Below are 72,089 nucleotides of genomic sequence, written 5' to 3'. Positions count from 1 at the left end.
GGGGTGTAACTATATAGAAATACATATGACTATTAGGTCTAATTCATATATCACATTGTTTAAGTTCTCTATTTCCATGTTGATCCTCTGTCTGGTTGTTCTATCTATAGAGGAGAGTGGTATATTGAAGTCTCCCACTATTATTGTTGAAACATCTACTTCCCTTCAGTCTTGCCTAAGTTTGCCTCATGTACTTTGGAGCTCCTTCATTGAGCATAAACATTTATGATTGCTATTTCTTCTTGGTGACTTGTTATTTGTTAATATGCAGCATCCTTCCTTCTGTCTTAAAATGTGTTTTTGAAATTTAAAGTTTAACTTGTCTGATGTTAGTATAGCTACTCTTGTTTTCTTTTACTTACAACTTGAAGGAGCAACTTTTTCCAACCTATCATTTACAATCTATTTGTATCCCTGTATCTAAGATGAGTCTCTTATAAGCAGCATAAAGATGGATCATATTTCTTAACCCATTTTGCTAATCTGTATCTTTTAATTGGTGGGTTAAGTCTGTTCATAGTCAAAGTTATTACTGCAAAGGCATTTATTGAATCTACCATCTTATACCTTTTTTCACATAAGGAAGCATTTACTTGAGTTTTAACATGAAATTATGCAAATAAAATTGGCATAAACAAATCCACACCAAAGCATAACAAAGAAAGCAAAGGACAAAGTAAAACAATGAAAACTAAATTTTAGCTGTATACAGTGAGACAATTGTATCTTTCCACCTGGAAAGTCTTTTGCAAAATAATCATCTTACATCACAGGTGACCAATCTTCAACATCGTCCTGCAAATTGGGTTACTTTAGCATTTCTTGCTGTTTTCTCCATGGTTTTCTTTAGCATGGCTGCTAATCATTTTAGTGATTGCCACCCCCTAGCCATACCTTGCCATCCGTGCTCTGTTGGTCACTGGTTTGCGTATCCCTGTCCATATCCATAATCTCCCTAGTTATTCCCAGTATAAGCGTGTGTGCAATGGCCACTGTAGTTCTGAGCACCACCGTAGGCACTATTGTAATTTCCTATACTTGATTATAACAGTTATTAAATCCTTGGTTCCAGTTTTGGCCTTGGCCTCATCCATTACTGCTAGTACTAACTCTTCCAGCAATGAAGCAACTCTTCCACTCTTCTCTTATTGCTATTGCTGCCTCTATAACTTTGGGGGTTGTGAAAATTTGTTTTCACATGTCCCAGAGCAATTTGATGATATCTACTTTCTAATAATTTCTTTACCGGCACTTCATCTGTAAATACAATAAAATAAAATACTCTTCCTTCGTTTGTTTTTGTATCCATGGGAAGTTCAATATTTTCAATCTCTCCGAATGCTGCAAAATATTCTTTATTTGCTCTGTGGAAGTATCGGGGCTCGATCCACCCACAAAACCTTTTGGGGGGTTCATTCCCTTTTAAAGCATTCACCATCTTGGGGTCAATCAGTTTGCCATCCAGTTTGTGTTCTTTCAGCTTCAAAACCTTATAACCACTAGCAGCATCTTTGAAGAGAACAAATCCAGATCCTCTTTGTTCTAGTTTGCTAGCTGCTGGGATGCAATATACCAGAAATAGAATGGCTTTTAAAAAGGGGAATTTAATAAGTTGCTAGTTTACAGTTCTAAGGCTGAGAAATGTCCCAATTAAAATAAGTCTATAGAAATGTCCAATCTAAGGCGTCTAGGGAAAGATACCTTTGTTCAAGAAGGCCGATGAAGTTCAGGGTTTCTCTCTCAAGTGAAAAGACACGTGGCAAACATGGTCAGAGTTTCTCTCTCATCTGGAAAGGCACGTAGTGTCCATGGTGCTTCCTTTCTCTCCTTGCTTCCTCTTTCATGAAGCTCCCTGGGAGACATTTTCCTTCTTCAGACCTTTTCTTTTGGAGAAGGGTCATGGCTATAGACTCTCTGCTTCTTGTGGCTATGTCATTTTGCTCTCTCAGAATCTCTTGCTTTCTTCAAAATGTTTCCTCTTTTATAGGATTTCCATAAACTAATCAAAACCCACCTGGAATGGGTGGGGACACATCTGCACCTAATCCACTTTAACAACCACTCTTGATTGAGTCACATCTCTAAGGAGATGTATAATTAGGGTTTCAAACATATAGTACTGAATAGGGATTAGAAGAAATGGCAGCCTTTACAAAATGGGATTAGAATTAAAACATGGCCTTTCTAGGGTGTATGCATGCTTTCAAATATAGTATATTTCAAAAAAAGTGAAATATTTTTTAAATATATCACATTCTGGCTGCTAGCAAACTAGAACAAAGAGAATCTGGGTTTGTTCTCTTGCACACTCTTCTTTTAATTTTTTAATTTTATATTTTTAAATACAAAAAAAACAAAAAAGCAAACATTCCTATTTTGCTCATTCCATTCTTCATATATAATCAGGAATTCACAATATCATCACATAGTTGCATATTCCTTATCATGATCATTTCTTGGAACATTTGCATCTATTCAGAAAAAGAAATAAAATGAAAACAGTAAAAAAATTAAACATACCACAACTCTTACCCCTCCCTTTCACTGATCACTAGCATTTCAAACTAAATTTATTTTAACATTTGTTCCCACTATTATTTATTTTTATCCATATGTTCTACTCATCTGTTGACAAGGTAGATAAAAGGAGCATCAGACAGAATGTTTTCACAGTCACACAGTCACATTGTGGAAGCTATATCATTATACAATCATCTTCAAGAAACATGGCTACTGGAACACAGCTCTACATTTTCAGGCAGTTCCCTCCAGCCCCTCCATTACATCTTCAAAAACAAGGTGATATCCACTTAATGCATAAGTATAACCTCTAGCACTACCTTTCGACTCTGTTTGGGATCTCTCATCCATTGACACTTTGTCTCATTTCACTCTTTCCGCATTTGGTCGAGAAGGTTTTCTCAATCCCTTCATGCTGAGTCTCAGCTCATTTTAGGTTTTTTCTCAATCCCTTGATGCTGAGTCTCAGCTCATTCTAAGATTTCTGCTCAACGTTGCCAGGAAGGTCCACACTCCTAGGAGTCATGTCCTGTGCAGACAGGGGAAGGGTGGTGAGTTTGCTTGTTGTGTTGGCTGGAGAGAGGCCACATCTGAGCAACAAAGGAGGGTCTCATGATTCTTAGGCCTAATTTTAAGTAAGATTAACCTATCCTTTGTGTGGTGAAGTTTCACATGAACAAACCTCAAGACTGCTCAGCCTATAGCTTTGGTTGTCCACACTGCTTACGAGAATATCAAGAATTCAACTTGGGGAAGTTGAATTTTCCCGCATTCTCACCATTCCTCGAAGGGGACTTTACAAATACTTTTTTATTCATTGTTCAAATCACTCTGGGATTTATCGGGGTATCACTTTGGACAAACCAACAAAATCTCATGTCCTACTCAAAGTTCCATGTACTGTGGTGTTTTAATAAAGCTGTCTACATAAGTTTTATTAGGAAATGCACTAGTCAAAATATAAATATTGTACCAAATAAACATTTTTTGCTTTAGTCTCACACTCATAAGATGAAATTTTTAAATATTAGTTACCATCTATTTTCAGCACCCTACAGTGATGCTATTTCTTTGTACTTCCTCATGCAAGAACATGTTTAAAGTTCGTACATTTTGTCACTATCATTATACACTGTAGGCATTCCTAGATTATACTGTCTCAATTTTTATCATCTATCTTTCTGATTTCATTTGTGCCCCCAGCCCTACTCCCTCTATCATTCTCACATTCAGCTTCACTCAGTGTTTTAACATAATTGTATTACAGTTAGGTGGTATTGTGCTGTCCATTTCTGAGATTTTACTTTCAGTCCTGTTACACAATCTGTGTCCTTTCAGCTCCAGTTACCCAATATCTTGCCCTATTTCTATCTCCTGATGGTCTCAGTTACCAATGAAATTCCCCAAGTTTATTCACTTATGTCAGTTCGTATCAGTGAGACCATATAGTATTTGTCCTTTTGTTTCTATCTAGTCTCACTCAGCATAATATCCTTTAGGTCCATCCATGTTGTTACATACTTCATAATTTATTCTGTCTTACAGCTGCATAATATTCCATCATATGTGTATAACACAGTTTGTTTAGCCACTCTTCTGTTGATGGACACTTTGACTGTTTCCATGTCTTCACAATTGTAAATAATACTGCTATTAACACTGGTGTACAAATGTCCGTTTTTGTCCTTGCCCTCATGTCTTCTGAATGGTATTGCCAGGTCATATGGCAATTCCCTATTAAGCTTTTTGAGGAACTGCCAAATTGCCTCCACAGCAGTTGTACCATTTGACATTCCAAACAACAGTGGATAAGTGTTCCTCTTTCCCCACATCTTCTCCAGCACTCGTCATTTTCTGTTTTACTGATAATGGCCATTCTGGTGGGTGTGAGATGATATCTCATTGTGGTTTTAATTTACATTCCTCTAATAGCCAGGAAAGTTAAGTAGTGTCTTCTGAGAAGTGTCTGTTCAAGTCTTTTGCCCATTTTGTAATTGGGTTGGCTGTTTTTTTGTTGTGGAGTTGAACAATCTCTTTATAAATTCTGGATAATAGACCTTTATCTGATATATCATCTCCAAATATTGTCTCCCATTGTGTAGACTCTCTTTTTACTTTCTTGATGAAGTTCTTTGATGCACAAAAGTGCTTAATTTTGAGGAGTTCCCTTTTACTTATTTATTTCTTTGATGCTCTTGCTTTGGGTGTAAGGTCCACAAAACTGCCTCCAAGTACAAGATTTATAAGATATTTCCCTCATTTTCTTCTAACAGTTTTATGGGCTTAGATTTAATGTTTAAGTGTTTCATCCATTTTGAGTTAACTTTTGTATAGGGTGTGAGATATGGGTCCTCTTTCATTCTTTTGCATGTGGATATCCAGTTCTCTAGGCCCCATTTATTAAAGAGATTTTTCTGTCCCAAGTGAGTTTGTTTGACTGCCTTATCAAAGATCAATCATCCATAGATGAAAGGGTCTTTATCTGAACATTCTATTTGATTTTATTGGTCAATATATCTATCTTTATGCCAGTACCATGATATTTTGACCACCGTATCTTTGTAATATGCCTTGAAGTCAGCTAGTGAGAGACCTCCAACTTCTTTTTCCTTTCTCAGGATAGTTTTAGCTATTCGGGGCACCCTACCCATCCAGACATATTTGGTTATTGGTTTTTCTATTTCTGAAATGTAAGTTTTGGGGATTTTAATTGGTATTGCATTGTATCTATAAATCAATTTAGGTAGAATCAACATCTTATCTACATTTAATCTTCCAATCCAGGAACACGGTATGCCCTTCCATCTATTTAGGTCTTCTGGGATTTCTTTAAACAATTTCTTGTAGTTTCTTTGTATAGGTCTTTTTCTCTTTCATTCAACTCATGCCTAAATATTTTATTCTTTTGGTTGCAATTTTAAATGGAATTTATTTTCTTGATTTCCCCCTCAGATTGTTCATTACTAGTGTATAGAAACACTACATATTCTTGAGTGTTGCTCTTGCAACCTGCCACTGTGCTGTACTCAATTATTAGCTCTAGTAGTTTTGCATTGGATTTTTTTTGGAGTTTTGACATATAGCATCATATCGTCTGCAAACAATGAGAGTTTTACTTCATCCTTTCTGATTTCGATGTCTTGTATTTCTTTCTTTTCTTTTTGTTGTCTAATTACTCTGGCTAGAACTTCCAACACAGTTTTGAATAACAGTGGTGATAGTGGACATCCTTGTGTTGTTCCTGATCTTAGGGGGGAAAGTTTTCAGTTTTTCCCCATTGATGATGTTGTTAGCTGCAGGTTTTTCATGTATTCCCACTATCATTTTGAAGAAGCTCCCTTCTTTTCCTATATTTTAAAGAGTTTTCAACAGGAAAGTATGTTGAATTTTGTGAAATGCCTTTTATGCATCAATTGAGATGATCATGTGGTTTTTCTGAATTGATTTGTTGATATGGTGTATTACATTAATTGATTTTCTTATGTTGAACCATCCTTGCATACTTGGGATGAATCCTACTCAGTCATGATGTAGAATTCTTTTAATGTGCTGCTGGATTCGATTTGCTAGAATTTTGTTGAGGATTTTTGCATCTATATTCATTAGAGATGTCTGTAGTTTTCTTTATTTGTAATATCTTTGTCTGACTTTGGCATGAGGATGATGTTGGCCTCGTAGAATGAGTCAGGTAGCTTTCTCTCCTCTTCAGGTGTCTTGAAGAGTTTGATTAGGATTGGTGCTAGTTCTTTCTGGAATGTTTGGTAGAATTCACATGTGAAGCCATCTGGTCCCTGACTTTTCTTTTTTGGGAGCTTCTTAATGATAAATTCAATTTCTTTACTTGGATTGGTTTGTTGAGGACGTCTGTTTTATCTCGAGTTAAAGTTGATTGTTCATGGCTTTCTAGAAAGTTGTCCATTTCATCTACATGATTGTATTTATTAGCATAAAGTTGCTCATACTATTCTCTCATTACTTCATTTATTTCTGTGGGGGCAGTGGTTATGTCTCCTCTTCCATTTTTTATCTTATTTATTTGCATCCTCTCTCTTCTTTTTTTTTGGTCAGTCTTGCTAAGGGTCCATCAATCTTATCGATTTTCTCATAAAACCAGCTTCTGGTTTTGTTGATTTTTTCAATTGTTTTCATGTTCTTAATTTCATTTTTTTTCTGCTCTAATCTTCATTATTTCTTTCCTTTGCTTGATTTGAGGTTAGTTTGCTGTTCTTTTTCTACTTCTTCCAATTGGACAGTTAATTCCTCTATTTTTTGCCCTTTCTTCTTTTTTGATATAGGCATCTAGGGCAATAAATTTCCCTCTGCCTTTGCTGCAACCCATAAGTTTTGATATGTTGCATTTCATTTTCATTTGCCTTGAGATATTTGCTGATTTTTTTTGTAATTTCTTCCTTGACCCACTGGTTGTTTAAGAGTGTGTTGTTGAGCCTCCACATATTTGTGAATTTTCTGGCACTCTATTATATATTTCCAACTTCATTCCTTATGATGTGAGAAAGTGTGTTATATGATTTCAATCTTTTTAAATTTATTGAGTCTTGCTTTGTGACCCAGCTTATGGTCTATCCTTGAGAATGATCCATAAGCACTTGAGATAAAGCTGCATCCTGTGGGGTGTAATGTTATATAAATGTCTGTAATGTCTAGCTCATTTATTGTATTGTTCAAATTCTCTGTTTCTTTAGTGATCCTTTGTCTAGATGTTCTGTCCATTGATGAGAGTGGTGAATTGAAGTCTCCAACTATTATGATAGATATGTCTATTTCACTTTTAAGCATTTTCAGTGTTTGACGCATGTATTTTTGAGCATTCTGGCTCAGTGCATAAATATTTATGATTGTTGTGTCTTCTTGTTGAATTGTTCCTTTAATTAAGACATAGTATCCTTCTTTGTCTCTTTTAACTGTTTTACATTTGAAGTTTAATTTTTTGGACATTAGTATAGCTACTCCTGCTCTTTTCTGATTGTTATTTGTATGAAATATCTTTTCCCAACCTTTCACTTTCAACCTATGTTTATCCTTGGGTCAAAGATACATTTCCTGTAGACAGCATATAGATGGGTCCTGTTTTTTAATCCATTCTGCAGTCTTTGACTTTTGATTGGGGAGTTTAACCCATTAACATTAAGTGTTATTACCATACGAGTACTGCTTTCTTCTTCCATTTTACCTTTGGTTTTATATGCTATATCTAATTTTTCTTCTTTTTGTCTTTACAAATCATCTTCATTTCTACATTCTTCTCCATACCTCTCTCTTCTGTCTTTTCATATCTGTCTCTAGTGCTCCCTTTAGTATTTCTTACAGAGCTGGTCTCTTGGTCACAAATTCTCTCAGTGATTTTTTCTCTGAAAATGTTTTAATTTTCCCCTCATTTTTGCAGGACAATTTTGCTGGATATAGAATTCTTGGTTGGCAATTTTTTTCCTTTAGTAATTTTAATATATCATTCCACTGTCTTCTTGCATAGTCTTATTGGTCTTCCCTTGTATGTGATGTATTTCTTTTCTCTTGCTGCTTTCAAGAGTCTCTCTTTCTCTTGACCTCTGGCATTCTGATTAGTAAGTGTCTTGGAATATGCTTATTTGGAACTATTATCTTTGGGGTATGCTGCACTTCTTGGATCTGTAATTTTAAGTCTTACTTAAGAGTTGGGAAATTTTCAGTGATAATTTCCTCTGCTATTTTTTCTCCTCCTTTTCCCTTCTGTTCTCCTTCTGGTATACCCACAACACTTATATTCATATGCTTCATATTGTCATTCAATCCCCTGAGTTCCTGCTTATATTCTTCCATTTCTTCCCCATGTTTTCTTTTGCTTGCTGGATTTCAAATGTCCCATCCTCCAGTCCATGAATCTTATCTTCTGCCTCTTGAAATCTTCCACTGTAAGTTTCCATTGTTTTTTCAATCTCTTCTACTGTGCCTTTCATCCCCATAAGATCTGTGATTTGTTTTTTCAGATTTTTTTCAAAGTCTTTTTCAGACTTTTGATTTCTTCTTTTTGTTCTTTCCTTACTTTCTTTATATCCTCCCTCAATTCATTGATTTGATTTTTGATGAGGTTTTCCATGTCTATTCATATATTCTGAATTAATTTTTTCAACTCCTCTATCTCATTTGAATTGTTGGTTTGTTCCTTTGACTGGGCTGTATCTTCAATTTTCCTAGTGTGATTTGTTATTTTTTGCTGGTGTCTAGGCATTTAATTTCCTTAATTAGTTTATTCTGGAGATTTTTTTCACTTCTTTTACCTAGGGTTTTCTTGCTGGATGAACTTGTTGTCTGTCTGTTCTTTGACATTCAGTTCAGCTTTTATGGACCTCTAGCTTAGGTTTTGTTTAACAGAGGATAATTTTTCAGTTCTTGTTTTCTTGTTTCTTCCCCTGACTGTATGGTGCCTTCCCCACCCACTCCTAATGTATGCAAAGGAATTATAGACCCCAGCTGGATTTTCCCAGACCAAACTGGCCTTCTGTCAGGAGGAAAGAGTCACCTGAATCAATTTTCCCTGAGGGTGAGACTCAGCAGGTTGGAAGACTTTCCTGTGAAGTCTCTGGACTCTGTTTTTCTTATCTTGCCAAGTATGAGGTGATTGTCTGCCTGCAGGTCCCACCAGCATAAGATGATGTGGTACCTTTAATCATGCCAGATTCTCCTTGCTGGGATCATGGTGAAGACAGAGGAGAGGTTGTAGGATGGTTTTAATGGCTTCAAATTACCCAGCCCTGGTGTCTGAATTCCTTAAGGAAGAGATTCCACCTAAGTTGGGTTTCACCCCATCCCTGAGGAAGCCACAGTCTCCTGACAAGCCCGCAAACAAACTTGTTTCTGCCTATGCCTGGGGTGGTTGCATCCTGAGAAGTCCTGCCGCTGCATCCAAAGGCAGTCAAGCTTTTGTAGAAACGCACAGCCACAAAAACCTCTGTTTATTTTTTTTTTTTTTTTACTTTTTCTATCAGCCCTGTCCCCTTGGAACTGGGGCAAAAATGAGTGACCTCTGCTTTGGCCAGGTTCACCTGAGCTGGGAACCTATCTTTAGTTGTCAGAATTTGTTAATTAATTCCATAATTGTCATTAAGTTCCTCTCAGCCCCTGCTGCTCGTAAAGTCTCTTTCCTTTCCCCTCTGGGAAGCAGCCAGTGGGGGAGGGCGCTGGCTGTTGTTGCTTGGGGAACTCATGGTTCTTGGGGGGCTTTCAGTCAGTCCACCTTGTCCAGACTGGGGTACACTGTCTGTCTGTTCACTGACGTGGCCTCAGGAGCTGTTCTGTACTGTTCCTGGTTATTCAGTAGCTATTCTGTAGGGCCAGCTAAATCATGCACCTTGCTAAGCTGCCATCTTGGCACCTTCCCTCTGGCACACTCTTGATCTTCCAGTAACTGGATCTGTTTTAATTATGCAATCTAGAACCTCTCCAAATCAAGACATACAGATAATGTTTCTTACTTGTATCCCAGGTCAAGTCTCCAATAAACATTTTGCAGTCATCCTGCTGACACTTGCTCACATTAATCTTTGATCTCTCTGTGAATTCCCCTACTTTGCTGCACTCATTTATGTCCTCCATGGTGGCAGAGTTGGCAGCAGTGGGGTGCTGGTGTGCAGACCGAATCCAGGTAGCAGCAGCAGCAGACCATTGTATGAAGCTCTATCCTTTGGATTTTATTTGTCAGATCTGTGTACTCATTTCCCCATTCTCTTTTAGTACTTCAAGTCACACTTACTGGTACCCTTCAACTCTATGCCCTCCTACAGACATCTCTCTCCTATCTTTTTTTCTTTTTTAGCTGACTGAACTCCCTTTAGTATTTCTTGTAGGGCTGGTATGCTGTTGACATATTTTAGTCTCTTGCTCACTTTCAATGCATGGCTTGGCTGCATAAAGAATTCTTGGCTAGAGTATTTCTCCTTCAAGATCTTAAATATATCATCCCTTTGCCTTGTCCTTCCATGGTGTCTGATGAGTAGTCAGAAATTAGTCATATGGTTTCCTTTCTATGTGGGAGTCTCTTTCCTCTTACTGCCTTCATCAGTTTCTGCTTCTCTTTAATGTTTCACAGACTGATTAGTGTGTGTGTTTGGAGTAAGTCTATTTAGTCTTTTTATTCCATTTGGGTTTGTTGGGATTCTTTGACCTGCATCCTTCTGTCTTTTATAAGGGTTGAAAAGTTCTCCCCCATTATCTCCTCAATTAATATTCTTAGCCCTCTACTCTTCTCTTTCTGGAACACTGATAATTCTTATATGGTGTGCTTTGTTTTGTCCATCATTTCTTTGAGCTCCAATTCAAATTTTTCCATCTGCTTTGTCATTTGTTCTTTTGCACATTCAAATTCCATCATCCTGTCCTTTAGTTCACTTAAACATTCTTCTGTCTCTCCAAATCAGCAGTTGTAGTGCTCTGGTATATTTTTAATTTGGTCTATAGTATCTTTCATCTCTGCTGTATCTGCTGTTTTTCTACTTATTCTTGCAATTCTCCTTTATGCTTTTCTAGTGTCTTCTCGATATCCCCAAGCCATTGAAATTATTTAAGAGAGTTATATGAACATCTTTAATTTATTATTCCAAAATTTGCATCACCTCTGGTGTTTTAATTTGGTCATTTGCCTGGGTCAAATCTGTGCACCTCTTCTTATGCTTTCTGTTGGCTTTGAGGCATTTGATTATCTTCATAGTGTTATTTCAAAAGTTGATTTCCTTCAATCATTTAAGGTTTTGTATTTGCTTGGGTTTGCACTGAAGGTCTCCTTTTGCACTTGATTCCTCAATAATTTCCTGCAAAACCAAGGCCTGGACCCCATGCACGTGATGCATCTCTACTTCAGGATCTTCTTGAAGCTAGGGGGATAGGTATTTTGCCAGGCTACACTTTCTATTTATTCCCAGAAGATGGTTGCCTTGGGCCACCTCTTCTCTTCATGACTCTCTCTCCCTCAATGCAGCAGCTGGCTGAGCTGGATGGACACTGGGGTACAAGTACAGCCAGGGTCTCTGGTCCTGGTGCATGCTGAAGCTGGTCAACCCCAGGGCTGGGGGCTCGGGAGTGTGTACTTCAGCAGAGATGCCACTTGTGAGCCCCAGTCTGATTTAACCCTGGCTCCAAATTTCTGCATCCCAGTGCTTCAGATTTTCCATACAAGACTTCCCTGAATAGTGTAGAAGGACTTCTAAAATCACTGATAGCCTGGAACTGCTGTCCTGGTCATTTTTGTGTTACTCCTCTTCTTGTCCCATGGAGCAGGTATGAATTCAGCCTATTTCATTCCACCATCTTCCCAGAAGTTCCATAATATCGTTCTATTAGCCTTTGCATGCCTGTAGGTTTTAAAGTGATGTCTCATATTTTATTCCTGGTATTGGTGATTTTCCTTGCTCTTTTTTCCCCTTCATTTTTCTTCTTAGGAATTTGTTGATTATATTAATCTTTTAAATAAACAACTTTGGGATTGTTGGTTTTAATATCATATGTTTTATACTTACTGAAAACTGCTGTTGCTCATATGATTTCTTTTTTTTACTTTTCTTTTTGTTCTTCTTTTCTTCCCTTATAGATATTTGATTTTCTTATATTTTTCTAATATATACATTAAAGCTATTCATCTCTTACTAAACATAATGTTTACAGCAACCACAGTTTTTGCTATGTCTTACTTTTACTGTTTTCAGTTCAAAATGACAATTTATTTCCATTTCAATCTCTCCTTTGATCCTGAAATAATTGACCAGTATTTTGCTTAATTTTCAAGCATATAGAGACATTTTACTTATCTTACTACTATAGTGCTCTCATTGAAGTTAACAGTGGTTACTGAACATATACCATATGATTTACATCCCCTTGAAATTTGTTGAGACTGTCTTATGTCCCAGAATACTGTCTGTTATGGCAAATAGGCCGTGTTCATATGAAAAGAATGTGTATTCTTCAGTTATTGGATTTGATGTTTGTGAGGCCATAAACTGAAAAGACAAAATTTCCTAGAAAAGACCTCTGCTCATAATTGCACATTAAAATATCTGTCCACTTTGCTAGCTGCTAAAATGCAATTTGCTAGAAATCCAATGTTCATGAGGGAAACTTTTTGCCTTAAATGCTTATATCAACAAAGAATAAAGAACAAAAATGGAGTTATCAACTGTTCACTTGGAAGAACTTGAGGAACAACAGCAGACTAACCCCAAAGCAAAAAAAGGAAAAAATAAGAAGATTATAGTAGAAATAAATGAAATTGAGAACATGAAAGCAATTGAGAAATTCAACAAAAGCAGAACTTGTTTTTTGAGAAAATAAAAAAAGTTGATGGACCCTTAGTAAGGCTGACAATAATCAGAAGAGTAAGGATGCAAATAAAATCAGAAATGGAAGAGGAGACATAAGCACTGACCCTGCATAAATAGAAGCAGTAATGAGAGAATCCTATGAACAACTATATGCTAATAAATTAGACAACTTAGATGAAATGGACATGAAAGGCATGAACAATCAACTTTGACTCAAGAAGAAACAGATGACCTCATAAACCAATCAGAAGTAAAGAGATTGAATCAGCCATCAAGAAGCTTCCTGCAAAGAAAAGTGTTGGACCAGATGACTTCACCTGTGAATTTAACTAAAGCATTAAAAAAATAATAAGTACTAATTCTGCTCAAACTCTTCAAAAACATTGAAGAGGAGAGAAGGCTACCTAACTCATTCTTTGAAGCCCACATCACCTTAATACCAAAGCCAGCCAAAGATACTACAAGAAAAGAATATTACAGACAAATCTGTCTAATAAATATAATGTGAATATCCTCAACAAAATTCTTGCAACTCAAAACCAGCAACACATTCACGGAGTTATAAACGACAACAATTTGGGATTTATTCCAGGTATGCAAAGATGATTCAACTCATAGCTCAATTTATGTGATACACCATATCATAAATTCAAAGCAGGAAAACCACATGATCACCTCAATTGATGCAAGAAGGCATTTGACAAAATTCAACATCCTTTCTTTATGAAAACACTACAAAGGATAGGAAGAGAAGGGAACTTCTTCAACATGATAAAGGGAATATATGAGAAACCCACAGCTAACATTATACTCAATAGGGAAAGACTGAAAGCTTTCCTCTTAAGATCAGGAACAAGACAAGGATGTCTATCATCGCCATCATTATTTAACATTGTGCTGGAAGTGATAACCAGAGCAATCAAACAAGAAAGAGAAATAAAAGGCATCCAAATTGGAAAGATAGAAGTAAAACCCCCACTGTTCGCAGATGATATGAAACTATATGTTGAAAATTCTGAAACATCCACACCAACCTACCAGAACTAATAAATAAGTACAGCACAGTGGCAGGGTACAAGATCAACACCCCAAAATCTGTAGTGTTTCTATACACTAGTAATGAGGAATCTGAGGAGGAAATCAAGAAAAAAGTTACATTTACAATAGCAACTATGGGAATAAAATATTTGTGAATAAACTTAACTAATGAAAAAAAGACCTATACACAGAAAACTACAGGAAATTACTAAAGGAAATCATGGAAGACCTAAATAAATTGAAAGGCATACCATGTTCATGCATTGGAAGGCTAAATATAGTTGTCAATTCTCCCCAAATTGATTTCTGATTCAATACAATACCACATAAAATCCCAAAAGCTTATTTTGGAGAAATAGAAAAACCAATAACCAAAATTATTTGGAAGGACACGGTGCCCAGAATAACTAAATATATCTTGTGAAAGAACAATGAAGTAGGAGGTCTCACTCTACCTGATTTTAAAGCATATTATGAACCTACAGTGGTCAAAACATCATGGAACTGGCATAAAGATAAATATACTGAGCAATAGAATATAATAGAGTATTCATATATAGACCCTCCATCTATAGACAGTTGGTCTTTTTTTTTTTTTTAACATGGGCAGGCACCAGGAATTGAACCTGGGTCCTCTGGCATGGCAGGAAGCATTCTTGCCTGCTGAGCCACCATGGCCTGCCCTGGACAGTTGTTCTTTGATAAGGGGTGAAGACAAATCACCCAGGATATAGCAGCTTCTTCAATAAATAGTGTTTGGAGTACTGCAAATACATATGCAAAAAAAAATGAAAGAGGATATATATTTCCCTCCTTATACAAAAATTAACTAAAATGGATCAAAGACCTAAACATTAGTGCCAAGAACAGGGAAATTTTAGAAGAGATGTAGGAAAATATCTTATAAATCTTGTAGTAGGAGGAGGTTTCTATGATCTTACACCCAAAGCACAAGAACTGAAGAAAGAAAGATAAGTGGGAGTGCCTCAAAATTAAACACTTTTTATATCCACAAATCTGGTCAAGAAAGTAAAAAAGGAGCTTATGCAATGGGAGACAATATTTGAAAACCACATATCAGATACATGTTTAGAGTCCAGAATATATAAAGAGATTCTTCAACTCAACAACAAAAAAACAAGCAACCCAATTTAAAAATGGGCAAAAGACATGAACAGACACATCTCAGAATAGGAAACACAAATGGGTAAAATGCACATGAAAAGATTCCCAACTTCACTGGCTCTTAGGGAAATGCACATCAACACCACAATAAGATATCATCTCACACCCACCAGAATGGCCGTTATAAAAACAAAAACAGGAAACTGCAAATGCTGGAGAAGTTGTGGAGAAAAGGGCACACTTATCCACTGTTGGTGGGAGTGTAAAATGATACCAACACTGTGGAAGACAGTTTGACAGTTCCTCAGGAAGTTAAGCATAGAATTACCATGTGAACCAGAAATGCCAGTGCTAGGTATCTATTCCAAGACTATGAAGGCAAAGACACAATTGGACATTTTCACACGAATATTTAGAGCACCATTATTCACAATTACCAAGAGGTGGAATAGCCCAAATGTCCATCAATGGATGAGTGGCTAAACAAGCTGTAGTATATACAAGTGATGGAATATTGCATAGCTGTAACACTGAATAAAGTCATGAAGTTTGTAACTACATGGATGGATCTTGAGGGCACAATTCTAAGTGAAATTAGCCAAAAACAAAGAACAAATGCTGCATGGTCTCACTGAAATGAAGTAACATTAATGAGTGAACTTGGAGAATTTAACATGGGCTATCAGGAGATAGAAATAAGGTAGAGATTGGGTAATTCATGCAGAAGCAATACAGTTGTATGACAGGACTGATTGTAAGAATTCAGAAATGGATAGCACAAAATACCTGATTGTAGCACAATAAAATAGGTACACTGAATGAAGCTGAATGACCGTATGACAGAGGGAGAAGAGCGGAGGTACGTATGAAACTGTAACTGAGAACTGAGGATTTAAGGGATGATTTTGATTACTGGGTCATTATATGGATGTTCTTTGTTGTTGTTTCTTTATTTTTGCTTTTTGGTATATTTGAGTAGACAGAGAGGATTATCTGAAAACTCTAAACTATAATTAAACTGTCTGATATCTGAGAGAATTGTAAAAATCCTTATCATTCACATAAGAGCTGTGATGTCCTTTATCTGGTCTTTTTCTTACTAAGCCTTATGCTAAGAAGGACAGTCATGAACTAGCCTCAGTCCCTTACATTTGTAAACCACATCCACTAGGCCCTGATGTTGAAAGAGAGCTCTGCCGCCCACCCTTATTTCCTTTCAACCTATGTTAACAATGTTTAACAATGTTTTGTTTCTGCTTTAAATTTATTATCCAAAATAACATCATCTTCCCTTTTAGAATTCTTAGAAACCTTGAACCCACTAAACTTGTGTAGATAGATTTGGGGCCTTTAGGCTGTTTGTTCTCTTACTACATACTTGGTAATAAACTCTTTCTGTCTTTGAAACCCTGGTGTCTCAGGAATTGGTTATTGAGGATGTTGGGTAGAACAATCCACAGACTGTGTCCAGTAACAAAACCAGAAGGAAAGATAAAGGATAAAGACAGAGATGGTATAATTTAAGAATATCTACTGTGTAGTGTAATGGTGATAAAATGCACAAATTAAAAAATATTTCTGCCTGAGGAAGAACAAAAAGATATCATTTTCATAGGCTGTTGAAAATAGATGGCATATAGGAAAAACTCCAATCAGTATAAGCTAGCATCTATAGTCAACAATAACATTGTAATATGCTGCCATTGAATGTAAGAAAGGCATTATGCCAAAACTAAATGTCCACAGGTGGGGGATTGAGAAAAAGGTATTGATTCTGGGCGGGCCACGGTGGCTCAGCGGGCAAGAGTGCTTGCCTGCCATGCCGGAGGACCCCGGTTCGATTCCCGGCCCCAGCCCATGTAAAAAACAAACAAACAAACAAAATATAATAAAATAAGAAAATGTTTAAAGATGTTTCCCTTTCTTCCTCCTTTCCTTCCTTCTATCCTTCCTTCCTTCTCTGTCTTTCTAAAAAAAAAAAAAAAAAAAAAAAAAAAGGTATTGATTCTTTGTGAAGAAAAGGAAATGTCTTCAGATAGTTAGGTGGTGAAGCCATGCCTAAACACTTAGGTTGGATTGTATGATGTGTTAATAAAACTGCTTAGAAATGAACAGAGAGAAACAAGTGCTAGAGAAAACATGGAGAAAGAGATGTACCTATTCACTGTCAGTAGGCAAATGCAAGGTGAAGCCCCTTGAAGAGCAATGTGGTGTTTCCATAACAAGCTAGTCGTGGGTTTGCTGTATGACCCTTGAACACTCATGCTCAGTATATACCTGGAGGAGCTGAGTATGAGGTCATGAAAGGACCTTTGCACACTGGTGTTTCTGGCCAGGTACATGATCTGCAATGAATGATGCAGCCTAAGGGTACAACAACTGAGGAATGGAAGGGAGAACTATGGTAAAATATTTGTACAATGGACTACTGAGCACCCACAAGAAGGAATAAAGTTGTGAGACATGTGTATTAGATAGAGTTCTCTAGAGAAACAGAATCAACAGGAAATATCCATATATATAGAATCTATAAAACTGTCTCAAGTAACCATGGGAACATAGAGTTCAAAATCTGTAGGGTAGCCTATGAAGTTGATGACTATGATGAAAGGTCTGGATGAACTCCACATGAGAGGCATGCCAACTGAAGCAGGAAGAGAAACTGTCTCTTCTGTATCCTCCTTAAAAGCCTTCCAGTGCTTAGATTAACCATCAGTCATTGCAGAAGACACTCCCCTTGGATGATTACAAATGCAATAAACTATGGATACAGGTGATGTGATCATGATTTAATTCTATGAAATGTTCTTGTAGCAACAGACAGGGCAAAACGTGCCCAACCATACAAATGGGAACCACCACCTGGTCAAGTTGACACATGAACCTGACCATGATGGTCCACCCTTGTCAACTTGACAGCTATACACATCACATTAAACCATACTTAATCTCTAAATAGAAAGACAACAGAAGCTTACAGCTTAAATATTATGAGGTGAAAAAAACAGCATTATAACTTCTGTAACTAATCACATGGTTATAGTTCATATTAATCACTACATTCTTCCATTACCCATTCCATGTTCCCTTTACCCTCAGCAAGCACTTCAGCTGGCTGACGTTCTTTGTCTGGTAGGGTGACAAAAACTTCATTCCTGAACTTTCAGAGCTATTAGCAATCCTGCCTGGATTGGGTTGTGGCAGTTTTCCATTGATTTTAATCACAGGGCATGATGATACTGAAAGATGCCCTAGGGCATCTCCTCTATTTCAGGAAAACTCTTCTTTACTTCCACTGTGTAGTTGCAATCCTATTTCCCCCTGATAGTCAGGATCAAGATCAATCACCCCAGCCATGATGTAATCCCCTTCTTGGCTTGTAGATTCAGGGACATGAGTAGCCTAAAATGACCAGATGGCAGCCTTAGATTCCAGTTCAGTGGAATCATTGTTGTTCTTCCCGGCAGAAACACTCTCCCTTCTGAAACTAAAACCTGTTAGACCAGCAGAGCTCAAGGTAGCAGGGACAGAAAGCAAAAATGTTTCTAGTAGATTGCTAGGGGTAATAACGAGTGGTACCACTCCCATTTCTTCCCCTTGGTTCATGGACCCATGGATCCTAATCATGGAAGAAAGAGTATCATACTGTGAACGCTGACTCAGAGCATACACAGCCTCCTGGAAAACAACACCCCAGCCTGGCAAGGTATTGTCACCTAATTGGCACTGCAATTGAGTTTTCAAAAGGTCAGTCCAATGACAATGTCATTGGTAACAGAGACCATCAGGAGTTAGAAATAGGATAAGATAATGGGTAATTGGAGCTGAAGGGATACAGACTGTGCAACAGGACTGAATACAAAAACTCAAAAACGGACAGCACAATACTACCTAATTGTAATGTAATTATGTTAAAACACTGAATGAAGATGCATCTGAGCTATAGTTTTGTTTGTTTGTTTGTTTTCTGTTTTTTATATATTTTTTGTATTTTTATTTTAATTTTCTCTATATTATCATTTTATTTCTTTTTCTGTTGTCTTGCTATTTCTTTTTCTAAATCGATGAAAATGAACTAAGAAATGATGATCATACATCTATGTGATGATATTAAGAATCACTGATTGCATATGTAGAATGGAAAAAAAAAAAAGCAAGTTGCAGGCCAAATTTGACCACGGCTTAAATGAATTGAAGAATATTCTATCAGGGAAAAAGCATAACTTATGCTTAGAGTGTGAAATGCTCTCTAGAAAACATAGATACAGGTTGCTACGGGAGCCCAAAGCAGAAACATTTTGCTCCGACATCCCCCCATTTCAAACAGATGTAATAATTCTACATCCTTAAAATAAGTGCTTCAGGTCTTTTTACTCTCAATCATTTGAAACAAAATCAATTCTGGCATTCACTTGTCCAGACTAATGAGAATTTTATCATGTTGATTTTTTATTTCCCTTTTCCCATTGAAGAACATTCAAGATGGAACTATTTCTATTTTTTTCCAGGCCAGGTATTGAATCAGCATCACCATACAGTGAATATGCTTAATATACAATATTCCTCTCCACTACATATTCCAAAGTTCAAAGCTGCTCTGAAACAAAATAAGGATTAACTGTGGTTCAGAGTTTGGCCATATATTGACACCTAGTTCATGAAAGGTTAAATGGGTCAGTGTAGCCCTAGCATCCTTTAGGATGGTGACCTCAGTGATGGCGAGAAAAGAAGTGCCTGCCCTATAGAAAAGGCTCACCTTAGAGTCTCATCAGTTATAAATAGCCCAGTTGCTGCTGCAGAAGCTGGATGGCAGCCAAAAGACAGAGGGAAACAGATTGAGGAGTGCCATGGGGAGATGATCAAGGTGGGCAGGAGGCTATCTAATAAGGAAGGGTCAAAGAAACATAAACAAGGGCATTTTAGTGATTGAAGCCAGAGGCAATCATATGTGCTTATTATCCTATTAGCTTTCTTGGCAGATCCAATATCTCTTCAGCTGTACAACTGGCTTTTTTACCTGTTGAGAAAATTAACAGGAGGAATTAGAGGAAATAAGATATGAAACATGTAGAAATTATATAGCATGCTTTGGCAATGAATTCTACCTTCTGTTTCTGGAATAGTAATTGGGAAAAATGGAAGAGTTGAATAGCAGCAGGCAACCTTCTTCTACATGTGACAGTGGCAGCTTTAATAGAGAGATATCAGTATACCAGAAGATTTGCTTCATGCAAACCACAGTTTAAATCTGGATCCTATTTTATGAAAAACAATTAAAGCAAAAGGGATTACATTATTCTTCAGAGGTAAACACATTTGAATATTTCTCTGAGGTCTTTTGTCATTTAAGTTATATAATGAATGCAGATTTATTTAGAAATCAGAATATTTTGACTCATCTCTACAAATAAATACAAACCAATTTGTTATAACTATAGTTTAAATATTTCTAATCAAACAGAAAAATGTAAGGTCCATCAGCTAACTTTTTTTGTATACAAAGTATATTATTTGATTCTCTGAATTTATTAAGCCACTTGAAAATACCCTTCAGAGAGTTTATATTAGAGCAGATTAGAATGCTCTTACCCTCAATCAATAGCAAAGTGATCAAATATATGATATAATTAATGCATTGTTCTATTTGCATATTAAGTCCTTTGCTTGTGAGTGTGACAATTAACCCAGGCAATCCCTCAGGGAATGCTAACAAGTTAGATGATATTTCTCATTCACAGACAGTTTTAAAAATTCCTAGTGCTTAACACCTTAACAATTGAAATTTTTTTTTGTTTTATACAAGAGAAGAATAAAAATTCGTGTTAATGCTTCTTAGAGATTTATTGGCATTACCCAGATATTTGCAGGCCAATAATAATTCATTTTGCTCTACTTGGGAAATAATTCATTTCTTCTTCTGTGGTAATATTGTGGCATAGAAAAAAAAAGGTCAGTCCATATTATGCAGCTCTAATACAGAATAGAGTTATGAAGTAGGTAATGACATGGATGGATCTAAAGGACATTATTCTGAGTGAATTTAGCCAGAAACAAAAGGAGAAATACTGTATGGTCTCACCGATATAAACTAACATTAATGAATGAACTTGGATAATGTCAGTTAAGAACAGAAGCCACCATGAGATAGAAATAGGGTAGATATTGGGTAATTGGAACTGAAGGGAGGCAGATTGTGCAACGGGGCTGATTGCAAAAATTCAGAAATGGATAGCACAATACTGCCTAACTGTAATACAATAATGTTAGAACACTGAATGAAGCTGAGTGTGAGAATGATAGAGGGAGGAGGCCTGGGGGCACAAATGAGATCAGAAGGAAAGATATACGATAAAGACTGAGATTGTATAATCAGGGTATTACCTGGAGTGTATAATGATAGTGACTAAATGTACATGTTTAAAAGTGTTTTGCATGAGGAAAAACAAAGGAGTGTCAATAATGCAGGGTGTTGAAAATAGATGAAAATAAATATTTAAAAATTTTCACTTATGTGTGAAATTAAAGCAAGAAAATATTTATTTAGTACAAAATTTATATTTTGACTAGTGCATTTCCTAATATAACTTATGTGGATAACTTAATTGCACACCATAAGTACATGGAACCTTAAGTAGGGTGTGAGATTTTTGAGGTTCTTCCAGAGTGATGCCTCGATAAATCCCAAAAGGATTTGAACAGTGAATAAAATAGTATATGCAAAGTCTTCTTAGGGGAATGGTGAGAAAGGGGGGGAAACTCAACTTCTCCACTTGGAGAATTCTTTATATTCTCACAAGCAGTGGGGACAACAAAAGCAATAGGTTGATCGAGGACTTCCTGGAAGATGGCGGCTTAGTAAGACGCGCGGATCTTAGTTTCTTCTCCAGGACACCTACTAGGGGAGTAGAAACGATACAGAAAGCGCCCAAAGCCACAACAGAGATAAAAAAGACAGCGTACCCCATCCTGGAACGGCTGGCTGGCTGAGAGAAGCAGCTCGGGTGAGATCGCTGAGGCGCGCGGGCCTTGCCGGGCGGGGTGGCAAGCGGCCGGAGTTACTCCCTTCCCCCTTCCCGGGCCGGCTGGGAGAATTGGAGAGGTGGTCCCCTGAAACCAAGGCGACTGGCGCCCACACCACACGCAGCCCCCGGACCAACTGAGAGAATTGGATCGGAAACCCCCAGGCCGCGGAGAACGGTGACCCCGTGACTCCCGGGGAACGTGCACTCTCTCGGGCGGGCCGCTGCCGCTGGCGCCCTCCTGCCACGCTTGTTGCCCAGGGCCGACTAGGAAATTCGGACGGGCTCTTTCCCTGGCTGCAGCGACCAGCAACCCTCCCTGCGTTCGGACCCCGGGCCGGCTCAAGCCGCTTCGGCTAGCGAACCCCCAGGACGGCGAGAGTTTTCCAAAGTTTAAGGTCCCACAGCACCTTTTACTGGTGGGACCCGCAGACAAACGGGTGCCACGAGCGCCACCTACTGGGCAGGATAAGAAAAACAGAACCCAGAGATTTCACAGAAAAATATTACAACCTTGCTGGGTCCAACACCAAGAGAAATCTGAATAAATGCCCAGACGCCAGCAGCAGAAGATAACTGTCCACGCTCAAAAGATTGAGAATATGGCTCAGTCAAAGGAACAAACCAATAGCTCAAATGAGACACAAGAGCTGAGACAACTAATACTGAATATACGAACAGAAATGGAAAACCTCTTCAAAAATGAAATCGATAAATTGAGGGAGGACATGAAGAGGACATGGGCTGAACATAAAGAAGAAATAGAAAAACTGAAAAAATAAATTGCAGAACTTATGGAAGTGAAGGATAAAGTAGCAAACATAGAAACAATAATGGATAGCTACAATGATAGATTTAAAGAGACAGAAGATAGAATTAGTGATTTGGAGGATGGAACATCTGAATTCCAAAAAGAAACAGAAACTATAGGGAAAAGAATGGAAAAATTTGAACAGGGTATCAGGGAACTCAAGGACAATATGAACCGCACAAATATACGTGTTGTGGGTGTCCCAGAAGGAGAAGAGAAGGGAAAAGGAGGAGAAAAACTAATGGAAGAAATTATCACTGAAAATTTCCCAACTCTTATGAAAGACCTAAAATTACAGATCCAAGAAGTGCAGCGCACCCCAAAGAGAGTAGACCCAAATAGGCGTTCTCCAAGACACTTACTAGGTAGAATGTCAGAGGTCAAAGAGAAAGAGAAGATCTTGAAAGCAGCAAGAGAAAAACAATCCATTACATACAAGGGAAACCCAATAAGACTTTGTGTAGATTTCTCAGCAGAAACCATGGAAGCTAGAAGACAGTGGGATGATATATTTAAAATACTAAAGGAGAAAAACTGCCAACCAAGACTCCTATATCCAGCAAAATTATCCTTCAAAAATGAGGGAGAAATTAAAACATTCTCAGACAAAAAGTCACTGAAAGAATTTGTGACCAAGAGACCAGCTCTGCAAGAAATACTAAAGGGAGCACTAGAGTCAGATACAAAAAGACAGAAGAGAGAGATATGGAAAAGAGTGTAGAAAGAAGGAAAATCAGATATGATATATATAATACAAAAGGCAAAATGGTAGAGGAAAATATTATCCAAACAGTAATAACACTAAATGTCAATGGACTGAATTCCCCAATCAAAAGACATAGATTGGCAGAATGGATTAAAAAACAGGATCCTTCTATATGCTGTCTACAGGAAACACATCTTAGACCCAAAGATAAACATAGGTTGAAAGTGAAAGGTTGGGAAAAGATATTTCATGCAAATAACAACCAGAAAAGAGCAGGAGTGGCTATACTAATATCCAAAAAATTAGACTTCAAATGTAAAACAGTTAAAAGAGACAAAGAAGGGCACTATATACTAATAAAAGGAACAATTATACAAGAAGACATAACAATCATAAATATTTACGCACCGAATCAGAATGCCTCAAAATACGTGAGGAATATACTGCAAACACTGAAAAGGGAAATAGACTCATATACCATAATAGTTGGAGACTTCAACTCACCACTCTCATCAAGGGACAGAACATCTAGACAGAGGATCAACAAAGAAATAGAGAATCTGAATATTACTATAAATGAACTAGACTTAATAGACATTTATAGGACATTACATCCCACAACAGCAGGATACACCTTTTTCTCAAGTGCTCATGGATCATTCTCAAAGATAGACCATATGCTGGGTCACAAAGCAAGTCTTAACAAATTTAAAAAGATTGAAATCTTACACAACACTTTCTCGGACCATAAAGGAATGATGTTGGAAATCAATAATAGGCAGAGTGCCAGAAAATTCACAAATACGTGGAGGCTCAACAACACACTCCTAAACAACGACTGGGTCAAAGAAGAAATTGCAAGAGAAATTAGCAAATACCTCGAGGCGAATGAAAATGAAAACACAACATATCAAAACTTATGGGACGCAGCAAAGGCAGTGCTAAGAGGGAAATTTATTGCTCTAAATGCCTATATCAGAAAAGAAGAAAAGGCAAAAATTCAGGAATTAACTATCCATTTGGAAGAACTGGAGAAAGAACAGCAAGCTAACCCCAAAGCAAGCAAAAGGAAAGAAATAACAAAGATTAGAGCACAAATAAATGAAATTGAAAACATGAAAACAATAGAGAAAATCAATAAGGCCAGAAGTTGGTTCTATGAGAAAATCAATAAGATTGATGGGCCCTTAGCAAGATTGACAAAAAGAAGAAGAGAGAGGATGCAAATAAATAAGATCAGAAATGGAAGAGGAGACATAACTACTGACCTCACAGAAATAAAGGAGGTAATAACAGGATACTATGAACAACTTTACGCTAATAAATACAACAATTTAGAGGCAATGGACGGGTTCCTGGAAAGACATGAACAACCAACTTTGACTCAAGAAGACATAGATGACCTCAACAAACCAATCACAAGTAAAGAAATTGAATTAGTCATTCAAAAGCTTCCTAAAAAGAAAAGTCCAGGACCAGATGGCTTCACATGTGAATTCTACCAAACGTTCCAGAAAGAATTAGTACCAATTCTCTTCAAACTCTTCAAAAAAATCGAAGTGGAGGGAAAACTACCTAATTCATTCTATGAAGCCAACATCACCCTCATACCAAAACCAGGCAAAGATATTACAAAAAAAGAAAACTACAGACCAATCTCTCTAATGAATACAGATGCAAAAATCCTCAATAAAATTCTAGCAAATCGTATCCAACAACACATTAAAAGAATTATACATCATGACCAAGTAGGATTCATCCCAGGTATGCAAGGATGGTTCAACATAAGAAAATCAATTAATGTAATACACCATATCAACAAATCAAAGCAGAAAAATCACATGATCATCTCAATTGATGCAGAGAAGGCATTCGACAAGATTCAACATCCTTTCCTGTTGAAAACACTTCAAAAGATAGGAATACAAGGGAACTTCCTTAAAATGATAGAGGGAATATATGAAAAACCCACAGCTAATATCATCCTCAATGGGGAAAAATTGAAAACTTTCCCCCTAAGATCAGGAACAAGACAAGGATGTCCACTATCACCACTATTATTCAACATTGTGTTGGAGGTTCTAGCCAGAGCAATTAGACAAGAAAAAGAAATACAAGGCATCAAAATTGGAAAGGAAGAAGTAAAACTATCACTGTTTGCAGACGATATGATACTATACGTCGAAAACCCGGAAAAATCCACAACTAAACTACTAGAGCTAATAAATGAGTACAGCAAAGTAGCAGGTTACAAGATCAACATTCAAAAATCTGTAGCATTTCTATACACTAGTAATGAACAAGCTGAGGGGGAAATCAAGAAACGAATCCCATTTACAATTGCAACTAAAAGAATAAAATACCTAGGAATAAATTTAACTAAAGAGACAAAAAACCTATATAAAGAAAACTACAAAAAACTGCTAAAAGAAATCACAGAAGACCTAAATAGATGGAAGGGCATACCGTGTTCATGGATTGGAAGACTAAATATAGTTAAGATGTCAATCCTACCTAAATTGATTTACAGATTCAATGCAATACCAATCAAAATCCCAACAACTTATTTTTCAGAAATAGAAAAACCAATAAGCAAATTTATCTGGAAGGGCAGGGTGCCCCGAATTGCTAAAAACATCTTGAGGAAAAAAAACGAAGCTGGAGGTCTCGCGCTGCCTGACTTTAAGGCATATTATGAAGCCACAGTGGTCAAAACAGCATGGTATTGGCATAAAGATAGATATATCGACCAATGGAATCGAATAGAGTGCTCAGATATAGACCCTCTCATCTATGGACATTTGATCTTTGATAAGGCAGTCAAGCCAACTCACCTGGGACAGATCAGTCTCTTCAATAAATGGTGCCTAGAGAACTGGATATCCATATGCAAAAGAATGAAAGAAGACCCATCTCTCACACCCTATACAAAAGTTAACTCAAAATGGATCAAAGATCTAAACATTAGGTCTAAGACCATAAAACAGTTAGAGGAAAATGTTGGGAGATATCTTATGGATCTTACAACTGGAGGCGGTTTTATGGACCTTAAACCTAAAGCAAGAGCACTGAAGAAGGAAATAAATAAATGGGAACTCCTCAAAATTAAACACTTTTGTGCATCAAAGAACTTCATCAAGAAAGTAGAAAGACAGCCTTCACAATGGGAGACAATATTTGGAAATGATATATCAGATAAAGGTCTAGTATCCAGAATTTATAAAGAGATTGTTCATCTCAACAACAAAAAGACAGCCAACCCAATTACAAAATGGGAAAAAGACTTGAACAGACACCTCTCAGAAGAGGAAATACGGATGGCCAAGAGGCACATGAAGAGATGCTCAATGTCCCTGGCCATTAGAGAAATGCAAATCAAAACCACAATGAGATATCATCTCACACCCACCAGAATGGCCATTATCAACAAAACAGAAAATGACAAGTGCTGGAGAGGATGCGGAGAAAGAGGCACACTTATCCACTGTTGGTGGGAATGTCAAAGGGTGCAACCACTGTGGAAAGCAGTTTGGCGGTTCCTCAAAAAGCTGAATATAGAATTGCCATACGACCCAGCAATACCATTGCTAGGTATCTACTCAAAGGACTTAAGGGCAAAGACACAAACGGACATTTGCACACCAATGTTTATAGCAGCATTATTTACAATTGCAAAGAGATGGAAACAGCCAAAATCTCCATCAACAGAAGAGTGGCTAAACAAACTGTGGTATATACATACGATGGAATATTATGCAGCTTTAAGACAAGATAAACTTATGAACCATGTAATAACATGGATGGACCTAGAGAATATTATGCTGAGTGAATCCAGCCAAAAACTAAAGGACAAATACTGTATGGTCCCACTGATGTGAACGGACATTCGAGAATAAACTTGAAATATGTCATTGGTAACAGAGTTCAGCAGGAGTTAGAAACAGGGTAAGACAATGGGTAATTGAAGCTGAAGGGATACAGACTGTGCAACAGGACTAGATACAAAAACTCAAAAATGGACAGCACAATAATACCTAATTGTAAAGTAATCATGTTAAAACACTGAATGAAGCTGCATCTGAGCTATAGGTTTTTGTTTTGTTTTGTTTTGTTTTGATTTTACTATTATTACTTTTATTTTTTTCTCTATATTAACATTCTATATCTTTTTCGGTTATGTTGCTAGTTCTTCTAAACCAATGCAAATGTACTAAGAAATGATGTTCATGCATCTATGTGATGATGTTAAGAATTAATGATTGCATGTGTAGAATAGTATGATCTCTAAATGTTGGGTTAATTTCTTTTTTTCCGTTAATTAAAAAAAAAAAAGAGAAGGGATAATTGGAGATGAAGGGATACAGACTGTACAACGGGACTGGATATAAAAACTCAGAATTGGACAGCACAATACTACCCAATTGTAAAGCAATTATGTTAAAACACTGAATGAAGCTGCATGTGAGGTATAGGTTTTTTGTTTTTGTTTTTTTTTCTTTCTATTATTGTTTTAATTCTTATTCTGTTGTCTTTTTATTTCTTTTTCTAAATCGATGCAAATGTACTAAGAAATGATGAATATGCAACTATGTGATGTTATTAAGAATTACTGATTGTACATGTAAATTGGAATGATTTCTAATCGTTTTGTTAATTCTTTTTTTAATTAATAAAAAAAAAAAAGCAATAGGTTGAGCCCCCAGTCTTGGGGTTTGTTCATATGAAACTTAACTCCACAAAGGATCGGCTAAGCCTACTTAAAATTAGGTCTAAGTGTTAGCCACAAGATAACCTCTTTTGTTGCTCAGATGTGACCTCTCTCTCAGCCAACACAACAAGCAAACTCATGCCCTTTCCTTCTCTACGTGGGACATGACTCCCAAGAGTATGGACCATCCTGGCAAGGTGGGACAGGAATATTACAATGAGCTGGGACTCAGCACCAAGTGATTGAGAAAACCTTCTCTACTGACAGTGGGAAGAGAGAAACAGACAAAATAAAGTGTCAATGGCTGAGAGATTCCAAACAGAGTCGAGAGGTTATCCTGGAGGTTATTCTTACACATTAAATAGATAACACCTTTTTAGTTAAGGCTTAACAGAGGGGCTGGAGGGAACTACTTGAAAATATAGAGTGATGTTCCAGTAGCCATGTTTCTTGAAGATGAGTGTATAATGATATAGCTTTCACAATGTGACTGTGTGATTGTGAAAACTTTGTGTCTGATGCTTCTTTTATATACTTTATGGACAGATGAGTAAAACATATGGATTAAAAATAAATAAATAACAGAAGGAACAAAAGTTAAAATAAATTTACTAGATTGAAATGAAAGTTATCAATGAAAGAGAGGGGCAAGGGGTACGGTATGTAAGATATTTTTTCCTTTCTCTTTTTATTTCTTTTTCGGAATTGATGTAAATGTTCTAAGAAATGATCATGATGATGAACATACAACTGTGACAAGAAAAAGAATGTACATATTATATGTTGATTGATTTTATTAATAAAAATTTAAGAAAAAAAGAACATTCCATCGTTTTATCAATCCAACTGCCTTGGGATGATGGGGAACATGGTAAGACCAGAGAATTCCTTGAGCATGTGTCCATTCCTGTACTTCATTTGCTGTGAAGTGTGGTCCTTGATCAGAATCAATGGTGTGTAGAACACCATGATGGTGGATAAGGTATTTTGTAAGTTCATGAATGGTAGTTTTGGGAGAAGCATCTTTTGCAGGGAAAGCAAACCCACATCCACAGTATGTGTCTGCTCCAGTTAGATTAAATCACTGCCCCTTCCATGGAGGGAGTGGTCCAATGTAATCACTCTGCCATCATGTAGCCAGCTTGTCACCTAGGGGAATGGTGCCATATTAAGAACTCAGTGTGGGTCACTGCTGCTGGCAAACTGGGCACTCAGCAGTTGCTGTAGCCAGGTCAGTCTTGGTGAGTGGAAGTCCATGTTGCTGAGCCCATACAGAAACTCTATCCCTACCACCATGGCCACTTTGTTCATGAGCCCATTGGACAATGACAGGAGTTGCTTGGCTGACTGGTATTCACAGAACAGGTCATTTTATTGACTTGATTATTAAAGCCTTCTTCTGCTAAAGTCACTGGATGGTACACATTCAGATGGGACACAAATATCTTCATGTTTTTAGCCCACTCAGAAAGGTTGATTACATACCTCTTCCCCAGACATATTTGTTATCAATTTTCCAATTATGTTCTTTCCAGGTCCCTGACCATCAAGCCAAACCATTTGGAAGAACCCATGAGACAGTATGATAATGCACCTCTGGCCATTTCTGCTTCCAAGCAAAATGAAGAACCAGGTGCACTGCTCGATGTTCTGCTCATTGAGAGGATTTCCCCTCACCACTGTCTTTCAGGGATATCCAAGAAAATGGGTTGTAGGGCTGCAGCTGTCCACTTTTGGGTGGTACCTGCATATCATGCCAAACCATCTGTAAATCAGGCCTGATATTTCTCTTCCTCCTTCAATTCACTGTAAGGATCTGCCCAAGAGGCCATAGCTCTGGTCTGGGAAAGAGAAGGTAATGTGGCAGGAGTGGGGCCCATGGGCATTTTGGCTACTTCTTCATGTAACTTACTTGTGCCTTCATGACCTGTTCTGGCCCTATCTCATATATACCATTTCCATTTTATGATGGAGCACTGCAGCACACACCCAACTTTATGGCTTTGTGCATCAGACAGCATCCAGCTTATGATAGGCAACTTAGGTCTCCTGGGAACTTGGTGGCCCATGGTTAAACGTCCAATCTCTACTAAGGCCCAGTAGCATATCGAAAGCTGTTTCTCAAAAGGAAAGTAGTTATCTGCAGCAGATGGTAAGGCCTTGCTCCAAAATCCTAAGGGTCTTTGTTGTGATTCTCCTATAGGGGCCTGCCAAAGGCCACGGACAGCGTCTGTATTTGCCACTAACACTTCCAGCACCACTGGATCTGCTTAATCATATGGACCAAATGGGAGAGTAGTTTGTACAGCAGCCAAAGCTTTTCTGGTCACTGGATAAATGGGCTGGTGTAACACACCCAAATGAGGAATAAGTTCTTGCCCAAATCCAGACAGACCAAGTAGGTATTGTGCCTCCTTTTTGGTCATAGGAGGGGCCAGATGTAGCAACTTAAAATTCAACTTAGAAGTGATATCTTGATAGGCACCACACAACTGGACACCTAGAAATTTCACTGAGGTGGAAGGCCTCTGTAATTTTGTTGGTTTTACCTCCCATTCTCTGATGCACAAATGCCTTACCAATAAGTCTAGAGCACTTCCTACTTCTTGTTCACTAGACCAAATCAACACGATGTCATCAATATAATGGACCAGTATGATGTCCTGTGGGAGGGAGAAATGATCAAGGGCCCTGAGGACAAGATTAAGACATAGGGCTGGAGAGTTTATATACACCTGAGGTAAGATAGTGAAAGTGTATTACTGACCTTGCCAGCTGAAAGCAAATAGTTTCTGCTGGTCCTTACTAACAGGTATTGAGAAAAAAAAAAGCATTTGCCATATAAATAGCTGCATAACAGGTACCAGAGGATGTAATGATTTGCTTAGCAAGCAATAATTTCACAACTAGAACAGGAGCTGCAATTAGAGTTCCCACCTGGTTAAGCTTAGTATAATGCACTGTCATCCTCCAAAACTCACCTATTTTCTACACAGGCCAAATAGAATTGAGTGGGAATGTGGTGGGAATCACCACTCTTCCATCCTTCAAATCCTTACAAGTGGCGGTAATCTCTGAATTGCTCCAGGAATCTGCTATTGTTTCTGGTTTACTATTTTGCTAGGTAGGTGCAGTTCTAGTGGCTTCCACTTGACCTCTCCCACCATGATAGTCCTCACTCCATGAGTTAGAGAGTCAATGTGGGGATTTTGCCAGTTACTCAGTATGTCTATTCCAATTATGCATTCTGGAACTTGGGAAATAACTGCAGAATGGGTCCAGGGGCCCACTGGACCCACCATGAGATGGACTTGAGCTAAAACTCCATTGATCACCTGACCTCCATCAGCTTTCACTCTGATAGGTGGACTTGAATGATGTTTTGGGTCCCCTGGAATTAATGTCACTTCTGAACCGATGTCTAATAATCCATGAAATAGCTGATCATTTCCTTTTTCCCAATGCAAGTTACCCTGGGAAAAGGCCATTGGTCTCCTGGGAGCAGGCTTAGAGAAAGATTAACAGTATAAATTTGTGGCAGTATAACAGGGTTCTCCCCAAAGGGACCTGGCCTTAGCCTCTTTCAAGGGGCTCTGGGTCTGTAAACTGTCTCTAGTCTGGAAATTTATTAAGGGGCCATGACTCTTGGTTTTTGTAATTTGAGTCAGACTTCTGTTCACTTGACCTAGAACATTTTGCTTATATAGCTCAATGGCCCCTGCTTACCCTGACCCAAACCCTCTTGGTTCCCCTCCCTCTGCCCCACCCAGTCTCCCTTGAACTATTGGAATGGCAAAAAAAATCCATCCCCTCTCCGTGAACGTGGATATGCTGTACCATAACAAAGGGCTGTAGAAATTGCTGGACACCGAAAACCTTGCCAAGGTTCATAGGGAGCCTGCATAGAAGCTGGCTTGATGCTATATCCCCAGACCCTACTGTGCTGTGTGGGATCTAGCACAATGCCCCACCTTTGAACGAAGTTATCCTCAACCTTCTGCTTGGAAATTGGTTTCTTTGTGTCTTTTTTAAACTTTTTTTATTGTGAAACATAACATATGTACCAACAAACAATAAATTCAAAGTACATTTTAACAAGTAGTTACTACACAAATGTCACAGTTAGGAATGGGTCACAGTTCCACAAGTTTAGGTTTCTCCTTCTCTTTGCTCCAGGACATGGATGACTAAAAGGAAATATCAATATAGTGATTCAGCAGTCATATTCATATGTTAAATCCCAACTTCTCTGACATAACTCCTCCTTCTCCTTGGATCCTTCTCTCAATCTTTAGGGATATTTGGGTTATGCTCATTCTAACATTCTTCATGTAGAAAAGGTGTGCCAACAATAGGGAGATGGAACTGGCTGATGCTCTTGGTGATATTGGCCCATTTGGGTTCCAGGACATATCTGCTTAGGACCTATCTGAAGGTTTTGGATTTCTGAAAAATAAATTTAGTGCATGCAACTTTTGTAGACTCTCAAGTAGAGCCCTGGGTGTTCCTTAGGGTTAACAGGAATGGTATTGTTTGGAATTTGACAGATTTCAGTAATTAGCAATATGTAATTGAAGCTGTGTAAGAGCAGCCTGCAGAATACCTTCTCGGCTCTCTCTGAACTCTCTTAGCAACAGACACTTATTTTGCTACATTTCATTACCCTTTTGGTAAGGTAAGGTGCCATGGCAAGGCTCATCCCTGGGTATCATGTCCCACATCAGTAGGGAGACCCACAACATAGAATGTCATGTGGGACACTGTTTTAAAAGCTACAAGTCTGTGCTGCCTTCCAGGTGAATGAGGCAACTTCGGTGGGTGTGATAGTTAGGTTCAGGTGTCAACTTGACCTGGTAAACCTACCTAGTTCTGTTGCTATGGACATGAGCCAATGGTATGTGAACCTCATCTGTTGCTCATTACATCTGCAGTTGGCTAAGAGGCAAACCTGCTGCACTGAATGCTGTTTGATTTAATTGGCTGGTGCTTAAATGAAAGAGCTCAATGTAGCACAACCCAAGAAGCTCAGCACTCACAGCTCAGCCCAGGCCTTTGGAGATGCAGAAAGAAATCACCCTGGGGAAAGTTGTTGGAACCCAGAGGACTGGAGAGAAGGCCAGCATAGATCTCCCTGTGCCTTTCCATATAAGAAAGAACCTCAGTTGAAAGTTAGCTGCTTTTACTCTCAAGAACTATACCTTAACTAAATAAATCCCCTTTTATTGAAAGCCAATCCATATCTGGTGTGTTGCATTCTGGAAGCTAGCAAACTGGAATAGTGGGACGCTTGCTCTTCTGCAGTACCCAACCCATATACTGTCCAGATTGAGCCTCATCCTGCCCTTTGTATTCCTTGCTGCTCACTCCAAGGAGTGACCACCTGGGAAAGCCACAGGGTGTGAATTTATAAATTTCTTTTTGGACCCCTTCATGATCCCACAGGTTCTCTTCTCTTAATCATCTCCACACACATGCCCACACTTCTAATGGGATGTGGTCATTCATAGTTTAGTTTCAGTTGCCAATCACTTTTGTTAAATTCAACATTATTTCCTTAAGTTTTTATTTTTATCCTAGTTAGAAACACAGAGTCAAATAGTTCTATTGGGTTTGTTAAAGAAAATGACATGTCCAATCCCGTTTTCCATTCCCTCAAGCATATCCTTGAACATCAGCACTACTGACAACTGGGAGGGATGTCCTGTGCATTGCAAGATGGTGAGCAGCACCCCTGCCCTCTGCCCACTCAACGCCAATAGCATCCCCCCTACATTTGTAACAACCACAAATGTCTCCAGACATTGACAACAGTCCCCTGGGGGTCAAGGTCACCCTTGTTTGAGAACCATTGCCCTAGAGGCTACCACTATCAATTTTTAAACAAATATGTCCTCATGCCTTTAGATAATATGTTGTAAGGTACATCTTGATATTTTTGGTTTTAACCATTATCTAGCTACTATTTCTCCTTCACATACACCTCTGCTCTAACCACAAGTCCACACCCTCCAGGCTCACATCCCCCAGTGTATTTCATAGATGAAACTACAAAGTCACATTACCGGGAATATGAAAATATTGTCCACAGCTGAGCCATATCGTGGGCTGAGATTACTTTCCCTGTCTTGAACACTGTTTTTTCCTCCTTATAGTTAGTAATAGTCTTGCCTTTTCATCTGCTTGGGTTTCTCAGACTCAGCACTATTTCAACTCCAAAATGTAAGTCAAAAATATATCTATATCTATATCTATATTTTGAAAACCAACCACATCAGATATCCTAACAAATTTCATCTTTCTGAAGAAATATCTCCAAGAGCCTTCTGTTTTGCTCATTTCTTTATTGAACTATAGTGCTGGGTATCCTGGGACCTTCTTTCAATTTTACCCTAGGAAGCCCCTGTTTTCTCAATCATATGCCACAGCATTTTCTGGTTTACTCCCACATTTTACTGGAGCATATCCTCCAGTAGCTTCCTGACAATGGATACATGGACAGCAAAAGTTTCAGCTCTGTGACTTTGGGTAAATGACTCCATGCTTCTGAAACTCAGTTTCCTATTCCTAATATGGGAATCAATAGGTTTTTTGGCCTCAGGATTGTTGTGAGAATGGAATGAAATGATGCACGTTAATGCAGTAATGCACTTAAACTCCATTCTGTACTTAATAACTGTCAGCTCTTATTGTTAGACATAAACAAAACAGAAGATGATGATTTTTTAAATCTTAACTATTATTTCAGCAATACTATATATCTTCACTTTATAAAATTAAAATGGAAACTTCTTGTTTATTCCACTTCTAGTATTAGAGGAAGGAGATGGTTCTAGACTAACCTTGCCACCAAGAACACAGAAAAGCTGGATATAATAGCTATGTGAAGGCAACATAAAATTACCAAGGTTGTATGGAATTGTAGCACCAAGATTTGAGACAGGAGAGCATCCAAGACATTTGGAGCCATGTTTACCTTTAAGGTAAAGAGTTTAAGAATTTAAGCAGAGCTTTCAACATACTCTTGATGATTCTGGGCAACATCTAATGTAATTCAAAGTCTTCAAACCCATTGCCCCTACCCACCCCCAGCGTCTTGGTTGAGAATTTCCAGAACCATAATCCAGAACTTAGAGTAAAATTGAAATAAACTAGAATTCTTCAGAAGTGAGTCCATTTTGTGAATGAATTTTGAACCTTGTTTGGGTTAAACAACCCAAACCCTTGTGTGCCCACTTTAATCACTGGGTTAAAGTGATCTGTTCTTCAGGAACATAAATGCAAATGTCATAAACAAATTCATTAGCTGACAGAACCTCATGATATAGACCAAGAATTGTACCACATGACACATCAGCATTATTCCAGCCATTCCACTGAAATGGCTAATATTGCATGTTCTGACAATGCCAAATGTGGGTGAAGGTGTGGGATACCTGGATCCTCATTCTCTGCATATGGGTATGGAAATTTGGACAATTTTGGAACGTGGTTTGGAATGCTTCCTAAGATCAGAAATATGCTTATATTCCACTCCTTGTGAATTATAAGTGTTCACATGTTCCAAAAGGCACACCCTGGTTCCTATATAACTTATTTGTGATAGCCCCAAACTGGAAACAATCTAATGTTGATCAATAGTTGGTAAGATAAATGAAGCCTGCTGTAGTCATATTACTATGGAATGTTCTAACATTGAAGGTGAATGAACTTCTTCTCTATAAAACATGGGTGGCTCTCACAGACACATTAGGCAAAAGAAGGCAGAGATGAGAGAGTAAATGGTGTTTAATTCTACATGTATGAGGTTCAAAACCAGACAAAACTATTGTAGAGGGGTCAGAGGTCAGGAGAATGGTAAACTCTGGGGAGGAAGCAAGGGTGATGAGTGCTATTTTATCTTGGAGACTGTCGTTATTTTAGTTCTAATACAAGTGGGGATTCAACATTTGTGTTCATTTTTGTACCATAAAGAATTGTGATTTTTGGTTTGTGCATACTTTTTTCATCCTTTGTGTGTTGTGAATTTATCTTCAAATTTCAAGCATTTGATAGTTGTCAGCTTCAAGCCTAACATTTGGATAAAGATATTCTCTTAAAATCCATGTAAACCACTCACAAATCAGTGATTCTCGACAGCTTGTAATACGAGTAACACCTTACAATTTTATCACATAATTTTCTTTAAATGAATTTTATCGAGATATATGATCATTTGACATATACACACACTGGCTCAGAGTATCATCGCATAGTTGTTCATACATCCCCATGGTCTAATTTAGAGTGTTTTCATTACTACAGAAAAGAAATAAGAAGAAAATCGAAATCCTCTAATATCCCTTGTTCCCATTTCTTATTTACCCATAGTATTGCTGTGGTACCTTTGTTACTGTTGATGAAAGAATATTAAGATATTACTGTTGGGTCACGGTGGCTCAGCAGGTAAGAGTGCTTGCCTGCCATGCCCAAGGACCCGGGTTCAATTCCTGGTGCCTGTCCCATATTTAAAAAAAAGATATTACTGTTAACTATAGTCCATAGTGTGCAATAGGTACATTTTTCCCATATACCCCTCTATTATTGACTCTTTTTAACCACACCATGCATTTGCTTTAGTTTATGAAAGAACTTTTTTAAATTTGTACAGTTAATCACAGACATTGTCTGTGACAAGATTCACTGTTATACATTCCCATGTTTTAACCTCAAACTTTCCTTTTGATGATCTACATGACTCTAACCTTCCCTTTTCTACCACACTCACACACCATTCAGCACTGTTAACTATTCACAATAATGTGCTACCATAACCTCTGTCCATTTCCAAAAGTTTAAGTTCACCCTAGGTAAACATTCTACATGTATTAAGAAACTGCTCCCCATTCTTTAGCTTCATTCTATATCCTGGTAACCTATATTCTATATTTATGTCTAACTTTACCTATTACAATTAATTCATTTCAGTGAGATCAAACAATATTTGTTCTTTTATGTATGACTTATTTCACTTAAAATAGTATCCTCAAGGTTCACCCACATTGCAATGTGCTTCAGGACTTCATTCCTTGCTGCAGAATAATATTCCAATGTATGTATATGCCATGTCTTGTTTATCCATCCATTTGTTGATGGACACTTGAGTTGTTTTTAACTTAAGTGGATGGTTTGTGTATGTTAGACTTTCAAATAATATTTACAGATACTGCAGAAAAACCCAGATGAAGAAGTTTATGAAATACGTGAAAATGTCCCCTCTTTCTCTAATCCTGCTCCCCAAAAGTGATCCCCCATTTAAAATATGTGGGTTTTCTTCTCTCAGTATAAATAAATATATATTGAATGGTGTAAATATATATATATATATATATATATATATATATATATATATATATATATATAATTCAGATGACAGCACACTATTCAGCGCATTGCCTCCTTCAAGTAGCAATGCATTTTGGGTAATATTCCCTGCAGATAACAACAGCTGATCCCTTCTTTTTACTTGGTGTACTATGACCCATGCTTACTTGTGGGTATGACTAGGTGTTGCAATGAGCATTTTTGGATGTATTCATTTTTCAGATGCATGTGCATTGCAGTGAGGAACACGTTCTTAGAAGGATGGGTTTTGGGTGAAAGTGTGTGCATTTTCAATTCTAGAATCAGTGCTTTTTCTTAAAAATGTGTTCCATATGAAAAAGTCCTGGAACAGAAAGTCAAATGAACCAGTTTAAAAATGTACAAAAGTCTCAAATTGACATTTTTCTAGAGAAGATATACACATGGCCAATAAGCACATGAGAAGATGCTCAACATCATTAGTCATTGGTGGAATGCAAATCAAATCCCTTTACATCCAGTGAGGGCTACTATTTAAATAAGGCAAAAGGCAAATAAATGTTGGTGAGGATGTGGAGAAACAGTGAATTGCTGGTGGAATGTAAAATGGTGCAGCCATTGTGGGAAACTTTGGGGGTTCCTCAGAAATTACCATATCACCCAGCCAGTCCCCTCCTAGGTATAGAAAGCAAGGACTCCAACAGCTACCTGTACACCCATGTTCATGGAAGCATTCCCAAGAGTCAGAATGGGAAACAACTCAAATGTTCAATTAACAGATGAATGAACAAAGAAAATGTGCTCTACCCATGCAACAGAATATTATTCAGCCCTAAAAAGGAAATTCTGAGATATGGCAAAATGTGGATGAACCTTAAAATGGTATGCTGAGGGAAATTCGCCAGACACAAAATGACAGAATTTGTATGACTTCCCCATATATGAAATAGGACACCCTGGGCCTCTTCTCGCACACCTCTGGTTGTGTTAGCCACCCTGTGCAGGCACCCAGGGGGCAGCCTGGGGTGGAGGTCTGGGTGGGCTTCCCTGCTACAGGGAGTAGAGCAACCCAGAGGAGGGGAGGTCCTTACCCAGCACTGGGGGGGGGGGATAGAGGGTGGTCAAGGGCAGCTGCACCTTGATTCCTTGTGTTACTCCTTTCCAGAGTTTTCTACTGTGGCTCTCTTTGACCAATTGTTTTACCCAAAGTCAGCTGGCGGTCAGGTTGACATTTCTCATTTTGTGGTCTGCTGATGCAGAGGCAGACAACAGGACCTGAGGAGGATGTGGCAGGTAGGGCCCCTTGTCTGTCCCCTCTTTTCTGGGCCAATGAAGAGCTAGGACAGATGACAACCATGCCCTGCACGCTGGAATACACAGACAGACAGATGAATGGCCCCAAACACCTAGACATTCAGTGACAAGGATGGCAGCTCAAACCTCAGGCAGAAAGATTGGGGTTTTGGTATGTGGTGGTGAGACAATGTTAACAGCCATTTGAGGAACAGCAAACATTTAAAAATATATAAAATTGTGGCAGTGATTATTGCACGAATGTGTGAATATGGGAAAACATACTGAATCACGCATCTCAAACAAATGAATTTTATGGTATGCCAACTGTGTCTCAATAAAACTAATTGTTTTAAAAATAGAGATCCCCCATAATAAAAAAAAAGTTTCTGGTCATTAGAAGAGGGGTAGTGGTAATCAAATATGTTCAGAATGTATCACAATTGCTCTAGTTCACTACCTGCCAAACTGCAACATGCCAGACGTGGATTGGCTTTTAATAAAAAGGGATTTATTTAGTTACAGAGCTTCAGAGGAAAGGCAGATAACTTTAAACTGAGGTTCTGTCTTACATGGGAAGGCACCAGACGGTCTCTGCTAGCCTTCTCTCCAGGCCTCTGGGTTCCACCAACTTTCCCTGGGGTGATTCCTATCTGCATCTCCAAAAGCTTTTGCTGAGTTGAGCTGTGAGTGCTGAGATGAGGTATGCTGAGCTGCTTGGGCTGTGCTACATTGTGCTCTCTCATTTAAGCACCAGCCAATTAAATCAAACATCATTCATTGCAGCAGGCATGCCTCCTAGCTGACTGCAGATGTAATCAACAACAGATGAGGTTCACACACCATTGGCTCATGCCCACAGCAATAGAACTAGGCAGCTTCACCTGGCCAAGTTGACACTGAACCTAGCTACCACAACAAGGTTGAACTTAAAATATTTTCAAGTAGATGTGTGGTGAAGGGAGCTAGTTAGGGTGAATATAATGAATAGTGCTATATTATAGGTAATTTTGGTTGAAAGGGGTTGTTTAGAGTCCTGTATGTCACCAATTAACACTACAAATTTAAATAAGCACTTGTATAAACTGATTCAAATGTATAACTTGGTACAGAGAGTTAATAATAGAGTGGTATGTGTGTGTGTATGTGGGGGGAATATTACCTACTGCAAGCTATGGACTATGTTAACAATAATATCTTAAAATTCTTTCTTTAACAGTAACTGTTGTACCAAACCAGTCCTAGGGGTCAGTATTGGAGGAGATAAGGGATATGAGATGTATTGAGTTTTCTTTTTTTGTGTCTACCTGATAATTTTCTTCTTGGAGTAATAAAATCTTCTATCAGTGAGTTTCATGAGGTTGATTACACAAATAGGTGATGATAGTGTGAGATAATGATTGTATAATTTGGATGTAATAAATCATATAAATGAATGTATCAATAAAATGTGGGAAAAAATATATCCAGCCCTCAAATCAATCACCAATATAAACTCAAAATGAATCAGAAATCTCCATATAAGTAAGGCAACACAAGGACTGGAAGAATTCATAAGTGAATTTCTTTCAATTTTTTTTTCCTAAGTCTAACTATGATTTTAGAATAAAAGCAATAGCAAAAGAACCACTAAGTAATACTGACCTCTAGTTCAAGCTATGCAGCCTGCATTCATTAGGGAAGTGGACTGCTGTCTGCAGCTTACTCTGACATGCAGTGGAAAGTATGAGGAACTAATGGATGGAGATGGGAATGGAAGAAGGGAAGAGAAATGTGAGAAAACATGTTAATTGTAGAACCTAGGTGGTGAGTACATGAGAATTCACTGTACAATTCTCTCACTTTTTCTGAATGGTTGACATCTTTTATGATAAAGTATTGGGGGAAAATACATGAGCCATAAAATAAGTTTCTAAATAAAGCTACTTAAACATATTTAGACATTGCTTTCCAAAAAATGATGCCATAAGTCAAATAAAAATGTGGCCATTTAAGAGAAAATATTTACAGCTTCCATCATATGAAAAATCTTCATCTCCTTTGTATATAAAGAACTTTTAGAAATTATAATGGCAAAGACCAAAACCCATTTTTTTAAATGTGCAAAAGACATGAACAGATAATTCACAGAGAATGTTATACAATTGGTGGTTCAGTATATTGAAAGATATTCAACTGCATTCATAAGAAGCACAATGCAAATCAAAACTACTTGGAAGTCGCATTGCTCACATGCCATATTGATTACAAAATGAATTCCCATATTCACCTTGGTTCACTCTTCATTCACATTTGTTTTGTTTGCTTTTTCCTCCCTCCTTCCGCTCTTCTTCTCCCTCTCCCTCTCTGTGAGTATTGATGATAAATGGACCGTTTGAGATAAGTTGAAGATATCATGATCCTTTGACCCTAAAGATATTATAAAATACATCCTGAGAGTGAGTATATTCTCTGACATATCAACAATGTAATAATCAACTCCAGAAAATATATCATTGCCATAATACTATTTTAACATACAGTCCATATTCAAAATTTTCTAATTGTTTCCAAAAAATGCCTTTGAAGCAATGCTTTTCCCTATCTAGGATGCAATCCAGGATCATATGTTGCGTTCAGTTATCATGTTTCTTTAGTCTTCTTTAATATGCAATAACTCCTCACCTTTATTTTGTTCTCTGTGACATTTTTAAAGCAGTGAAACCATGAATTTATGGACTGAAGGGTTTATTACAGGTGTAAGACCTTACACAAGTGCAGACAATGCTGTGGAAACAAATACCAGATAGGGAAGTTGGGTGCTCAGAGAAAAATCCCTAAGCAGCCATCCTGAAGCATTGATGCAAGTGAACAAGTCAGAGCTTTCAGGTAAATCTGGGCAGCCAGGCATAGCCTGCTGCCATCATGGGAATACACAGGACAGCTGATAAGAAAGTCAATTGAAGACTGCTGGCTCTGAAATTTTAATTTTTGCAGACACCATGGAGGTGACAAGGCAGAGGGATGATATATTTAAGATTCTGAAAGAGAAAGGCTCCAGCCAGGAATTCTTTATGCATCCAAGCTGTCCATTTAAAGTGAATGATAGTTTAAAATTTGTCATCAACAGACCATCCCTAAAAGAAATACTAAAGGAAGTGCTGTCAGCTGAAGAAAACAAGACAAAAAACACCGGAGAGGTAGGTCTGGATGAGGGCACAGAATTGAAGAGTATCAATAAGGATAACTTGTAGGACAAAAAGAGAATGGGGAAATGAATACATAAATCTGACAAATAAAAAACATAGGCAGCACTTCATACAATGGTCTGTTGCCATTGCTAACTGGACCCAGTCTGTACACCAGCACCCCACTGCTGACAACACTGCCATCATGGAGGACATGAATGAGTGGAGCAACATAGAGGAATTTGCAGAGGGATCCAACATTAATAACAGCGAGCATCAGCAGGATGATGGTAAAATGTTTATTGGATGCTTGAGCTGGGATACAAGTAAGAAAGATCTGGCTGTTTGTCTCAATTTGGAGAAGTTCTAGATTGCATAATTAAAACAGATCCAGTTACTGGAAGATCAAGAGCATGCTTGTTGGAAAGAATGCTTGTACCCTGGAAAATCCATGTTTTAATATTCATCCCATTTTGTAAAGGCAGCCATTTCTTCTAATCCCTATTCAGTATCGTATGTTTGAAACTTTATTTAGATTATCTCCCTGGAGATGTGACTCTATCAAGAGTGGTTGTTAAACTGGACTAGGTGGTGATGTGTCTCCACCCATTCCAGGTGGGTCTTGATTAGCTTACTGGAATCCTCTAAAACAGGAAACATTTTGAAGAAGGCAAGAGATTCTGAGAGAGCCGAACAACATAGCCACAAGAAGGAGAGTCTACCAGCCAGTGACCTTTGAGATGAAGAAGGAAAATGACTCCCTTGAAGCTTCATGAAACAGGAAGTCAGGAGATAAAGTGAGCAAATGATGCCATGTTCACCACTTGGTTTTCCAGATTGAGAGAGAAACTCTGACCATGTTTGCAATGTGCCTTCTCACTTGAGAGAGAAACCCTGAACTTCATCAGCCTTCTTGAACCAAGGTATCTTTCCCTGGATGGATACCTTTGATTGGACATTTCACTAGTTTTGTTTTAATTAGGACATTTTCTCATCCTTAGATGTGTAAACTAACAACTTATTGAATTCCCATTTTTAACAGCCATTCTATTTCTGATATATTGCATTCTGGCAGCTCATGAACTAGAACAAAGAGTGTCTGGATTTGTTCTCTTCCAAGATGCTGCTAGTGGTAAGGTCTTGGAACTGAAAGAACACACACTGCATGACAAATTGATTGACCCCAATAAACAACTGATTCAAAAGGGAAAAAACCCCTCAAAGAGTTTTGTGGGTGGATTAATCCCAGACACTTCTGAAGAGCAAATAAAAGAATATTTTGTAGTATATGGGGAGTTTGAAAATATTGAACTTCCCATGGATACAAAAACAAACAAAAGGAAGCATACTTTCTTTTATTATATACACAGATAATGAGCCAGTAAAGAAATTGTTAGAAAGCAGATATCATCGAATTGCTCTGGGACATGTGAAAACAAATTTGCACTACCCCAAAAGGCATAGAGGCAGCAACAGCAACAAGAGAATGGTCGAAGAGTGCCGCACCTACTGGATCAGGTGGTACTAGCAGTCATGGATGAGGGCAGGGCCAAAACTCGAACCAAGGTTTAATAACTGTTATGATCAAGTATAGGAAATTACAATAGTGCCTATGGTGGTGGTCAGAACTATAGTGGCCATGGTGGATATGATTATACTGGGAATAACTACAGGAATGATGGATGTGGATAAGGATATGCAGACCACAGTGACCAACAGAGCACAGGTGGCAAGGCATGGCCAGGGGGTGGCAATCACTAAAATGATTAGCAGCCATATTAAAGGAAGGACCTTGGAGAAAACAGGAAGAAATGCTAAAGTAACCTATCTTCCAGGATGATATTGAAGATTGGTCATCTGTTGATGTAAGATGATTATTTTGTAAAAGACTTTCTAGTGTGCAAGACACAATTGTATGACCATATACAGCTGTCATTTAGTTTTCCTTGTTTTATATTGTCCTTTGCTATCTGTGTTATGCTTTGGTGTGGATTTCTTTATATAAATTTTATTTGTATGGTTTCATGTTAAACCTCAAATAAATGCTTCCTTGTGTGAAAAAAAAGATAAGATGGCAGATTCAATAAATGCCTTTGAAATAATAACTTTGAATACAAACAGACTAAACCCACCATTTAAAAGGTACAGATTGGCAGAATGGGTTAAGAAATATGATCCATCTATATGCTGCTTACAAAAGACTCATCTTAGACTCAAGGATACAAATAGATTGAAAATGAGAGGATGGAAAAAGTTGCTCCTTCAAGCTGTAAGCAAAAGAAAGCAAGAGTAGCTATACTAATGTCAGACAAGTTAGACTTTAAATATCAACACATTATAAGACATAGGGAAGGATGATACATATTTACAAACAAGACAAGTCACCAAGAAGAAATAATAATCATAAATTCTGTGCTCCCAATCAAGGAGCTCCAAAGTACAGCAGGCAAACTTTGGCAATACTGAAGGGTGAAATGATGTTTCAACAATAATAGTGGGAGACTTCAATATACCACTCTCCTCTATAGATAGAACAACCAGACAGAGGATCAACATGGAAATAAAGAACTTAAACAATGTGATAAATGAGTTAGACCTAAGTGTCACATATATTTATGTACAGTTACATCCCAATATACCTGGATATACCTTGTACTCTAGAGTGCTTATGCAACATTCTTCAGGCTAGATCATATGCTGAGGGTAAGAAACAGGTGTTTATAAATTAAAAGAGATTATATTATTCAAAGCAATTTCTGTCATCACAACAGGATGAAACTGAAAATCAATAACCACACACAAAAAAGAGAACCTTCACAAATATATGGGAATTAAATAATACACTTTTAATCAGTCAGTCAAAGAAGAAATTGCTAGAGAAACTGGTAAATACCTGAAGATGAATAAAAATGAGAATGCAATATATCAGAACTTATGGGATGCAGCAAAGGCAGTGCTGAAAGAGAAATTTAGCCCTAAATGCATATATTAAAAAGAAAGAAAGAACAAAGATCAAGAATTAACAGCTCATATGGAGAAACTAGAAAAAGAGCAGCAAACTAACCCCAAACCAAATAGAAGAATAGAAATATCAAGGATTAAAGCAGAAATAAATGAATTGGACTACAAAAAGGAAACAGAAAGATTCAATAGAATCAAAATGAATTGATTTTCTTTGAGAAAATCAATAAAATCAGTGGATCCCTAGCTAAGCTATGAAACAAAAACAAAAAAACAAGAAAGAAAGCATGAAAGCAAGCAAGCAAGCAAGAAGGAAAGAAAGAAAGAAAGAAAGAAAGAAAGAAAGAAAGAAAGAAAGAAAGAAAGAAAGAAAGAAAGAAAGAAAGAAAGAAAGAAAGAAAGAAAGAAAGAATACAAAGAAACAAAATCAGAAACAAGGGGGTGGTCATTACTATGGATTCTGAAGAAATTAAAAAAAAAACTTAAGAGGATACTGTGAACAATTGTATACCAACAAACTAGACAACGTAGCTGAAACAGACAAATTTCTAGAAGAAAATGGACAACTACACTGACTGAGAAGAAATGGAAGCTCTCAATATACCAATCAAAATTAAAAAGATTTAATCAGTCATCAAAAATATTCCTACAAAGAAAAGTCCAGGGCCAGATGGCTTCACAGGTGAATTTTATCAAACATTCAAAAAAGAACTAACACCCTCCTGCTCAAACTCTTCTGAAAATTGAGGAAGAAGGAACACTACCTGTATTACTTAGGGTTCTCTAGAGAGACAGATTCAACAGGGAACACACACAAATATAAAATTTATAAAAATGTCCAATATGACCGCAGGAACACAGAGCCCGAAGTCCACAGGGCAAGCTGTGAAGCTGATGATTCCGATGGAGGGTCTGGATGAACTCCACAGCCAAAGTAGGAAGAGAGCCTGTCTCTTCTAAATCCTCCTTAAACGGCTTCCATTGAATAGATTGAGCATTACCCATTGCAGAAGACACTCCCCTTGGCAGATTACAAATGGAATCAGCTGTGGATGCAGCTGATATGATCATGATCTAATTCTATGAAATTTCCTCATTGCAACAGACAGGTCAGCACTTGCCCAAGCAGACAAACAGGTACCACCACTTGGCCAAGTTGACACATGAACCTGAACATGACAGTCCACCCCTTGTCAACTTGGCAGCTAAACATATATCACCTTATACCATGCCTGATTTCCAAATAAAAAACATTAAAGCACACATTTTTTTTCTTTCACCTAACAATATTCAACTGTCCTGCATATAACTGGAAACACAGTAATTTTCATGAAAATAGGGTGCAAGGCCTTGGGGAATATTCATTCTTACATCTCATATCTTACAACTTAAATAGTATAACAAGAACAAAACAGCAACACAGTCCTTGTTTCTGTAACTGATCACGTGGTCATAGTTCATATTTATCACTTCTTCCACTACCCATTCCATGTTCCTTTTACCCTCAGCAAGCACTTCAGCGGGCCATGGTTCTTTGCCTGGTGGGGTGAACCAAACCTTCATTCCTGAATTTTCAGACACATTGGTAATTCTGCCTGGATTGTGTTGGTGCAGTTTTCCATTGATTTTAATCACAGTACATGGTAGTACCAAAAGACACTCTAGGGAATCTCCTATATTGCAAGAAAACTCTTCTTTACCTCCACCGTATGTTTGCAGTCCAATTTCCCCTGATAGTCAGGGTCAATCGTCCCAGACAATAATGCAATCCCCTTCTTGGTTTGTTGATCCAGGAGCATGAATAGCCCAAAGTGACCATGTGGCAGTCTTAGATTCCAGCTAAAATGGAATCATTGTGGTTTCTCCTGGTGGAAGATCTCCCCGTTTTGGAACTAAAACCTGTAGACCGGCAGAGCTCAGGGTCGCAGGGACAGGAAGGAAAAATTTTCCTAGTGGATCACTGGGGGTAATAGTGAGTGTTGTCACTCCCATTTCCACTCCTTGTTCCTGGACCCATGGATTCTGGCTATGGGAGAAAACAGCACCAAACAGCGGATGCTGATTCAGAGCATATACAGCTTCCTGGAGAACATTACCCCAGCCTTTAAAGGTATTGCCACCTAGTTGGCACAGTATTTAAGTTTTTAAAAGGCCATTCCACTATTCTATCAATTCAGCTGCTTCTGGATGATGTGGAACATGGCAAGACCAGAGAATTCCATGAGCATGTGCCCATTTCTGCACTTCATTTGCTGTGAAGCATGTTCCTTGATCAGAAACAATGCTATGTGGAATACCATGGTGATGGATTAGGCATTCTGTCAGCCCACAGATGGTAGTGTTGGCAGAAGAATTGCATGCAGGGAAAGCAAACCCATATCCAGAGTATGTGTCTATTCCAGTTTGAATAAATCACTGCCCCTTCCATGAAGGGAGTGGTCCAGTGTAATGAACCTCCCGTCATGTAGCTGGCTGGACACCTCTGGGAATGGTGCCATATTGGGTCTGAGTGTAGGTCTCTGCTGCTGGCAGATTGGGCACTCAGCAGTGGCTGTAGCCAGTTCAGCCTTGGTGAGTGGAGTTCCACGTTGCTGAGCCCATGCATAACCTCCATCCCTACCACCATGACCACTTTGTTCATGAGCCCATTGAGCAATGACAGGAGTTGCTAGGGAAAGAGTCTGATGGGTATCCACAAAATGGGTCCTCTTATCCACTTGATCATTAAACCGTTCTTCTGCTAAAGTCACCGTGTGGTACACATTCAAATGGGACACAAATATCTTCATGTTTTTAGTCCACTCAGAAAGGTTGATTACATACCTCTTCCCCAGACTTCTTTGTTACCAATTTTCCAATTATATTCTTTCCAAGTTCCTGACCATCCAGCCAAACCATTAGCAACAGCCCATGAATCAGTATACAAATGATCCTCTGGTCAGATTTCCTAACAAGTGAAATGAAAAACCAGGAGCAATGCTCAAAGTTCTGCCCACTCACAGGATTTCCCCTCACCACTGTCTTTCAAGGACACCCCAGAAAAGGGTTGCAGTGCTGCAGCTGTCCACTTTTGGGTGGTACTTGCATATCACGCTGAACCATCTGTAAACCAGGCCCAAGTTGTCTCTTCCTTGGTCAATTCACTGTAAGGAACTCCCCAAGAGGCCATAGCTCTGGTCTGGGAAAGAGGAGATAACATGGCAGGATTGGAGACCATGGGCATTTAGGTCACTTCTTCATGTAACTTACATGTGCCTTCAGGACCTGCTGTGGCCCTATCTCATATATGCCATTTCCATTTTACAATAGAATGTTGCTGCACATGTCCAACTTTATGGCTTGGTGTATCAGACAACACCCAGCTCATGATATGTAACTCAGGTCTCGTGGTAACTTGGTGGCCCATGGTTAAGCATTCAGTCTTTACTAATGCCCAGTAGCAGGCCAAAGGCTGTTTCTCAAAAGGAGAGTAGTTATCTGCAGCAGATGGTAAGGCTTTGCTCCAAAATCCTAAGGGTTTGCATTGTGATTCTCCTATAGGAGCCTACCAAAGGCTCCAGACAGCAACTCTATTTGCCGCTGCCACTTCCAGCCCCATTGGATCTGCTGGATCATATGGCCCAATTGGGAGTGCAGCTTGTACAGCAGCCTGGATCTGTTGCAGAACCTTCTCTTGTTCAGGTCTCCACTCAAAATAAGCAGCTTTTCTGGTCATTTGATAAATGGGATGGAGTGGCACACCCAAATGAGAAATAAGTTGTTGCTAATATCCAAAGAGACCACCTAGGCATTGTGCTTCTTTTTTGGTCATAGGAGTGGCCAGATGCAGCGGCTTATACTTCACCTTAGAAGGGATACCTTGACATGCCCCACACCACTGGACACCTAGAAATTTCACTGAGGTGGAAGGCCCCTGTATTTTTGTTGGATTTATCTCCCATCCTTTGACACACAAATGCCTTAGTAGTAAGTCTAGAGTAGTTGCTACATCTTGCCCAATAGGTCCAATCAACATGATATCATCAATATAATGAACAAGTGTGATGTCTTGTGAGAGGGAGAAATGATCAAAGTCCCTGCAGACAAGATTATGACATAGGGCTGAAGAGCTGATATACCCCTGAGTTAGGAGAGTGAAAGTATATTGCTGACCTTGACAGATGAAAGCAAACTGTTTCTGGTGGTCCTTATGAATAGCTATTGAGAAAAAAGCATCTGCCAGATCAATAGCTGCATACCATGTACCAGGAGATGTATTGATTTGCTCAAGCAATGATACCACATCTGGAACAGCACCTCAATTGGGTTACCACATGGTTGAGCTTAGTATAATCCACTGTAATCCTCCAAGACCCATCTTTTTTCTGCACAGACCAAATAAGAGAGTTGAATGGGGATGTGGTGGGAATCACCACCCCTGCATCTTTCAAATCCTTACAAGCAGCAGGAATCTCTGCAATCCTTCCAGGAATCCAGTATTTCTTCTTAATTACTACATATTAGGTAAGGGAGTTCTAGTTGCTTCCAACTGGCCTTTCCCACCATGATAGCCCTACTGTGTGAGTTAGAGAGCCAATGTGGGGATTCGCCAGTTTCTCAGTATGTCTATACCAATTATATATTCTGGAACTGAGGAAATAACTACAGAATGAGTCTGGGGCCCTCTGGATCCACTGTGAGTCGGGCCTGCACTAAAACTTCATTGATCACCTTGCCTCCATAAACCCCCACTCTGACTGGTGGACCAGAGTGGCGTTTTAGGTCCCCTGGAATTAATGTCACTTATGAATCAGTGCTTAATAATCCTTGAAACCTCTGATCATTTCCTTTTCCCTAGTGCACAGTTACCCTCATAAAAACCCATCAGTCTCTTTGGGGAAGGCTTGGAGGAAGATTAACAGTATAAATTTGTGGCAGTGTAACAGGGTTCTCCCACAAAGGGACCTGGCCTCCCCTCCATTCAAGGGGCTCTGGGTCTGTAGAGTGTCTTAAGTCTGGAAAATGATTAAGGGGCCATGACGGTGTTTTTGTAATTCAGGTTAGACTTCTGTTCACTTGACCTAGAACTCTTTGTTTATACATCTCAAACAAGAATTTAGTAGATTGCCCTTCTGTTGTATTTCTTGGTACCCCAAGATTTACTAGACAATGCCACAAATTTCTGCGGGTCATATAATTTTGACTCTTGTTTGAGTTTGCAGTCTAGTATGATAGCCACCTCTACTCTGTCTTTGGCAATTAAGTGCTGGCACCTGGCTTCTGCCAACTTGGGATCCCATCATCCCCATTGTGTTTAAGAATTCCAGCTCAATGACAGCAGTTTATACAGTAATATCTGACCTACAGAGAAGTGCAACTACAGAGCTCTTCAGGGATGATGGTGCTAATCCCACAAATTTATTTCTCTCTGTTCTGGTAAAAGGTTCATCCTCAGGACATTCCTGGGGTTTAAGAGCAGGCTTTGCATGATGAAGCCACTCTAACATTCCAATCTCTCTAAGCCTCTGGATCCCCTCATCTACATTATACCAGGGAAGTTCTGGTATTTCAACCTGAGTTAATGTCAGCTACCTTTTGATCCATGTTTCAACCAAACATACAAACAAACTGTTAATGCCTTTTCTAACCCCTCATACTATAACATTGAATGCAGAATCTCTGCTTAGTGGGCCCATTTCAACAAATTCAGCCTGATCCAGCCTTATACTGCTCCCGACATTATCCCACACTTTTAAAATCCATTGCCACATATATTCCCCTGATTTATTTTTATATAAATTGGAAAACTCACGCACTTCTTTTGGAGTATAACATACCTCCTCATGTGTGATACTTTGTACCTCACCTTTAGGGGTCTGCTGGAACCTTAGTCTAGTTCTAGGTCTGGAAGAAATGAGGGGTGGGGGTGGATTATGAAAAGAATTAGAAATATCTTCCAAGCCATTTGCTTCAGGGTCTTCATTTGTAGTTTCATCTAGTGAAACAGGATTAATCACTCTAGGGCTAATTCCTTCAGGAGGAGGTTGGGGGCCACCTCCTTAACGCAGGCTGGAGGTGGGGTGGCTATGTTCTCAGGGAAAACTGTTACAGGTTTATCTGGAGAAGACTCAACATGCCCTAGGGTTTCAACCTCACCCCTGACATTATTACCAATCCATATGTCACCATCCCATTTTTCAGGGACCCACTCCTTTCCAATAAATGTCCTCACTTTAACAGCAGACACCGTGCAAGATTGAGATTTCAGTTTACATTGTAAAGTTGCTACTCTAACAATAAGATTCTGAGTCTGATTTTCAGGGATCTCAAGTATACGGCTACAGGAAATAAGATTTTCCTTTCAGATACTCATAGAAACATCTACATCTGTCAGACGGCACTTAAGCTTCTCATTTGAAGTATTAAGCCCATCCCTTTCACTTCTTAATGTAGCCAGTGTATTGAACAACAACCAACCAACATCTCTATACCTCTTATTTCCACAAAACTTTGTAAAGGTGTCAAAGACATTATTCCCCAGAGCCTGGCTCTCCTAAGCGAAGCATTAGGATAATTGAATGGTGATATTTTGGCTATCTCTTTTGGCAACTCACTGCATGGATTGGGAGTGTCATTCTGATTATGGGAATCAGAGTCCTTAGTGCCTTTGAGTCCAGTCAGAGTAGAAAACCATTCACAAAAACCCATTTTTAAGGTTCTGTTTCTTAAGAACCACTCCTGGTACCAAGATGTATTAGTTAGGGTTCTCTAGAGAAGCAGAATCAACAGGGAACACTCGCAAATATAAAATTTATAGAAGTGTCTCATGTGGGAACACAGAGTCCAGAATTCGCAGGGCTGGCTGGGAAGCCAAAGATTCTGACGGAGGGTCTGGATAAACTCCACAGGAGAGGCTTGCCAGTGGAAGCAGGAAGAGAGCCTGTCTCTTCTATATTCTCATTAAAAGGCTCCCAGTGATTAGATTGAGCATCACTCATTGTGGAAGACACTCCCCTCGGCTGATTACAAATGGAATCATCTGTGGATGCAGCTGATATGATCATGATTTAATTCTATGGAATGTCCTCATCGCAACAGACAGGCTAGCACTTGCCCAAGCAGACAAACAGGTACCACCACTTCGTCAAGTTGACACATGAACCTGACCATGACAGTCCATGCCTTGTCAACTTGGCCAGCACTGGATAAGAAAAGGGAGGAACTCCCACGGGAAGAGAGGCTGAACACAAGAGAACCCTGGAGCAAAACACCAGCAAATGCCGAACACATAACTACCCAGCTGTCAGAAGTGCTCCTGACATATCGGCCTTTCTTGAATGAAGGCAACCTTATGTTGGTGCCTTAATTTGGACACTTTCACTTCCTTAGAACTGTAAACTTATAACCTATTCAATTCCCCTTTAAAAATGCCACTCAATTTCTGATATAGTGCATTCCAGCAGCTTTCAAACTAACACACAACACATTAACAAATCAAAAGTGAAAAATAAGGATCCATGCTGGTGGCTTAGTGAGGCATGGGATTTAGGTCATCCTCCAAAGCATCTAGTAAATAGCCAAGAATAGTACAAAACGACTGCTGGGGCCACATCAGTGATGATACACAGTGAATCCCAGTCTGGACAAAATGGACCAACTGCAATTCCACCCAGAACCACTTCACAGGCTCCAACTGCCCTAGGAAATGGTGGGATTAAGCTTCTCTGAGAGCTTGCCTGGAGGTTGTGCCTTCCCCAGGAGAGGGATGGGGTCCAGTTCAGGTGGAACCCATACGTCAATGAATTCAGACCCCAGGGTCTGGGAAACTGAAGCAATTAAAGCCAGCCTACAACCTCTCCTCTGTCTCGATCACATCACAGCAGGGAGAGCCTGCTGAAGTTAAGGATACTACACCACCTTATCCTGGTGGGGCTTGCAAGCAGACAAGCACTGCATACTGGGCAGGATAGGAAAAATACAGATTCTAGAGGCTTCATAGGAAAGTCTTCCAAACTCCCTTTTCACCTTCAGTGAAACTGACACAGGTGATTCATTCCTCCTGAGAGGAGGACAGTTTGGTCTGGGAAGAACAGACTGGGGTCTATAATACTTAAGTAGACCCTCCTAAGGTGAAAAAAGACACCATACAGGCAAGGAAGGAAACAAGAAAACAAGAACTGAAAAATTCTGATCTGTTAAAACCTAAGCTAGAGGTCCAGAATAAGCTGAACTGAATGTCAAAGAACAGGTAGACAACAAAGTCATCCAGGGAGAAAATCCTAGGTTAAAAAGAAAAAGTGAAAACAATCTGCAGAATAAGCTAATTAAGGTAATTAAATGCCTTGACACCAGCAAGAAATAATAACTCATACTAGGAAAAATGAAGATATGGCCCAGTCAAAGGAACAAATCAACAATTCAAATGAGGCACAGTAATTGAAACAATTAATTTAGAAAGTTCAAACAGACACGGAAAATCTCATAAAAAATCAAATCAATGAATTGAGGGAGGACATAAAGAAGGCAAGGGATGAACAAAAAGAAGAAATCAAAAGTCTGAAAAAGCAAATCACAGAACTAATGGGAATGAAAGGTACAGTAGAAAAGGTAAAAAGAATGGAAACCTACAAGTTTAGATTTCAAGAGGTAGAAGATAGGATTAGTAAACTGGAGGATGGGACATCTGAAATGTGATAAGCAAAAGAAAATGTAGGGAAAACTATGGAAGAATATGAGCATGGACTCAAGGAATTGAATGACAATATGAAACACACAAATAGATGTGTTGTGGGTGTCCCAGGAGGAAAAGAGAAGGGAAAAGGAAGAGAAAAACTAAAGGAATAAATTATTACTGAAAATTTCCCAACTCTTATGAAAGATTTAAAGGTATAGATACAATGGTCTAAGCTTATTTAAAATTAGGCATAAGAGTCACCCCCAAGAGAACCTCTTTTGTGGCTCAGATGTGGCCTTTCTCTTTCAGCCAACACTACAAGGAAACTCACTGCTCTGTTCCTCTCTATGTGGCACATGACACCTAGGGGGTTGGACCTTCCTGGCAACATGGGACAGAAATCCTAGAATGAGCTGGGACTCATCACCAAGGGATTGAGAAAAGCTTCTCAATCAAAAGGGGGAAGAGAGAAAGAGACAAAAGAAAATGTCAATGGCTGAGAGATTCCAAACAGAGTTGAGAGGTTATCCTGGAGATTATTCTTATGCATTAAATACCACATGTTTGGTTAAGGCTTAACAGAGAGGCTGGAGCGAACTTCCTGAAAATGTAGAGCTGTGTCCTGGTAGCTACATTTCTTGAAGATGATTGTATAATGATATAGCTTTCAGAATGTGACTGTGTGATTGTGAAAACCTCCTATCTGATGCTTATTTTATCTACCTTATGGACAGGTGAGTAAAACACATGGATTAAAAATAAATAAATAATGGGGGAAATAAATGTTAAAATACATTTAGTAGATTGAAATGCTAGTTAGAAGGGTAAGGGGTATGGCATGCATGAATTTTTTTAGGTATTCTTTTTATTTCTTTTTCTGAATTGATGCAAACGCTCTAAGAAATGATCATCATGATGAATATACCACTATTTGATTAAAAAAATAATGTTAATATTGTATTTTAATTGGTTTTATTTATAATTTTTTTTAAAGTGTAGATCCAAGAAGTGCAGCAAACCTCAAACAGAATAGAACCAAATAGACGTACTCCAATACACTTGGTAATCAGAATGTTGGATGTCAAAGAGAAAGACAGAAGTTTGAAAGCAGCAAGAGAAAAGTAATCCATCACATACAAGGGAAGCCCAATAAGACTATGGGTAGATTTCTCAGCAGAAACCATGGAGGTGAGATGACAGTGGTATGATATATTTGAGATACTAAAAGAGAAAAACTGCCAACCAAGAATTCTATAGCCAGCAAAATTGTCCTTCAAAAATGAGGGGGAAATTAAAACATATTCAGACAAAAAATCACCAAGAGAATTTTTGACCATGAGACTGGCTCTGCAAGAAATACTAAAGGGTGTACTAGAGACAGATAGGAAAAGACAGGAGAGAGAGGTGTAGGGAAGAGTTCAAAAATGAAGACTATCAGTAAAGATAAAAAGAAAAAGTTAGATATGGAATATAAAATCCAAAAGGCAATATTTAGAAGAAAATACTGCCCTTATAGTAGTAACAATAAATGTTGATGGATTAAACTCCCTAATCAAAAGGCATAGACAGGCAGAGTGTATTAAAAAACAGGACCCAGATGGACACAGGAGACACATCTTAGACCTAAGGATAAACATATGTTGAAAATGAAAGGTTTGGAAAAGATATTTCATGTAAACACCAATCAGAAAAGTGCAGTGTTAGGTCGGGGGAACAGGGAAGGGCACAGCAACTGGAGCTGTGGGGGCTGTGTCGTCCCTCCCAACATGGCTTCTAGAACCGCCCCTTCTGGACACCTGACTTCTGGAGAACTGCTCCTTCTGGGCGTCACCTGACCCCCTTGCTTAAAAACTGCCCACGCCATCACCCAACCACTGACTCACCTCCCTCCATATTGGATTTGGTGAGCTCAGCCCAGGAGTGCAGAAATAAACCCCCCTGCTTTAAATTCCCTTGTCTATGTTCCTTCTTTCTCACCCTTTTGCCTCCTAAACCTTTCTGCTTGGTGCCAAAACCTGGGAGAGGAGCCTGGCCAGAGGTGCCTTGGCTTCTTCTCTCTTCCTTCCTTCACATAGCCAGCAACAAGGGATCCTTCACCCCACCACTGCATCCACCATGGATTGGGTAAGTCCCTTCCCTCCTAGCCCTGCTGCCGGGTCTCACCATCCTGAGAGAGCCTATCCATTAATTACTTTCCAAAAATCGTGAATTCACGTCAGGTTCTCTTCCAAGGGCTGAGGTGAACAGGGATGCCCACAAGCCTCATATCCTTTCCCGGGACTTGAGAAGTTGTGGGGATGCTCTGCTTTTCATTTCCCTCCCAAATTCAGGTCCGGGACCTGAAAGGGCCTCAAACCAGGGTGAGACATGCCCTGGGGAGATGAGCTTCCACTCATAATAGCTCCAAGGACTCTCTCAGGGTGTTAGGACGCTGCATCCCCTGGGTCAGTCCTTTGTCCTCTGAGACCTGTCAGTATGGGCAATAAATCCTCAAAAACCAAACCTTATACTGCTCTGGGTTGTCTTCTGACAAACCTATCCACGTGGGATTTACTTCCAGACATCCAGTTAAAATGCCTCACTTACTTTTGTAAAAAGTCTTGGCCCCAGTATCAATTGGATAATGGTTCTCATTGGCCTGAGGGGGGATTTTCAGTTTTAGTATCCTTACAAACCTCCACAATTTTTGCTGGAGGAATGACAAGTGGGCCAAAATCCCTTATGTCCAGGCTTTCTTTCTTCTGTGCTCCCGTCCCTCCCTTTGTATCTCCTGCTCCATGGCCCAGGCTCTCCTAGCTGGAGTAACCCCCAAATCCCCACTTCTCAATGAACAGTCAGATGAAACTTCCTCCTTTTCTGGCCCCTTGATTCATCTCCCTTTAAACGACCAGGGCCTCCACCAGATTTGGGGAAACTATCCTCTCCTCCCTGGCTCTATCCTCCTCTCCCTCCAGCAGTACTTCTGCCACCATCTTGTCCCTCACTTCCTCCTTCCCCTCTGGCAGCACCTCAGCCACCATTTTGTCCTTCACTTTCTCCTTCCCCTCTGGCACCACCTCAGCCGCCATCTTGTCCCTCACTTCCTCCTTCCCCTCCAGCAGCACCTCAACCACCATCTTGTTCTTCTCTCTGCCCCCACCACTCCAGCAGCATTCCCACCATCATCTTATCCTTATCTTTCCCCTTCTGGACTAGCAGCTATCTAGCCACCATCTCATCCTTCCCTTCCTCCTCCTACTCTAGCAGTTCTCCCACTACCACCATGCCCCCTTCCTCCTCTCTGGCTCTTCCACCACTGCCTAATTCTTCACTGTCCTCAACAACCTTGCCATCCTCACCTGTAAGCTCCCATACCCGCTCAAAAAGTACTTTACTCTGTCCCCTCCAGGAAGTTGCAGGACCTGAAGGGCTAATCCAAGTACACACTCCCTTCTCCATGGCTGATCTCTCACACATTGAGAAATGGTTGGGCTCCTTCTCTAATGACCCAACTACCTATACTAAAGAATTCCAATATCTGGCTAATGCCTACAACCTTAGCTGGCATGATATACATGTAATCTGCTCTTCTTCCCTCACTACAGATGAGAGGGACCACATTTTCAATGCGGCCAGGGCTCATGCTAACCAGGTGCATATAACCGACCACACCATGCTAGTGGGGGCTGAGGCAGTGCCAGATCAAGAGCCAGGGTGGGACTATCAGGTTGAAACTCCAGCAGGGAGAAACAGATGAATTAGGCAAGACAAAATGCTTACATGCCTCATAGCTGGCATGCAGAAAGCTTCCCATAAAGTCGTAAACTTCCGTAAGCTCAGGGAGATTACTCAAGGTCCTGAAGAAAATTCTGCTGCTTTTCTAAACTGGCTCACAGAAGCCCTCTCCCAATATACCCACCTAGTCCCTGACTTGGAGGCTGGTAAAACCATTTTAGTCACACATTTTATATTCCAGTCAGCCCCAGACATTAGGTGCAAACTTAGAAAATTTGAGGACGATCCTCAGGCCCCTATTCGTGACCTGGTGAATACAGCCTTAAAAAGTTTAATACTCGTGATGAGTTGGAGAGGGTGGAAAAGGAATCCTTGGACTGCTGAAGGGTGAATTTACAAATCCAATCCCTGATTGCAGCCCTGCGGCCCACTTCAACTGACAAGATACTGGCTATGACTAATCCGTCACCAGGAAAGTGCTTCAAATGTGGCCTCGATGGACAGTGATCCTGCCAGTGCCCAAATCCTTGACTGTCCAAGGGACCGTGCCCTCTCTGTGAGAAAAAGGGACACTGGAAAAGTGACTGCCCCTTGGTGCCTGGCTATGGAGGGGCTGCCCTTCTAATCCTTGACCCACCGCTGGCAGTCCTGGGCCTGGGCACTGATGACCAATGATGCCCGGCCTCAGTGACCCTGATCACCCTCATCGAGCCCAGGGTAACAATCAAGATAGTGGGTAAGTCCACCTTTTTAGTGGACACAGGGGTTGCCTCCTCCATCCTCTCCTTCCTTCCCAGGTCATGGTTATGGACATAGATGGCCATCCTTCATGCCCCTTAACTACTGGACCACTTCCATGTTTAATAGAAGGGTACCCCATTACACACTCCTTCTTGGTGATTCCTTATTGCCCCAGCCCACTAATGGGGTGGGATCTTCTCACTAAGTTAGGGGCCTCACTTCACTGGATACAAAAACCCCAAACAAATTTACTATTACCCTTATGTGTGGCCTCCACCTCCACTCAGGTTTCCACCCCTCCTGCTCTTCCCCTACCACCTCACCTAGTAAACCCAGAAGTATGGAATACCTCAACTCTCCTAATAACTTTTCATCATAAACCAGTTCTTATCCTTCCAAAACTGGGTCGCCAGCTTTCCCCCCTAGAGAAGGCTCTTTATAAGGCAGCCAAGGCAACGCCTGTGGGACTCCTAGACCACCCCTCTACTGTAGCCAAAACTTTCTCTATTCTCCATGATGCCTTACTTCAATCATCTCAACTTGCTCTCCCAAATCCTAACAAACCTTTCTTCCTTTTCACTGATGAACAGCTAGGAATAGCAGTGGGAGTCTTAACCCAACCTCTGGGACCAACTTATAATCCAGTAGCCTATCTCTCTAAACAGATGGACTCCACTGCCCATGGATGGCTTCCCTGTCTCTGAGCACTGGCTGTGGCTGCTACCCTAATGCATGAAGCTCTTAAAGTTAGTCTGGGTAGGCCTTTCCAAGTCCTGTTGCCCCACCGTCCACAAGACCTCTTATCCCATAAATCTCTCTCTCTGCTCATTATTTCCCATCTCCAGGAATTTTATTTGCTCTTCCTAAAAAACTCGGATGTCACACTCTCTGCCTCACCAGCCTCTCCTACATGGATCCAAATCCTCCAACAAACCTTATATTTCCTCAACCAAACATAAATACTCCCTAAAGTAAATCATTGTTTCCTCTGTGCATCATTAAATAGGCCACTACTAGTGGCTGTCCCTATAAATCTCACCCAAATAAACACTCATAGCCCTGATTCCTGCCATACCACCCTAAAAAAAATCCCCTTGTGGGAACCAGAGCCTAATAAACTTCCTTACCCTTTCAAAACCTGCTACCTCACACACACAACTGTAAATCAGACACAACTTCATACTAGATGCCAAGCTACTGTCACTATCCACAACACCACCCATCCCCCAAAGGAAAATATTTCTGGTGCAATCGAATGCTTACCAAGTGCCTTACTCCCACTGCTTCCTGGTAACTATTGTTCCTCAATTAACCCTCTATGGGGAGTCTGAACTAACTTGGCTACTGCCGGCTCCTCGCTCCAAAAGGGCTGCCTTTCTTCCCATTCTGGTAGGCATTAGCCTAACTGCCTCCATCACAGCCTCAGCTACAGTGTGAGGGGCACTGGGACATGGTATTTTAACCTCTCAAAACTTTGAGACTCGACTACAGGTAGTCCTGGAATCGACATCAGAATCCCTCTCCTCTCTACAACATCAACTTACCTCATTAACCCAGGTAGCTTTTCAAAAGCGATGGGACTTAGACCTGCTAACAGCCAAGAAAGGAGGAACGTGCATATTCCTTCAAGAAGACTGCTGCTATTACATCAATGGGTCAGTTCCCTGTCTTCTCAACTTCCTTCAGGGATGCATAAAGGAACTGTCATGGGTAGCAGTCAACCAAATGCTCTTGCATCATTACCACCACCTACACTCCTCATCAGATTCCTATAGCTAACCTCCTCCCTCCTCTGACCATGACAACCCCAGCCTATTAACTCATGTCACCCTAATGCAGCAGGAAGTAGCCAGAAGAACCTTGACACCTTATTATCACAAAAAGGCTGGAATGTTAGGCCAGGGGAACAGAGAAGGGCACTGCAACTGGAGCTGTAGAGGCTGTGTCTCCCCTCCCAACATGGCTTCTGGAACCACCCCTTCTGGACACCTGACTTCTGGAGAACCACCCCTTCCAGACGTCTCCTGACCCCCTTGCTTAAAAACTGCCCATGCCATCACCCAGGTGCTGACTCACCTCCCTCCATCTTGGCATTGGTGAGCTCAGCCCGGGAGCACAGAAATAAACCTGCCCACTTTAAATTTCCCAGTCTACCATCCTTCTTTCTCACCCTTTCACCTCCTAAACCTTTCATGCAGGAGTAGCTATACTAATACCCAACAAATTAGTCTTCAAATGTAAAACAATTAAAAGAGACAAAGAAGGACAATACTGCAAGAACAGTGCTGTTTTTATACTAACCAATCCCCACTTAGTCCTAGATGGAGTCCAACACCTTAAGAGACCTAGCTACTAAAATCAGGGATCAAGATTTGCTTAGCTCCTTATGGGCCCTAGGTAATCACCCCTCTTGGCTCAGACCCCTTATAACTTCCCTTATATGCTTTATGCTAATTTTATCTTTCCTTTCCTGCTTTGTTAATCTCCTACAAAAGACTTCTATAAACTTGTTTTAATTGGGACATTTTCTAAACCTTAGGACTGTAAACTAGCAACTTATGAAATTTCCCTTTGAAAAAGTCATTCTGCTACTGGTATCTTGCATTCTGGCAACTAGCAAACTAGAACAAGGACCAAGTAGGATTCATCCCAGGTATGCAAGAAGGCTTCAACATAAGAAAATCTATTAATGTAATACACTATATCAACAAATCAAAACAGAAAAACCACATGAGCATCTCGATTGATGCAGAAAAGGCATTTGACAAAATTCAACCTCCTTTCTAGTTGGAAATACTTCAAAGGATATGAATAGAAGGGAACTTCCTCAACATGATAAAGGGAATATAAGAAAAGCCCGCAGCTAACATTATCCTCAATGGGGAAAAACTGAAAGCTTTCCCCCTAAGATCAGGAACAAGGCAAGGGTGTCCACTATCACCATTGTTATTCAACATTGTGTTGGAAGTTTCAGCCAGAACAATTAGACAAGAAAAAGAAATACAAGGCATCAAAATTGAAAAGGAAGAAACAAACCTCTCATTGTTTGCAGATGATATGATACTATATGTCAAAAAACCTAAAAATCCACAGCAAAACTACTAGAGCTAATAAATAAGTACAGAAAGTGTCAAGTTACAAGAGCAACACTCAAAAATCTGTAGGGTTTCTATACACTACTAATGAACAATCTGAGGGGGAAGTCAAGAAAAAAATTCCACTTAAAATTGCAACCAAAAGAGTAAAATATTGGCCAAGATGGCAGCTTAGTAAGGTACGTGTGTCTTAGTTCCTCCTCCAAAGCAACTACTAGGTGAACTGAAACAGTGCAGAACAGCTCCCGGGGCCACAACAGGGAATGGACACACAGCGTACCCCAGTCTGGACTGGCTAGTCTGACTGCGAGACTCGGCTGCGGTGAGATCCCCGAGCGGCACGCGATTTCCCGAGCAGCAGCAGCTGTGGCAGCCAGAGGTCCTCCCTCCCTCCTTCCCGGGCTGGCTGAGAGTCTCGGAGAGGCAAGTTTCCCAAGCCGAGGTGGCCAGAGCCCCTCTTTTGCGGGCGGCTTTCTGGTCCAGCTACGAGTCTAGGATCAGAGGGCTACCCAAGCCGCGGTGAACCTCCCCCATGGGTGGCTTCCTGGTCCGGTGGGGAATTACACAGGCCGCAGCAACTGGTGACCGATGCCCCTCCCCCATGGGCGACTTCCTGGTCCAGTGGCGAATTCCCCGGGCCTGCTGCGGCCGGCGACCAGCCACAGGGTCCCCTCAAGCTGCGGCGGCTGATGCCCCCACAACGCACGGCCCCCCGAACCAACGGAGAGAATTGGATTGGAAATCCCCAGGCCACGGAGATCGGTGACTGGGGGGATCCCTTCCAAACACGTGAGACAAACTTGTGCCACAAGCGCCACCTACTGAGCAGGATAAAAAAAACAGAACCCAGAGATTTCACAGAAAAATCTTTCAACCTTGTTGGGTCCGACACCCAGGGAAATCTGACTAAATGCCCAGATGCCAGCAGCAGAAGATAACGGTCCATGCTCAGAAGATTGAGAATATGGCCCAGTCAACGGAACAAACCAATAGTTCAAATGAGATACAAGAGCTGAGACAACTAATGCTGAATATACGAACAGAAATGGAAAACCTCTTCAAAAATGAAATCGATAAATTGAGGGAGGACATGAAGAAGACATGGGCTGAACATAAAGAAGAAATAGAAAAACTGAAAAAACAAATCACAGAACTTATGGAAGTGAAGGATAAAGTAGAAAAGATGGAAAAAAAATGGATAACTACAATGATAGATTTAAAGAGACAGAAGGTAGAATTAGTGATTTGGAGGATGGAACATCTGAATTCCAAAAAGAAACAGAAACTATCAGGAAAAGAATGGAAAAATTTGAACAGGGTATCAGGGAACTCAAGGACAATATGAACCGCACAAATATACGTGTTGTGGGTGTCCCAGAAGGAGAAGAGAAGGGAAAAGGAGGAGAAAAACTAATGGAATAAATTATCACTGAAAATTTCCCAACTCTTATGAAAGACCTAAAAGTACAGATCCAAGAAGTGCAGCACACCCCAAAGAGATGAGACCCAAATAGGCGTTCTCCAAGACACATACTAGTTAGAATGTCAGAGGTCAAAGAGAAAGAGAGGATCTTGAAAGCAGCAAGAGAAAAACAATCCATCACATACAAGGGAAACCCAATAAGACTATGTGTAGATTTCTCAGCAGAAACCATGGAGGCTAGAAGACAGTGGGATGATATATTTAAATTACTAAAAGAGAAAAACTGCCAACCAAGACTCCTATATTCAGCAAAATTGTTCTTCAAAAATGAGGGAGAAATTAAAACATTTATAGACAAAAAGTCACTGAGAGAATTTGTGACCAAGAGACCAGCTCTGCAAGAAATACTAAAGGGAGCACTAGCGTCAGATATGAAAAGACAGAAGAGAGAGGTATGGAGAAGAATGTAGAAAGAAGGAAAGTCAGATATGATATATATAATACAAAAGGCAAAATGTTAGAGGAAAATATTATCCAAACAGTAATAACACTAAATGTGAATGGACTGAATTCCCCAATCAAAAGTCATAGATTGGGAGAATGGATTAAAAAACAGGATCTTTCTATATGCTGTCTACAGGAAACACATCTTAGACCCAAAGATAAACATAGGTTGAAAGTGAAAGGTTGGGAAAAGATATTTCATGCAAATAACAACCAGAAAAGAGCAGGAGTGGCTATACTAATATCCAACAAATTAGACTTCAACTGTAAAACAGTTAAAAGAGACAAAGAAGGACACTATATACTAATAAAAGTAACAATTAAACAAGAAGACATAACAATCATAAATATTTATCCACTGAACCAGAATGCCCCAAAATACGTGAGGAATACACTGCAAACACTGAAAAGGGAAATAGACACAAATACCATAATAGTTGGAGACTTCAATTCACCACTCTCATCAATGGACAGAACATCTAGACAGAGGATCAATAAAGAAATACAGAATATGAATATTACTATAAATGAGCTAGACTTAACAGACATTTATAGGACATTATATCCCACAACAGCAGGATACACCTTTTTCTCAAGTGCTCATGGACCATTCTCAAAGATAGACCATGTGCTGGGTCACAAAGCAAGTCTTAACAAATTTAAAAAGATTGAAATCATACACAACACTTTCTCGGATCATAAAGGAATGAAGTTGGAAATCAATAATAGGCTGAGTGCCAGAAAATTCACAAATACGTGGAGGCTCAACAACACACTCCTAAACAACGAGTGGGTCAAAGAATAAATTGCTACAGAAATTAGCAAAACCTCGAGGCGAATGAAAATGAAAGCACAACATATCAAAACTTATGGGACGCAGCAAAGGCAGTGCTAAGAGGGAAATTTATTGCCCTAAATGTCTATATCAGAAAAGAAGAAAAGGCAAAAATGCAGGAATTAACTGTCCACTTGGAAGAACTGGAGAAAAAACAGCAAACTAATCCCAAAGCAAGAAAAAGGAAAGAAATAACAAAGATCAGAGCAGAAATAAATGAAATTGAAAACATGAAAACAATAGAGAAAATCAATAAGGCCAGAATTTGGTTCTATGAGAAAATCAATAAGATTGATGGGCACTTATCAAGATTGACAAAAAGAAGAAGAGAGAGGATGCAAATAAATAAGATCAGAAATGGAAGAGGAGACATAACTACTGACCTCACAGAAATAAAGGAGGTAATAACGGGATACTATGAACAACTTTACGCTAATAAATACAACAATTTAGAGGAAATGGACGGGTTCCTGGAAAGACATGAACAACCAACTTTGACTCAAGAAGACATAGATGACCTCAGCAAACCAATCACAAGTAAAGAAATTGAATTAGTCATTCAAAAGCTTCCTAAAAAGAAAAGTGCAGGACCAGACGGCTTTACATCTGAATTCTATCAAACATTCCAGAAAGAATTAGTACCAACTCTCCTCAAGCTCTTCAAAATAATTGAAGTGGAGGGAAAACTACCTAATTCATTCTATGAAACCAACATCACCCTCATACCAAAACCAGGCAAAGATATTACAAAAAAAGAAAACTACAGGCCAATCTCTCTAATGAATATAGATGCAAAAATCCTCAATAAAATTCTAGCAAATCGTATCCAACAACACATTAAAAGAATTATACATCATGACCAAGTAGGATTCATCCCAGGTATGCAAGGATGGTTCGACATAAGAAAATCAATTAATGTAATACACCATATCAACAAATCAAAGCAGAAAAATCACGTGATCATCTCAATTGATGCAGAGAAGGCATTTGACAAGATTCAATATCCTTTCCTGTTGAAAACACTTCAAAGGATAGGAATACAAGGGAACTTCCTTAAAATGATAGAGGGAATATATGAAAATCCCACAGCTAATATCATCCTCAATGGGGAAAAATTGAAAACTTTCCCCCTAAGATCAGGAACAAGACAAGGATGTCCACTATCACCACTATTATTCAACATCGTGTTGGAGCTTCTAGCCAGAGCAATTAGACAAGAAAAAGAAATACAAGGCATCAAAATTGGAAAGGAAGAAGTAAAACTATCACTGTTTGCAGACGATATGACACTATACGTCAAAAACCCGGAAAAATCCACAACAAAACTACTACAGCTAATAAATGAGTACAGCAAAGTAGCAGGTTACAAGATCAACATTCAAAAATCTGTAGCATTTCTATACACTAGCAATGAACAAACGGAGGGGGAAATCAAGAAACGAATCCCATTTACAATTGCAACTAAAAGAATAAAATACCTAGGAATAAATTTAACTAAAGAGACAAAAAACCTATATAAAGAAAACTACAAAAAACTGTTAAAAGAAATCACAGAAGACCTAAATAGATGGAAGGGCATACCGTGTTCATGGATTGGAAGACTAAATATAGTTAAGATGTCAATCCTACCTAAATTGATTTACAGGTTCAATGCAATACCAATCAAAATCCCAACAACTTATTTTTCAGAAATAGAAAAACCAATAAGCAAATTTATCTGGAAGGGCAGGATGCCCCGAATTGCTAAAAACATCTTGAGGAAAAAAAACGAAGCTGGAGGTCTTGCACTGCCTGACTTTAAGGCATATTATGAAGCCACAGTGGTCAAAACAGCATGGCATTGGCATAAAGATAGATATATCGACCAATGGAATCAAATAGAGTGCTCAGATATAGACCCTGTCATCTATGGACATTTGATCTTTCATAAGGCCGTCAAGCCAACTCACCTGGGACAGAACAGTCTCTTCAATAAATGGTGCCTAGAGAACTGGATATCCATATGCAAAAGAATGAAAGAAGACCCATACCTCACACCCTACACAAAAGTTAACTCAAAATGGATCAAAAATCTAAACATTAGGTCTAAGACCATAAAACAGTTAGAGGAAAATGTTAGGAGATATCTTATGAAACTTACAATTGGAGGCGGTTTTATGGACCTTAAACCTAAAGCAAGAGTACTGAAGAAGGAAATAAATAAATGGGAACTCCTCAAAATTAAACACTTTTGTGCATAAAGAACTTCACCAAGAAAGTAGAAAGACAGCCTACACAATGGGAGACAATATTTGGAAATGACATATCAGATAAAGGTCTAGTATTCAGAATGTATAAAGAGATTGTTCAACTCAACAACAAAAAGACAGCCAACCCAATTACAAAATGGGAAAAAGACTTGAACAGACACCTATCAGAAGTAGAAATACAAATGGCCAAAAGGCACATGAAGAGATGCTCAATGTCTCTGGCCATTAGAGAAATGCAAATCAAAACCACAATGAGATATCATCTCACACCCACCAGAATGGCCATTATCAACAAAACAGAAAATGACAAGTGCTGGAGAGGATGCGGTGAAAGAGGCACACTTATCCACTGTTGGTGGGAATGTCAAATGGTGTGACCACTGTGGAAGGCAGTTTGGCGGTTCCTCAAAAAGCTGAATATAGAATTGCCATATGACCCAGCAATACCATTGCTGGGAATCTACTCAACGGAATTAAGGGCAAAAACTCAAACAGACATTTGCACACCAATGTTTATAGCAGCGTTATTTACAATTGCAAAGAGATGGAAACAGCCAAAATGTCCATCAGCAGACGAGTGGCTAAACAAACTGTGGTATATACATGCGATGGAATATTATGCAGCTTTAAGACAGGATAAAATTATGAAGCATGTAATAACATGGATGGACCTAGAGAACATTATGCTGAGTGAGTCTAGCCAGAAACTAAAAGACAAATACTGTGTGGTCCCAATGATGTGAATCGACATTCGAGAATAAACTTGGAATATGTCATTGGAAACAGAGTTCAGCAGGAGTAAGAAACAGGGTAAGATAATGGGTAATTGGAGCTGATGGGATACAGACTGTGCAACAGGACTAGATACAAAAACTCAAAAATGGACAGCACAATAATACCTAATTGTAAAGTAATCATGTTAAAACACTGAATGAAGCTGCATGTGAGCTATAGGTTTTTGTTTTGTTTTGTTTTATTTTGTTTTGTTCTTACTATTATTACTTTTATTATTTTTTTCTCTATATTAACATTCTATATCTTTTTCTGTTGTGTTGCTAGTTCTTCTAAACCAATGCAAATGTACTAAAAAACGATGATCATGCATCTATGTGATGATGTTAAGAATTACTGATTGCATATGTAGAATGGTATGATTTCTAAATTTTGGGTTAATTTCTTTTTTTTCCGTTAATTAATAAAAAAAAGAGTAAAATATTTAGGAATAAATTTAACTAAGGATACAAAACACCTGTATAAAGAAAACTGCAAGAAGTTGCTAAAAGAAATCACAGAAGACCTAAATAAATGGAAGGGCATACCATGTTCATGGATTGGAGGACCAAATATAGTTAGGATGTCAATTCTACCTAAGTTGATTTATAGAGTCAATGCAATACCAACTAAAATCCAAAAAAACTTACTTTTCAGAAATAGTAAAACCAATAACAAAATTTATCTGGAAGGGCAGGGTGCCCCAAATAGTTAAAAATATCCTGAGAAGGAAAACTGAAGTCAGAGGTCACACTACTGGACTTTAAGCTGTACTATGAAGCTACAGTGGTCAAAACAGCATGGTACTGACATAAAGATACATATACTGACCAATGGAATTGAATAGTGTTCAGGTATGGACCCTTTCATCTACAGACGATTGATCTTTGATAAAGTAGTCAAACCAACTCACCTGGGACAGGGCAATCTCCTCCATAAATGGTGCCTAGAGAACTGGATTTCCCATGCAACAGAATGAAAGAAGATCCATATCTCACACCCTATACAAAAATTAACTCAAAATGGATCAAAGACCTAAGCATTAGATCTAAGACCATAAAACCTTTAGAAAAAAATATAGGGATGTATCTTATACATCTTATAATAGGAAGTAGTTTCCTAGATCTTACACCCAAATCACAAGGATTGAAGAAAGAAAAAGTTTTTTAAAAAACTCCTCAAAATTAAACACTTTTGTGCATTGAAGAACTTTGTGAAGAAAGTAAAAAGAGAGCTTACACAATGGGAGACATTATTTGGAAACAATATATCAGATGAGCCTAGTATCCAGAATATATAGAGATTGTTCAATTCAGCAACAAAAAGACAAACAACCCAATTATAAAATGGGCAAAAGACATGAACTGACACTTCTCAGATGAGGAAATACAAATGGCTAAAAGGCACATGAAAAAATGCACAACTTCCCTGACTATTTAGGAAATGTAAATCAAAGCCATAATGAGATATCATCTCACACCCACCAGAATGGTCATTATCAATAAAACAGAAATGACAAGTGCTGGAGAGGATTTGGAGAAAGAGGCAAACTTATCCACTGCTGGGAGGAATGTAAAATGGTACAACTGTTGTGGAAGGCAGTTTGCTGGTTCCTCAGGAAGCTAAATACAGAATTGACATATGATCCAGCAATAGCACTGCTAGGTATACTCAGAGGACATGAGGGCAAGGACACAAATGGACATTTGCACTCTAACGTTTATAGCAGCATTATTTGCAATTGCCACGAAATGGAAACAGCCCAAATGTCCATCAACAAATGAGTGGCTGAACAAGCTGGGGTATATACATAAGATGGAATATTATGCAGCTGTAAGACAGAATAAAGTTATGAAATATGTAATAACATGGATAGGCCTTGAGTACATTATGCTCAGTGAGATTAGCCAGAAACAAAGGGAAAGATACTGTATGGTGTCACTGATATGAACTAGGATTAATTGATGAACTTGGAGAATTTCAGTTAAGAACAGAGACAGCTAGACAATGGAAATAGGGTAGATACTGGGTAATTGGTGCTGAAGGGATGCAGATTGTGCAACAGGAATGATGGTAAAAATTCAGAAATGGATAACACAATACAACCTAACTGTAATACAATAAAGTTATGTTAGTACACTGAATGAAGCTGAATGTGAGAATGACAGAGTGAGGAGGGCTGGGGCACAAATGAAATCTAGGAATGCCTAGAGTGTATAAAGATAGTGACTAAATGTACAGATTTTGAAAACGTTTTTGCATGAGGAAGAACAAAGGAATGTCAATATTTCAGGGTGTTGAAAATAGAAGTAATTCATATTTTAAAACTTTACCTTATGTAAGAGACTAAAGCAAAAAATGTTGGTTTTTTTAGGTAGAATTACTAGAATGAGCTGGGAAACAGGATCAAGAGATTGAGAAAAGCTTCTTGACTGAAAAGGGGAAGAGAGAAATGAGACAAAATAAAATGTCAGTGTCTGAGAGTTTCAGGTAGAGATGAGAGGTTACCCTGGATGTTATTCTTACACATTATATGGATAACCCCTTTCTAGTTTAAGGTGTATTAGAGAGGCCAGAAAGAAAGTTCCTGAAACTGTAGAGCTATGCTCCAGTAGCCATATTTCTTTAAGATGATTGTATAATGATATCGCTTACTCAAGTGACTGTGTGATTATGAAAACTTTGTTCTGATTCTTCTTTTATCTATGGTATGGACAGATGAATAAAAAATGGATTAAAAATAAATAAATAATTGGGGAAAAATGTTAAAATAAATTGGGTAGAGGGAAATACTAGTGGTCAATGAGAGGGAAGGATAAGGTGTATGGTATGTATGAAGTTTTTTTTTCTTTTTATTACTTTTTATGGACTGATGTGAATGTTCTGAGAAATGATCATGGTGATGAATATACAATTATGTGATGATATTGTGAACCATTGATTTCACACCAAGTATGAAATGTTCATATATTAAGAATGTTCATGTTGTATATTGATTGATTTTATTAATAAATTTTTTAAAATTGAAAAAAAGAACTTATCTGAATTTTCAGTCATCAACCTTAAAGTTTTAAATTTCCTTTTCCAACAGTAACATATGGTCACTGAACATAAACTTTTTGCGTGATAAAGAAAAAATGCATGATCATTTTCATTGATACTGAAAAAACAATTAAAAAATCAGCACTCTTTTATAGTAAAACCATTTCAAAAGGGAGAACTTGAAGGAAAAGTCCCCTGATATGATAAAGCAAATACATGAAAAATCCAGACCATGTATCATTCCCAATTGTAACAGACTGAGAGCCTTCTCCCTAACATCATGAATGAGACCAGGATGCCTTTATCACCAATGCTATTCAACACTGTAGTGGAAGTTCTAGCTAGAGCAACCAGGCATAAAAAAATAAATAAATGGCATCCAAATTAGAAAGAAAAAAGTAAAGCTTTCATTATTTACAGATGACATGATACTGTTCTTGAAAAATCCTAAGAAAACTATGACAAAGCTTCTTGAGCTAATAAACAAATTCACCAAAGTGATGGGATGGAAGACTAATGTGCAAATATCAGTAAGAGTTCTATACACAAACAATGACCTGCGGAGACAATTAAGGAAAATATTCAATTCAAAATAGCAACTAAAAGAATCAAGTATCTAGGAATAAACTTAACCAGAGGTGTAAAGGACATGTAGACAGATAGCTAAAAACTATGCTAAAAGATATCAAAGAAGATCTAAACAGGTGGAAAGACATTGCCTGCTCATGGATAGGAAGGTTTCATGTAGTGAAAATATCAGTTCTACCTAAATTGCTCTACAGATTCAATGCAATCCCAATTAAAATTCCTAGAACCAGCATTGAGGACTTTGGAAAGCTAGTTATTACATTCATTAAGAAGTGGGAGGACTTCCGGAGAAGATGGCGGCTTAGTAAGACGCGCGGATTTAGTTCCTCCTCCAGAACAGCTACTAGGGGAGTAGAAACGATACAGAACAGCTCCCAGAGCCTCGACAGAGATCAAAAAGACAGTGTACCCCATCCTGGAATGGCTGAATGGCTGAGAGAACCCGCTCCAGTGAGATCGCCAAGGGGCGTGGGCTTCACCGGGCAGGGCAGCAAGTGGCCGGAGTCCCTCCCTTCCCCCTTCCCAGGCCGGCTGGGAGAATTGGACAGGCAGTCCCCTCAAGCCATGGTGGTTGGCGCTCACACCACGCGCGGCCCCCCAGACCAACTGAGAGAATTGGATCGGATATCCACAGGCCGTGGAGAACGGTGACGGGGGGGGCCCTTCCAAACACGTGACTCCCCGGGAACGGTGCACTCTCCCAGGCGGGCCGCGGTGGCTGGTGCCCTCCCGCCGCACTTGGTGCCACGGGCGGACTAGGAAATTCGGACGGGCGCTCTCCCGGGCTGCAGCAGCCGGCAACCCTCCCGCATTCGGACCCCAGGCCGGCTGGCACTCTTCCAAGCCACTTCGGCTGGCAAACCTCTCCAACGGCGAGAGTTTTTCAAAGTTAAAGGACCCACAGCACCTTTTACTGGTGGGACCCGCAGACAAACGTGTGCCGCGAGCGCCACCTACTGGGCAGAATAAGAAAAACAGAACCCAGAGATTTCACAGAAAAATCCTCCAAATTGTTGGGTCCAACACCCAGGGAAATCTGACTAAATGCCCAGACGCCAGCAGAAGATAACGGATCACGCACAAAAAATTGAAAATATGGCACAGTCAAAGGAACAAACCAATAGTTCAAATGAGATACAGGAGCTGAGACAAATAATGCTGAATATACGAACAGAAATGGAAAACCTCTTCAAAAACGAAATTAATAAATTGAGGGAGGACATGAAGAAGACATGGGCTGAACAAAAAGAAGAAATAGAAAAACTGACAAAACAAATCACAGAACTTATGGAAGTGAAGGATAAAGTAGAAAAGATGGAAAAAACAATGGATACCTACAATGATAGATTTAAAGAGACAGAAGGTAGAATTAGTGATTTAGAGGATGGGACATCTGAATTCCAAAAAGAAACAGAAACTATCGGGAAAAGATTGGGAAAATTTGAACAGGGTATCAGGGAACTCAAGGACAATATGAACC

Source organism: Tamandua tetradactyla, chromosome 16 (assembly GCF_023851605.1).
Source record: "Tamandua tetradactyla isolate mTamTet1 chromosome 16, mTamTet1.pri, whole genome shotgun sequence".
NCBI classification, from domain to species: domain Eukaryota; kingdom Metazoa; phylum Chordata; class Mammalia; order Pilosa; family Myrmecophagidae; genus Tamandua; species Tamandua tetradactyla.
Note: the sequence above shows the minus strand (reverse complement) of the source record.